Source organism: Trichomycterus rosablanca, chromosome 12 (genome assembly GCF_030014385.1).
Source record: "Trichomycterus rosablanca isolate fTriRos1 chromosome 12, fTriRos1.hap1, whole genome shotgun sequence".
Lineage (NCBI taxonomy): Eukaryota > Metazoa > Chordata > Actinopteri > Siluriformes > Trichomycteridae > Trichomycterus > Trichomycterus rosablanca.
In genome coordinates, this window is record NC_085999.1 from 33757986 (window position 1) to 33830074 (window position 72089).

The following is a 72089-nucleotide window of genomic DNA, read 5'->3' on the forward strand; positions in this document are numbered from 1 at the left end:
ATAAGTTCACCAACTTCAGCATAAAGACTTGAAAGATTTTGATAAGGACCAAATTGTTATGGCCTGATGACTAGAGGTCCGAGGAGGGACGAGCCATGAACCACTGATTGCTTGTTGGAAAGCCAAGACTCAGTGTCAGTATCCACAGCCTAGTTAAAGTGTCCATGCTAATAACTGTCTATCATCCAAAGCACCTACAATGTGCACACTGGGCTCGGAACTGGACATCAGAACGATGGAAGAAGGTCGACTGGTCTAAAGGAAAAAAAATCAGAACTTGTTAGGTTTTTCGGAACATAAAAACGTACATTTAATATGGGAAGTTTTACGGCATTTTCCAAGCTTTACGACATCCAGGCCGCATGGTCTTTTGTCCAACATGGCGCCGGCTAGGCTCTCTCCCTGACTCCTACCAAGGGGGGGAGGCAGAGCCCGGGGCTTGTTAGCACACTTCATTGGCTCCACCAGCAGTAAAGGAGGAGGAGCCTAGCTGAGTTTAAAAACCGGCGGGGAGAGAGGCTCGGCCTCTTTCTTACGGGGTTGTGTGTCTAGACTGCAGGAGTAAGGAGCGCCGGTCGGCTTAGCTCTGATATATATTCACAGATCATTTTTACACTTAATAAAGTGTTTTAAAGAGTACTTTCTGGACTTCCCGACTGCTTTCTTCAGGACCTTTTGAACTAAAAGATTTATCCTAACAAACTCTATAGTAGACCAATGTTTTAAAATCAATCCATCAAAGCAAACATTTTAGAGAGGGTTCTTTGGAACACGTATGTGAGTAAACACTGAACAGAACAACATCAACATAGCAAACATAAAAAGTTGATGATGAAGATAAGGAATATAAATATGATAACTACAGTGCTGGAGGTTATCAGTAATAACAGTACATGTTTGTAGGTGGGGATTCTTAAATAAGTTGTGGATTTTGAAGCTTCTTTGAGTTACAAAGCTGAAGCGGAAACAAGGGTAAATTTGTTTTAAAATGTTTAAAACAAGCTGGTGCTCTGAAGGGCTAAACAGCTGGAACATCTGTTCTGGACATTTCCTGCAGTTGTGGGACTTCTGGGAAAACAGGCGGACAAGAAGTTACTCAAACACAGAGCACTTTGTCTTACAGCAGCACAGACGAGCACAAAAATATCATATATATAAAAAGATAAAAAGATTTGTTCATTTTCCAAGACCAATAATAATAATAAATTAACTTTTTGTATGAATTTGTACAAAGTTAAACCGGCAGACTGATTTGATGGAGTGTTTAGTGTGTGCTGCTGGTGAACATGAACCTCCTCATGTATCACAGCTGTTAGTCAATAAAGCTTTGTGCTGTCAGGAGTTTGTACAGGACTGGACGATTCCCCACTAACACAGGATGCTAGCAGCTTCAAATTACACAGTTACACAGAGAAAAAGAATGAACACACTAAAACAGTGTGCACTTTCAGGAATCGACTGAAATGGAGTACTATATGCTACTCATACTGACCCCTGTCCAAAAAATATTCTGTACTATGCAGTATCCACTCAAAGCCAACGTCCCCACTGTGCCAAAGATACTCAGACATTGTAGTATTGAGTGTAGTATGTAGTTTATACTGCTGTGTGAATGTGTTTAATATGACCACAGGGAGGCGCTGTTTCCCTAAACATCACAAAATACTGTGTGTGTGTGTGTGTGTGTGTGTGTGTGTGTGTGTGTGTGTGTGTGTGTGTGCGTGTGCGTGTGTGTGTGTGTGTTTTTATTGTTTTCTCCAGCTTTGTTGTGAAACGAGACCGTGACCCCTCAGCTCAGCATCACTCCCCTGTTATTTAAGTATAAATTTATTAGCACATCATCATTGAAGCTGAACTTACCCTTTAAATAATCCATTTAAAACCACTGCAACTTTCAAGATTAATTTCTGTTAATTCATGTTTTCCTGTTTTTTTTATTATGTTTAGTAATGTGTGGAGGTTCACAAACTTATTTAATTATAAAATATAAATAATGCTGAAGAAAGCTGTAGCGCTGTCACCTCACAGCAAGAATGCCCGCTGCATCAGACCCACTGCAGCCCTGACTAGGATAAAGGAGTGGTAAAACAGACAATGTTTGAATGAATAAAATAAAATAAAATAGCAATTCTCAATTTTCCAAGACTGGTATTATAGGAAAGAATATTTATGTTTTAAAAACAGAACATTTTTTTCAGCTTCTCTCATAATTTAGGAGTTTTTTACAGTAAAAAACAGACTTAAATAGCAGGTACAGTTTTTATGCAAGAGGCCCTTCCTGACGCACCCCTACACTAAATGTTTTTAGGAATTCATATAAAATGTAATCCAAGGAGAACATGGAGAACATAAGAAACTCAATAAAAGATAAAAAATAATTGCAACACCTACATCACATATTTATTACAAAAAAGACAAAAATTTGAAATAATTACAGTTAATGAGCAAATGCTTGTGATAGCCGGAGAACAGATTTGTACAAGAATGTGTAGTACTTTTGCTTCCGCTTTCAGCATTATAGCTTTAATTCAGCCACACAGCTCTTCTTTTTGTATCCTTGTATCATGGCCTGAATGCACTTAAAAGTAAAAGAAATCAGAAAGGGGCAAATACTTTTTCACAGCAATAAGTGTGATATTACTGCTGCTCCTCTCAGCCAGTCAGGAACTTCTATAATGATCTTATATTATTACTGACTGATGGAAGCTGATTAATAAAATAAATATTGTTAGGCACATGTTTTGATTGTTTTATTATCAGACTCTCTGGTCCTGTACTGATGTTAAACTGAATCTTGTTACCATGGAAACAGTGTTTACAGCCCACCGGCCTTAATCAGTAGACCTATATATATATATATGTGTGTATTTAATAGTGTGTGTGTAATTGTTATTGTGTGTGTGTGTGTGATTGTTATTGTGTGTGTGCAGTTGTGTGTATGTTGATAATAAATAATATGTTTTATTTATACAGCACATTTATTTATATAGCACCTGTAGCACAAGTGTGCAAGGACGTATGTAGAGATGCAGGAGCTCACCAATATATGGCGGGGCCAGACCACAAGGGGTTTTAATATTATGAGCAATATTTTGTATTTGATAAGTTACGTCACTTGAAGCCAGTGCAGCTGATTAAGAATACGTATGATGTGGACAGATGTTTTTTGTTGTAAGTGAGCACTCTTGCTGCAGAATTTCGGAGGTACTGTAGTTTATTGATTGTTTTAGTCAGTAGACCAGAGTTAATAGAATTACAATAATCAATAAGGATGGAAGATTACGAAAGCCTGCACCAATATTTTGGCATCAGTGCTAGTGAGTAATGGCCACAACCAGGCAATGTTACGAAGAGGACAAATGGCCCAACTAACATAAGCTCAGTTTTGTCAGTGTTTATTTGAGAAGGTTGTTATTTATTTAGAATTTAGTTTATGGATGCAGGCTACCTGAGACTGGGGTGGAAAGATCTCTATTTAGGTCAGGACAGTTCAGGACTGCAGGCAGGCCAGTTCAGTACCCGTACCCTCTTATTCTGCAGCCATGCATTTGTAATGTGTACAGCTAGTGGTTTTGTACTGTCTTGTTGAAAAATGCATGAACATTTATGGAAAAGATGACGTCTTGAAGGCAGCATATGTTGCTCTTTTCTGCATTCATGCTGCCATCACACAAGGGGCACTGACAAACCCCATACCATGACAGAACATGGCTAATAACAGTCTGGATGGTCTGGCTTTGGAGCACATGGCTTCCGTTTCTTTCAAATGGTCCATCCCAGATGCCTATGAGCCCAGAGAATTTGATGCCGCTTTTGGACATGGTTAACATAAGGCTTCTATTTGCACAGTAAACTTTTAAGTGGCATTTTAAGTGATGTAATGTAATTCCTTGTTATATCAGCTACTGACGAGTGACCTGGTTCTTGATGCAGTGTTGTCCAAGGGATCAAAGATAACGGGTGTTCACCTTAGGCTTTTTTTTTATTTGCATTTTCCATACTGTCCCAGCTTTTTCTGATTTACGGTTATATATTTAGTACTGACATACAGTGTATCACAAAAGTGAGTACACCCCTCTCATTTCTGCAGATATTTAAGTATATCTTTTCATGGGACAACACTGACAAAATGACACTTTGACACAATGAAAAGTAGTCTGTGTGCAGCTTATATAACAGTGTAAATTTATTCTTCCCTCAAAATAACTCAATATACAGCCATTAATGTCTAAACCACCGGCAACAAAAGTGAGTACACCCCTAAGAGACTACACCCCTAAATGTCCAAATTGAGCACTGCTTGTCATTTTCCCTCCAAAATGTCATGTGATTTGTTAGTGTTACTAGGTCTCAGGTGTGCATAGGGAGCAGGTGTGTTCAATTTAGTAGTACAGCTCTCACACTCTCTCATACTGGTCACTGAAAGTTCCAACATGGCACCTCATGGCAAAGAACTCTCTGAGGATCTTAAAAGACGAATTGTTGCGCTACATGAAGATGGCCAAGGCTACAAGAAGATTGCCAACACCCTGAAACTGAGCTGCAGCACAGTGACCAAGATCATCCAGCGTTTTAAAAGAGCAGGGTCCACTCAGAACAGACCTCGCGTTGGTCGTCCAAAGAAGCTGAGTGCACGTGCTCAGCGTCACATCCAACTGCTGTCTTTGAAAGATAGGCGCAGGAGTGCTGTCAGCATTGCTGCAGAGATTGAAAAGGTGGGGGGTCAGCCTGTCAGTGCTCAGACCATACGCCGCACACTACATCAAATTGGTCTGCATGGCTGTCACCCCAGAAGGAAGCCTCTTCTGAAGTCTCTACACAAGAAAGCCCGCAAACAGTTTGCTGAAGACATGTCAACAAAGGACATGGATTACTGGAACCATGTCCTATGGTCTGATGAGACCAAGATTAATTTGTTTGGTTCAGATGGTCTCAAGCATGTGTGGCGGCAATCAGGTGAGGAGTACAAAGATAAGTGTGTCATGCCTACAGTCAAGCATGGTGGTGGGAATGCCATGGTCTGGGGCTGCATGAGTGCAGCAGGTGTTGGGGAGTTACATTTCATTGAGGGACACATGAACTCCAATATGTACTGTGAAATACTGAAGCAGAGCATGATCCCCTCCCTCCGGAAACTGGGTCGCAGGGCAGTGTTCCAGCATGATAATGACCCCAAACACACCTCTAAGACGACCACTGCTTTATTGAAGAGGCTGAGGGTAAAGGTGATGGACTGGCCAAGCATGTCTCCAGACCTAAACCCAATAGAACATCTTTGGGGCATCCTCAAGCGGAAGGTGGAGGAGCGCAAAGTCTCGAATATCCGCCAGCTCCGTGATGTCGTCATGGAGGAGTGGAAAAGCATTCCAGTGGCAACCTGTGAAGCTCTGGTAAACTCCATGCCCAGGAGTGTTAAGGCAGTTCTGGGAAATAATTGTGGCCACACAAAATATTGACACTTCAGGAACTTTCACTAAGGGGTGTACTCACTTTTGTTGCCGGTGGTTTAGACATTAATGGCTGTATATTGAGTTATTTTGAGGGAAGAACAAATTTACACTGTTATATAAGCTGCACACAGACTACTTTTCATTGTGTCAAAGTGTCATTTTGTCAGTGTTGTCCCATGAAAAGATATACTTAAATATCTGCAGAAATGTGAGGGGTGTACTCACTTTTGTGATACACTGTATATCTGAATACCATCAGCCTAGCAGTAAAACTAAAGTTATGGCTCTTATGGATAATTTGGTCTAGGGGTAGTAAGTAAATAAAAAGAAGAGACCCAAAATGAATCCTTGAGGAACACTTTGGATTACAGATGCAGTGGATGATTTATGTTTACCAGGTGTAATGGCAATGCTGAGAACGTAAACCTGACTGAAAAAGCTCATAGATATTATTTTTGAGGAAAAAGCTTGAAGTTGTGCCGCTACTACATTTTCTATTACTTTGGCTAAGAATTGGCCTGGAATTTTAATGTTGTTAGATGAAGGCCGGGTTTCACAAAAATAAAACGTGACTGGGGCTGTTTTGAGGTCAGTCACGACAGAGCCGGATGACAGACAAGCTTTTATTAAACGAGATATCGATGAGTAATGAGAGATGCACAAGCTTTCGAGCATGCTAGTCGGGGCAGGGTCAAACTGGCAGTAGGAAAAAGGAGACTTACTAATTATTTCAGAAACAGATGAGAGATCAGTCATCTCAAAACTGTCAGGACAAACAAAGAGGAGGAGAGTTGGGGACTTCAAGGAAATGTTCATATATTTTATATACTTTGTTTGAAGACAGTAAGGCTCGGAGTGGCTGATGAGGGGGTTGATGGAGTTTATTGTTGTGTTGTTTTTAAAAGTTTTGGGCTTAAACTGATATTATTTATAATGGTAGAATAACACATGAAGCGAGCTACATTAAGGGCATCTCTGTAATTGTGGATGTGCTGTTTGTAGTGTTGTGTGTGTGTATGTAGAGGTGTATGGTTGTCTGCGTGTAGGTGTGTGTATGATGTTCATTGTGTGTGGTTGTGTGTAGGTGTGTGTATGATTGTTATTGTGTGTGTGTGGTTGTGTGTTTGTGTAGGTGTGTATGATTGTTACTGTGTGTGTGTGGTTGTATGTTTGTGTAGGTGTGTGTATGATTGTTATTGTGTGTGTGTGATTGTGTAGTTGTGTATGATTGTGTTGTGTCTGATTGTGTTGTGTCTGTGTGGTTGTGTGTGTAGGTGTGTATAATTGTTATTGTGTGTGATTGTGTGTGTATGATTGTTATTGTGTGTGTGGTTGTGTGTAGGTGTGTGTATGATTGTTATTGTGTGTGTGGTTGTGTGTAGGTGTGTGTATGATTGTTATTGTGTGTGTGTGGTTGTGTGTTTGTGTAGGTGTGTGTATGATTGTTACTGTGTGTGTGGTTGTATGTTTGTGTAGGTGTGTGTATGATTGTTATTGTGTGTGTGTGTGTGTGATTGTGTGTGTAGTTGTGTATGACTGTATTGTGTCTGTATGGTTGTGTGTGTAGGTGTGTATGATTGTTATTGTGTGTGTGTGTGTGGTTGTGTGTGTAGGTGTGTATGATTGTATTGTGTCTGTGTGGTTGTGTATGTGTGGTTGTGTGTTTGTGTAGGTGTGTATAATTGTTATTGTGTGTGTGTGGTTGTGTGTTTGTGTAGGTGTGTATAATTGTTATTGTATGTGGTTGTGTGTGTAGGTGTGTATGATTGTTATTGTGTGTGTGTGGTTGTGTGTTTGTGTAGGTGTGTATAATTGTATTGTGTGTGTGTGTGGTTGTGTGTTTGTGTAGGTTTGTATAATTGTTATTGTGTGTGATTGTGTGTGTAGGTGTGTATAATTGTTATTGTGTGTGTGTGGTTGTGTGTTTGTGTAGGTGTGTATAATTGTCTTGTGTGTGTGGTTGTGTGTTTGTGTAGGTGTGTATAATTGTATTGTGTGTGTGGAACTGAGTTTCTAATTTAGATCCGGCTGGTTTGTATACATGGTTTATTACATTGAAAGCTTGAGAGTTGATTTGTTTAGCTTGTCCAAGTTACTGTTACCTAAAGCTAACACAGAAAGCTAAGCTAACTCCTAACAATAAAAAAATACAGCTATGAAAGATTTAAAGCTTGATTATAAAGCTAATGTAATATACACAGAGACTTGTGGAGATCATTACTTGCTCTGTATCAAATACAAAATGCTAAGCAGCACAGTTCGTCCCCATTTTTACTCAAAATGACAAGAGGAAAAGATCTACATGCAGGGTTGAATGCTAGACCCCCTATAGTGAGAGGATCTGGAAGCATGGTTTGGGTCCAACAAGTGATTCTGACTTTTAACAGTTGCAGACTATTTCAGGTGGAAGTGGTTTCTTTCAGCATGATGATGCCTTAATCACAGGACACAAGGGGTTACAAGATAGTTTGATGAAATTAAAAATAATGTAAATCAGTTGCTGTACAAGATTTTTAAAGCTTTTTAAAGTTAGACTGTGTCTCTAATGCAATCACCTAAGGAGGAAGATCTTGTGGAAGAATTTCTCCAGTACAGTTCCAGAGCTTCATCCCCTTAAAGCTACAAGGAGCTGGTCATTGTTTCCACAGCAACCAGGATGAAGAGGAAATGAAACCATTAAGAATGAGTCCCTCAAGGAAAACACACTTAAACACACACACCAGCACACTCATTATTTATCATGGCATTCTGGTCAGGGTCACAGTGTCTCAAGAGCCCAACCCCAGTGGCAATGCGTGCAATGACATGACAGAAATGACTTGGTGCCATACGCAGGGACTTTTCTCCCTATATAACTAAACTATAGACTTACAAGCCAAGTTTATGTAAAAGAGAAATCCATCCTTCGTACCAAATCTGATAACCAAACACATGGTTCCACAACACATTTGATACAGTCTGATAACAACTAATATCTGATATTGAATGGTCTGTTAATAATCCATTTCAATTTGGAAGACAAATTTGGTAGTAAATCTTTAATTATTTTTTTATTGTACTTCATTTCTCTGTTATAACTGCTCTTTGTGATCAGGGTTGCAGTGGGTTGGTACTTTACTGAGTGAGTTAAAACTAATTGAACTCATTTACACTTCTCTATGCAACTCAACCAATCCCTACATATTTCAGTGTTAGTTTGAATAAATAGACACCAGGTGGTGATGATGTGCCCAGGATGATGTGCTGAAAATATTGTATTTGAGTGCTGTGTTTACAATCTAGGACTGTTCCTATGGGATTGTTTACTAATATATCCACAAATATGAGCCACTATTTATTTTTACAATCAGAGACCAAAAGTTCGTCTGTGAGCTACATTAAAATCTGACTTCACCCAATCTTACAATATGATTATATTTACAGCATTATTAAATCATTCAGATAAGGACAGTCTGTCCCTGAGCTCCGTCCCCATTATCCTGGAACCAGTCAGGTTCAAAAGGTTTTTATTTAGGGTGTTTTCATAGGTTTAATTTCTCTTTCTTTTCTTCTATCTTTCACTGATAAGTAATGGTATCTTCTACCAGTAAGCTAAACCACAGTGAAAATCAAATCCCACTGGTGTTAATCCCCACTTGGATCAATGAGTAATCAGATACACCCTTCCAAAATGAGCAGTCGTTACAGAAACCACAATTAAGCATAATTACACTGCTGGTATTACAGCTGACAGTAAATATTTGACTCAATCAGAACATTGTCTTGTCTTTCGGTCCCTCGGCAATCAGCCATTCACCACATGTTCATTATTAATACATGAAACAATAAAAATAAAACAAAATCATTTAGCTGACATTTTCTTTACTGCACTAACCAGGACTGCAACTGCATTCAGAAAACATCACATGATAGCACTTTTTGAGTTTCTAATTTTTATACATTAGACGTTTAATGTTAGTCTACTTGAGTTGCCGTTAGGAAAGTAAGCTAACTAAAGATCTTATTTAGGAATAAAATCCTGTAGCGAAGCCAAACTGCTATAGTTAGTATATCAACATGACACTCTGTTCCTATTGGCAAAGCAAAGCCATTGTAGTATTGGTTGGCGCCATGAATTCATAAGTTAAAAGTCAGGAGATTTGAACTAGCTTTTCAGTTGATTTTTTCCTGTGCAAGTTTGTGAACAGTAAGTCTCCAGTAGCTCCTGAATTCAATCTTAGCTTAATTTGGAATCATGAAACTTTTTTCAGTAGTCTATGTTTTCTTTCTTTGCAGCAATAGCATCTAGAAGTCACCATGTTTGCATTTGTGAGCTGCACAGACAAGGGGTGGGATTATATCATAAACAGTAGGAAGAATAGATCAAGACAGTTTGGACCTGTTTTTTTATTGTTTTTTTTTTGTCTGACATTTAATTTAGTTGTTTTGATCACATTGTTTGTAAATGTGTAACACAATATTATGGAACTTCTGTAAATTATTATAATTAATCTTTTTTTAAGTTGTAATTTTCATTTCAAACATAAAACATAAGATGATGCATGAAAATGGAGGTGACATGGTGGTGCAGTGGGTATCGCCTCACAGTAAGAAGGGCCTGAATATGATTCCCTGGCCACCCAGGGTCCTGTCTGTGTGAACTTTGCATGTTCTTCCTGTGGCTGTGTGGGTTTCCTCCTGGTGCTCCAGATCCAAAGACATGCAGTCAGACCAGTTGGAGATACTAAAATTGCCCTAAGTGTGAGAATGTGTGTGTGTTTGCCCTGTGATCGACTGTTGACCTGCTCAGGATGTTTCCTGCCTTTCACAGAAATACAATAATTCTATTTTAACTTTGAACATCTACAAAAGCAAGGGTTCTTGCTTTTGGGGTTGGCATAAATGACACACTGTTATGCCAATAAATGCGTTCAATCCATCAATAATAGGTTACTTAGTTACACTATCATCACTACACTGTTACACACAGAACAAATAAAACAATATCAATATCAATATCAATCAGTTACTCGATCTATCGTGTAAGAAGTAGAATTCAGATGTATATTTGGTGATGACGTGATGAATGATGAGTGATGGATGTTGGTGATGTGGATGTGGGGGGGGGGGTGATGAAGAATTGTGTGTTGTTTTTGTAAATGTTACGCTGGGGATTGTGTGGTGCAGGAGTCTGTTTCCATGGAAACACCTCCATCCTTTTCCTCCCCCAAAGATGCTTCACACCCGCTGCTGCTGTGCCTTGCTAATCTGTACCCACTTTAACATGCCAGTAATACAGATATACTGCTATAGTCTCTCTCTCTCTCTCTCTCTCTCTCTCTCTCTCTCTCTCTCTCTCTCACACACACACACACACACACACACTTTTATATTAAACAGTGAGAGAAAACAAGTGCATGGTATTATACTGAAGCTGTATAATTGAATATAAATTTGCACGTCATGTGTTTTAACTTTGCACATATGAATATAACCAAATATAAATACTAATATTTATTTATATTTATTATTAAACATAAACTATAACTACATACTTGTTTAAATTTACATTTATCAAACTGCCAACTAAAAAAAGTATTCACTCTCTATATTTAAGTGTAGAAAAAAAATAAATTCAGTTCTTCAAATTAATACTGAAAAACTAAAGATTTTATTTTAAAAGCTGTTATTTGGTTTTATTTACCTTCACTCTTAATTAGATACTTATTATAATCATCAATGAGCTTCTTTTAGAACTTTGGCTGGATCTTCGGCCCATTCGACAGAATTTAACCAAATTTGTTGGTTTCCTGGTACAGTTCGCATATTTTTGATAGGGTTGAGGTCAGGACAGTGAGCCGGTCAGATCATAAGCTTAATTTTAGCCTGATTTATTCATTCCGACACTAGTTCTGATGTGTGTTTTGCGGTTTTTGTGTTAGGAAAACATTAAATAATATGACACTTAAGCTTTAAGCTATACAACATATATGATTATAATACTGCCACCACCATAGTTTACAGGGGATACCTGGGTATTGGGTTTTGCCAAATAAGTCTGACCACAAAAACCTTCTCAAAGTTTTTTTTTTCTTTTTTTGTATGATCAACAAACTTCAGTCTGGTTTTAAGTTGTAGGATTTGGAGCAGGAGCATCTTGATAGCCGCTTCATAGCCTATAGTCATGTAAAGCTCACTTGACTGTGGACAGTCATGTCTGTATTTAAGCATATCTGCTTATGGTTCATCTGCACCAATTACTTCCAGCGTAAGCAGCAACGCTGTAATTTTTGAGCGTCTACATGTGTGTGGCCTCATCAGTCGAAGTTTCAGTTCAGCAATCAGCTCACGTTGGTTCATGTTTGGTTTTTTTGTGCGACAGTGCGCATGCGCCAAATCCCAACCTCTCTGTGGAGCTGAAGTGACGGAGCGCGCGTTTCTTTCTGGTTGGTGGTTCTCTCATCTCGCACCCGTTCCTCGGATTTATTCATTCTGTTCTTATTCAGCTCATTCCGGTTGTTTTCTTGATCTTTTATTCGGTTTTTGTCGGATGTTGCTTGAAGCAGGTGGCGCAGAGCTCCGCGCGCGGGTCTGACAGGAATGAGTCGCGCGCCTCTCCAAGTGCTGCCGGTTCTGCTCGCGTGCACGCTGTACCTGCACCCTCATCAGCTCAGGTGTGTGGACGCATGTTCATAACTGCTACATAACCTGAACTTCATATAGTGAGTTCACTCTGACATAGACTAAAATAGACCAGCTTCAGTCTGATAGAACTGTTCTGTGGGTCAGCGCGACCCAAAACTGCTTCAGAACCAGTAAGGAAAGAAATTGGGTGTGAGCTGAGTACCTGAAATAAGAGGATGGATCCATCAGGGCAGATGAGTCTATTAGATTCATTATAATGAACAGCATGGATCAGAAATAAAAAATCTTTCTAGTCTAATCATTCAGACTTTCTGGAATTATTATAGCACGAGGCAACTAACAGAGTTTGGTCACGGTGGACTTTCAGATTTAAAATTCAATTTTCAAAATTTGGGGTTGATTCTGGGTCACTGAAATTAAAAACCTCATTTAGCCTTTCTAATACTCCTTTTCAATAATGTTAGCAGTGTGTTTTAGGAGGGTGGGTCTTTCTAAAATATGAACATTCATAAAAGAGGGTTTGCTCCATAAGGTGTACCTGGTCCTGAAAAAACGAGGCATGTGTTGTAATGGTTATGTTGTTTGTAGCGTTATGGAGTCTTTACTATACTGATATTTTGTGGCAGTCTCCAAACATAAATCAATCTGAAAATCTTTATTACTTTTTCATCTCATTTCTCAGGGGTCCAAGGTTTTGTGCTTTTTACACAAAATAATGCACAAAAATCCTGATTGCCAGTGCAACTGCATTCAAGCACCTACTATTTGGCCTCTGTGTAACTCTTGTTGCCTCTTGTTATTTAAATTATATAATAATCAAATATTTTTTATGTTTGCTATATGATGTTAATTGCAATAAATCTAATTACCTCACCTGCACAGCTGGTTCTTAAAACTCCAAAAGATTTTTTTCTTCTTTCTTGCACTGTAGCGTCTAAGCTAAAGCTTGCTTCACTGTGGTGGTACCACTTCTCTTTCAGACTTGTTTCAGGAGGTTTGGGTTTTTAAGCCAACCTTGGCAAACAAACCACTGTTCCGTGTACATTGTACTTATACACAGTTGTCTGTACAGATGATTTTAGGAACTGGAGTGTATTTAAAAATGCTAAATATCTCTGATCTACTTTCTACTTTCTCTGTCCAGAGCTTTCTAAACTTTCCTGTTGTAATAATAGTGCTTAGTTTAATAGGTACATTTCATTTTTAAGTCATCAAATGCAGATATCATGTCATACAGGTGTATGTAAGATTTTTGAACTGTAGTAAATTATGATTGAATAAAAGGATTAAGAAAAACAGGTTCAGGTTGTGTTGCAGCTACAGACAGAAATAAGACATTGAGATTGAATATAATAAGATTTATTTCTGAGATTATTAAACAATGCTGCTTTGATTGGGGAAATAATTATAATTGCAGAGAGAGCTAATCAGATACATCAGACCTGCTTAATTAGTTTAATTACTCACCATGAAAGGGGAATATCATGTGTAATAATAATTTAGCTCTTATATTCAAGTCTGTGGTTTTTTTACTGCAGGGTAATGGCTGCAAAGGAGAACGACAGGTCATCATCACGAGGTTCTTCATTAACCATGTCACCTTCTGATTTTCTGGATAAACTGATGGGGAAAACGTCAGGATACGATGCACGCATCAGACCAAACTTTAAAGGTACTGAGAATCTGGTTTAATATTTAATGTGCTCTGATAGGAAGGTTTTAATGAATCTAATAATACATTGACTGTTAAATCATGCCATGATGAAGCTGTTCCTTCTCATGTCTTCATCCATGTGAGCAGAACTAGTAAAAACACTTTTAAAGCCTCAGAGATTCCTGCAGCTATTTACATCCATAAAAAATAACATTACACAGTGTACTTGCTGTGATCTTTACAGGATGCCCACTTTTAGGGAGAGAACTCTGTTAAAAGGCTTATAGTTTTTGAATGTGATGTTCAACAAGCTTATGGTCAGGTGGCTTCATAATTTTAGTCACTGCCCTGCATGTTGTTTGTTACAGTTTTTACTCATGTCCCCACGTTTTGGTCCATGCCCTAGTGGTTTTGACACATGGCCTTTTGATTTTGACCAATGTTCAGTGGTTTTGACCCATAGCCACTGATTGGTTCGACCCTATGTCCATTATGATTGTACAGTATGTTTTTTATAAGTAAATTGACATTTAAAATCAGCTTATATCTAAATAATTTTAAAACTATCTGGTCTGGTCATAGTCTTGTGTGATTAAATGTGAAGCCATTTAAAATAACAGGAACCATTCAGGTACTATAAACCCACTACACACTGACTCTGTACAATGGAAACGTGAATTTGGAATTTGGTTCCCTAATTCCTAATTCCTATTACAAGCTCTTCATTCATTTATCTCGTTAACCTCTTCCATCCTGGGTCACGTGAATGAATTAAATCTGACTAATCAATGAAGGAGGAAGTGATGCTCTAGTCTCTTTCCATCATTTCAGAACATCCAGTTAATTCAGACTCTGATCATATCAGCTGAACCAATATTGGACTTATTGTTTCAGAACTGAGTCCATCTGGACCCTGACTGTGGTACCACTGGGTAAGTGTATGAGACCAGGTAGATCTAGTCCTCAAACAACTTATGGGGTCTACTTCAAATGAAGTCTGGTGCGGAACCTAACCCAAACCCTGCCTAATGGTTCTAAATCTCTGTCTAATGCTTCTAACCAACAGCTTATTGGTTCTAAATGTTAGTCTACTGGTTCTTACACATTTTTACAGGTTCTAACCCCCTGCCTATTGGTTTTAATCCATGTTTATGGGGTTCTAAACCCCAGTCTACTAGTTCTAACCACCTGCCTACTGGTTCTAACCACCTGCCTACTGGTTCTAAATCTCAGTCTACTAGTTTTAACCCATGGTTATTGGTTCTAACTAACTGCCTAATGGTTCTAAACCATGTTCTTCATTTTTTACCCCCTGTCTACTGTTTTTAACCCATGCTTACTGGTTTTCCACATTTTTATACAACACAATGCTGTGTCATTGTTAGCTTATCATACACTACTAATTATGATAATGTTCACTACAAACACGTGTAACTTTTTTTTGCAGGGCCTCCAGTAAACGTCACCTGCAACATTTTCATCAACAGCTTTGGCTCCATCACTGAGACCACCATGGTAAGCTCAACAGCTTCTGAGATCTGATTTGATAGCAGTGTCATGCGTATCGCTCCCTACCTGCATCAGTTAGAACAGTGTAGTACCTGAGACCAGAATGCCACCACTAATAAACCACCACCATCTTCAACTTTACTAATTACTTCATCCTATTCAGGGTCGCTGTGGTTCCTGTGTTCCAAATTATACACTTTCCAAGTCCACTTTATACTACCATATGGCCAAAAACATGTGGACACCCCTTGTCATTACTGCATTTAGGTGTTTGACACATACATTAGTTACAGTATAATAAATTATGTGCTTCCAAATTGTGGCCCTTTTTTGTTCTAGCATGACCGTGCTCCTGTGCGACCAGTGAAGGCCATAAAGACATGTTTAATAAGTTTGGTATGGCCTGCACAATCCCTGACCTCAGCTCCTGTGACTGAGTGGGTTGGGTGAGTGAGTGAGTGAGTAAGTGATGAAGTAGTTAATGAAAAGAAATGAATGGTGGATAAACATTCTGCAACAGATACTGTACTGATCATCGTGGTTACAGAACAGATTTGGGACATGTCAAATGTAATACAGCTTGAGATGTATTAACGGGACCCACATGGGATGTTAGCTCTCTTTATTGACTACCAGTCTCATATTGCTAGCGCTTGAAGCCATATTGGATTCCTGCACCTGCACATTTCTGCAGATATTTCAGTCTGAATAATTCACACATCCATTGCCGGCTAATTATTCTCTTTGGTTTGCATTGGGCCCTTGGGAATTGTCCATGCTAAAGCTGAGGATTTAAACAGATTGATTGTAGCCTAGCATCTTCAGATGGACACATGCGGTGAGGGGAAACAGTTAGGCAGCATCGTTCTGCTCTTCGTCATGAAAATCCTTATTAATCCAAATCAAATTTATCTCTTGTCACTAGTGAGTCCTAACATTCCTCTGTAATGAGGATCATATCAGATGCTAATCATGTTTACGGCTGAGAGAGGAAACATTGCTAATAAAGCTTCAGTACATCAGCAGTGTTATAATACATTATTATCCACAGCTAATAACCACATGCTAACTGTATATCCATTTCAGAGTTCTAATCTTTTACTATTTCATTTGAATGCATTCATGCGTTCATGCGAACAGTACGCTACACTGTACAGTGTTGAATAGAAATGAAGTGTAATACAAACCTTATTTCCAGAAATGTTGGGACATTTAGTAAAATGCAACACTAAAAACGATGAAAGAGGGGCTAAATAAGAGAACAGTGCAAGTTCTCTGGACCTGAGCTTATCTCATTAGTCCAAGCTAACAGTATGCTACACTGTACAGTTCATGTTGCTGACGAAGTGATGAAAGACATTAGAAATTAGGGACAGTGGTAGCTCAGTGGTTAAGGTGCTGGACTAGTAATTAAAAGGTTTCTGTCAGATTGCCACTGTTGGGCCCTTGAGCAAGGCCCTTAATGCTAAATTGCTTAGATTGTTTACAGTGACAATTGTAAGTCGCTTTGGATAAAAGTGTCTGTTAAATGCCGCAAATGTAAATGATGTTACAAGCTTTTTTAGGACAGTTGTAGCCTAGTGGTTAAGGTTCTGGACTAGTAATAGAAAGGTCGCTGGTTCAAGCCCCACCACTGTCAGATTGCCACTGGTGGGCCCTTGAGCAAGGCCCTTAACCCTCAATTGCTTAGATAATATACTGTCACATTAGAAAAAGTGTCTGCTTGAGTCCATGTTTCAGATTGGTTTTGGAACTAATGAACGGTTAATTCTCTGTGCCAAAATAAAAAGGACCATCCAGACTGTATCAGTAAAAGGTGCAAAAGCCAACATCTGTCACAGTACGGGGATGCATCAGTGCCTGTGGCATGAGTGGCTTGGGTATCTTTGAAGGTACCTTTGTATATTGGGATTTTAAAGAGACAGATGCTGCCATCAAGTGCATAATAATTTCAGCAAAACGATACCAGGCCTCATTCTGCAAACTTTACAGCAGTGTGACTTTGTACACACAGAGTCTGTCTGAAAACCTAGTTAGCTCTCTACATAGACACATTTTATGTCATTTACACGCGCTTCAAAGAAGAAGACGTCTAAATTCTTAGCGGCCTTAAAATGCTGCTTACCGAGGTGCCTTAATTAAGTGATAATCTGACTGAATAACGTTGAAGCGTGATGAAGGGAATCCCAGCATTCAGTGCGGCACAGCTTTTCTCACAAAAAATTACAAATATCCTTAGACTGTGTAAATAATTTTCTGTAATTATTATTAAAAACACATTTAATGAAATAGTTGAATAGTTGAAACTTAATTGTTTAGTGTAATACATCAACAGGATAAACAATTATTGTATTTAAAATACCGCAAGTTAAAAACATTTTAAACCTAACAGGTAATAAAACCTGAACTCAATAATTAGATGTGGTGTCCACATATTTTGTCCATTTAGTACATGTTGGATGCTGGATAGATTCTGGTTCTGGATCCTCAGCTCCTTAAGAGTAGGTGAGCAGGCTAGTTTAACTGTTATAAATGTGTTCAATGAGAGAAGCTGTGGCCTGTTCACGGGCAACACTTGGACCCTGGCTTGAACTGTGGACATGGCTGCATTCAAGAGTTTCATGGTTTCATTCCTGAATGTTGTTGTTTTTGGGTTGTACAGGATTACAGAGTGAATATCTTCCTGCGTCAGAAGTGGAATGATCCTCGGCTGGCCTACAGCGAGTACCCAGACTCTTCTCTGGATTTAGATCCCTCCATGTTGGATTCCATCTGGAAACCTGATCTGTTCTTTGCTAACGAGAAAGGAGCTAATTTCCATGATGTCACCACTGAGAACAAACTGCTGAGGATTTTTAAGGATGGAACCGTTCTCTACAGCATTAGGTACATTCAGAGCTGAATAAACTGAGTAATTTTTTTGTAAAAAAAAAAAAAGAATGCTACTGAAAAGTAGCAAAAATTATATGGACACCGACACAGGATAAGAAACGGACAGTAATTTAAAAGTGAAATTTTGGTTGTTTTGTAGGTTGACGCTGATCTTGTCGTGTCCGATGGATTTGAAGAATTTTCCCATGGATGTTCAGACGTGCATCATGCAGTTGGAGAGCTGTAAGTTTTCTTTACTGTGTTTAATCACTGATAACATTCCGATAATAACATCATTTCATGAGCATTATATTTATAATTTTCAGTCGGCTACACCATGAACGATCTGGTGTTTGAGTGGTTGGAGACGGCACCAGTGCAGGTAGCTGATGGGCTCACGCTACCCCAGTTCATCATCAGAGAAGAGAAAGAGCTTGGATACTGCACTAAACACTACAACACGGGTAACATCCTCATGTACAAACCCCATTTCTAAAAAAGTTGGAACATTTTAAAAAATGTAATATACGAGGGATCTTTAAAAAGTTTCTGTAATCTACTCTTCATAGATTACAGTATATTTAACACAAACTGGCAGTTCAGTTGAGAATTAGACTAGAAACCATTCTTAGTTTTTGGATCAGCTAATGTCTTGAATTATACAGTGGTTGTTCCTCAAGTTCCTCATGTTCTTCTACCTGCAGGTAAGTTTACATGTATCGAGGTGAAGTTCCAGCTGGAGAGACAAATGGGTTACTATCTGATCCAGATGTACATCCCCAGTTTACTCATCGTCATCCTGTCCTGGGTTTCATTCTGGATCAACATGGATGCTGCACCAGCTCGCGTGGCCCTCGGTATCACCACTGTTCTTACCATGACCACCCAGAGCTCCGGATCCAGAGCTTCACTGCCAAAGGTACTGAACATAAGTGTATGTTGTCTTATATCACATAAGTGTCTTATAAGAGTCTCACTGTTAGGCAATCCTATGTAGAGCAAAAATAAAGAAGAAGAGGAAAGATGACACGCTAGTTACTTCTAGATCATTAGCAGTGTAGCAGTCTTATGGGTGGATCAAAGCACATCTGGAATTCACGTCCAATTTTCCAATCTGATTCAGTTTTTATATTGATAGAGAACAGATCTGGGTTCAGCTTGTTATCTTCTAGCTCCTAGTTAATTTCCCAAGCTGAAGTTGAACAGATGAGAAAGAGCACAGCTTGAATCTGTAGCTGCTTTTTTAGTGATGGAGGAGAAGATCCTGTTAGTGTCCACCAGAACACTAACAGGATCATTTTCTCAGGAAGCTCTTTGAGTAATTTCGCTGTGTTCAGAATCCAAAACACCAAATCACAACTAAAAATGAAAAAAGGCAATTGAGTTGTAGAGTGTTTCTTCTATCACCTTCATTTCCACTTTTCAACAGACTCATTTATTTATAAGTGTTTTGGAGTGTAATCAAATCCCTTCCCAGTCTTTGAGGTTCACGATCTGCTGATATGAATGGATTCAGCTCATTTTCTTGTTGTTTGGTCTCACTGAGGGGGTAGAATTTGGGGCGTTTGTTCTCATTTTGAGAACTGATTAACTTTTTAAGTCTTGCATCAATAAAGCCAAATTTTAACTTGTATAATAAATATTAAATATAAATATTAAATGTCAGTCAGGAGTTTAATTTTGACCTAATTCAGTCCTCCAAGTTAATTACAGGACAATAAATTGCATTTATGTAGCTGCAAAACAAATAAATTCTCAAATTACAAGTGAATCATAGTTCAAATACTAAATCTCAAAGTAATAATTTCAATAATTTCCCTTGGGATGCATAAAGTATCTATCTGTCTGTCCGTCCATCCATTCATCCATCCATCTATCTAAATTACTGACTTAACCATAATGATGGACCATTTCCACCTAACATTCCACCAAGTTTCTAGTCCTTCTCAAAAGGGAACCTGTTGGTTTGAAAGAACATAAAAAATTGAATCAAATTAATCAATCAATCCAATGATGATACGTTAAATCTTTCAAAGTATTTCCTTTTTTATTTTGGACCAATGTCTTGTTATGCTAGCAGCCAGTTAGCAGAGTACAGATGGGAAGTGGTACAAACAAACAGAAGTACAGGTTCTCCAGCTCTAGAACCCTTACTTCATAACTTATGATCCATCCTATAATTCTTAACTAGTGAATGGGGGCAGTAACTTGTCCAAAACTGTGATTTTGGGGTTGGAAAACTTTGTGATTCAGCGTGATAAATTAGCAGTAATGGGGCAAATCAGAAAAGTGGATGAAGAACAAAGGCAGCTTATAGACTGTATTGATCATGAGGAAGAACATGAGGTGGTGATGATGAGTGTTATGTAAAAGTCATTATGTCAAAGTGTTTTACTGGATTTTCAGATTTACAGGTTCTGATTTAGAGAATCTAATCAATATCAATATCATCAATAACCAGTTCTAATGACAGTGTCTGAACATCCCACTGCCAAAATCTGCCAAATCGTCAGGAGTGTCCAAATATCCCACTGCCAAAATCTGTCCAAATATATATGAATGTATATATATATTAATAGTGCTGAATCTTATGAGGAAAACTCCAGATGTTGAAAAAGGTTTAGTTGAACTGAGATTGGTTCTTGGTAAAGCTGCTGTATGTAGCTTCTGCTGTTATAAGTTTTACATAATAACAGAGAGTCTGCATTGTGGGTTGAGTTTAGTATTTGTTTTTCAGACTTATATCGCTTTTCATTGTGGATTAACAACATTAATTTAAATACACATTTCTGCTGAACAACGTTCTTTTGCCTTATTATATTTTAACAAAGGGGAGCAGCTTTAAGTGGAAAAAAGTTTCAGGCAAGCACATGAACATATGTAGCATCATCCAGTTCAATTCCAGAGCCGCCGTATAGAGCATCATTGAGTAGCACCCTTGAGTGGCACCAATAACAGATTTGCTCGTAAATTCTAAGCCCGCCATGTGTCAGCATTTCTGTTTTTTCCTAATAGAAGCTTCAGAGATTTCAGACTTTAGCATTTGAGTAATTACTCGATTAAATGTGACTTATTAGGTGTATTTTTTGTTGTGTCTGTACAGGTCTCGTATGTAAAGGCTATAGATATCTGGATGGCTGTGTGCTTGCTCTTCGTATTTGCTGCATTATTGGAATACGCTGGTGTCAATTTTGTCTCCAGGCAGCAGAAAGAGTTTCTCCGACTCAAACGAAGACAGCGACGAAATCTCAAGGTACAAAATATCTTAGTTTTTTTTTGTCGGAGGAATTCTAATTCACAAAGTCACATTATCCTGGTCAGGGTTGCAGCGGTTTTGGTTTTCCCAGAATCACAGAGTGCAATGCAGTAATGATGTTTCACGTGTATGTACAGATTTGTATTGATGAACTGGATCAGATGTTTGACATGATTAATCTTTGTTCTATGTTAACTCTGGTCTCCACATGAAATCTGAGAGGAATTAACACATTCATGATTATTAGACACCTGCTACTCATTTACATAAATCTCACATTTATAATTAAAACGTCTTTATTAACTACTGATTTTATTCATCCAGCTAATTCACATGATTCCCATAGTGGCTACTTTCATGATCAGCCAGGGGTCCCACAGAGGTCCCACAAAATCTCCTATATTTTTAGAACTTAGCATTACATCTGATTAATATTCATGATCAAATAAAATATCTAAGTTTATGTTAGTTTGTAAAGCAAAGAAAAAACTAAATATAAATCTACACTTTTTTATTTGCATTACAGACTGTACTTTTTGTGCAAATACAGCACTTTAAGTGCACAGCAGGTATCTCATGTATATATTTAGGAGCCAGTATACCTCCCACTCTGTCCTTTAATGTGGTGAAAATTTGCTGGTTTTCAGGAAGAGGAGCTCAGAGATGGACGTTTTCATTTGACCGGCTATGACATAGCTACCTGCGTGAAGGACGGCATCATGACTAAAGTCGACAGTGCCATCCAGCAGACGTCAGTGGAGAACAACAGGAAAAAGTTTGTGGACAGAGCGAAAAGGATCGACACCATATCAAGAGCAGCTTTTCCTTTAGCGTTCCTGATCTTCAACATCTTCTACTGGATCACCTACAAGATAATCCGTCATGAAAGCTCTGCTCGAGTGTAGCGGCTTCAGTGAGGTTTAATCAGGAGGAATAAACATGTTGTGATCCTTCACCAAGGAAAGCAGCAATGAGGAAGAGTTGGGAGGAGTGTGTTAATGGTGTATTGTGCAGGTGTCTGGTTTTGTCAGGGATTTAAACATAGACTGAACTGGTGGATGGTTAGTACGGATGTACAGATGTGTTCCAGCAGCCGGAAACGTGGTAATACTGGTGGAGAAAAGTGAACCATGTTGGAGGATCTACAGGACATCAGCCTGAGCAGTATTGAATGGTGCAGAATGCCAGTCTGTTAATGGTATTTATTTTTATATTGGGTGACGTTTTGAGGAATCAGAGACATTAATACTTTTACCTTTACATCATCGACGGATCAGATGTTTCAGAATTCTTTATTTATTTATTAGGATTTTAATGTCGTGTTTTACACGTTGGTTAAATTCATGACAGGAACAGTAGTTACTGGTTACACTGGTATTCATCAGTTCAAGTTTATTGTCAAACAGTCATGGATAATTTTGTATCTCCAAAATTCGTCTTGGACTGTGGCAGGGAACCGGAGCTCCCGGAGAAAACCTACGCAGACACCGAGAGAACATGCAAACTCCACACAGAAAGGACCCGGACCGCCCCACGTTGGGAGCGAACTCAGGACTGTGAGGTGACAGTGCTACCCATTGTGCCGCCCTTGTTTCAGAATTGCTTTTTTTCCTCATCATGATCAGTGTTGCCAGAATTTTCTGTTAAAAAACCTGAAAGTGAAGCCTCATTATAGCACTTTGGGTTAAAAGGTAACTGAAGCCCTCCAGTTATGCAGGGATTTGGCATGGCTGAAATTTGACAACCCCAACTGTAATCTACCATCTCAAGTTCTTCTGCCTGTCTATTTTATACCACACATGCTTTCTCTTTATTACCTGTTCTGACCAGAACTACACTTTAGATAGAGCATCACATACACAACAGAATTCAGATTAGCTAATAAATGCTGAAGCAGCTCTGTGTTGTTTTAGATGTATATATGTTAGCGAATGACATGTTTAGCTCATTAAAACCCGAGAATCAGATATACAGCAGTGTTAACTTAAAGCTAAAGCTTTTAGCATAAAGCTAGCTAGCTACCTCAACACATCTACAACTCTATTCATAATTTACCACCATGCAAGTTAGCAAGCTTGCTACTAAATTACCATGAATCAACTCTACTTACTGTAGTTTCTGGGAGTAAAGAAATTACTAAAATCTAGGGATGTAACGATACACTCTACCCACAATGCGATATGATTCACGATACTGGGTTCATGATACGATTTGCTCCCGATTTTTTTAAACAAAACGAAATTGAAGACAAATGATGACAAAGTTTCCTTTTATTATTTTTCTTTTAAAAAATAAAATACTGTATTTGTGCTTATCTTTTATTTATCTAAATAATAAATGCCCTTTTATTTCTGAGGGAGGTACAAACTATGCCAAATAATGCTTATTGTGTAAAAAACTGAAAATAAATTTTGAAACAAATCCAACATTATATAAATAAATAAATAATAAAAATAAAGAAAGTATCCTCACATAAATACATTTGACTTGAAAATCCCCTAACTTTGTGAAGTGCCGTCAACCAGGCGAGGTGAATAGCGCCAGTGCCCGCTGCTGTTTAAAATGAATATTGATTCATCTTAAATGAAGAACCGATTCGAATCATGGCACATGTGCACCGATTTTTAACTGTCTTGTGGTGCATCGTTACATCCCTACTAAAATCTGAGTTCTACCAAGTACAGCTTTAAGTAAATAAAGTAAGCAACACTCCCACAGCCTGAAGCTCTTATTTTATATTCTCACTGGTGAGTTGCTAACATACCAAACTCTGACTAGTTACACACAGCAACAATGTTGTTGTTTTTTTATTCACCCAATATAGATGTAAATAACATAAGAGCTAAAAGACAAATCAATCGTCCAAATACTTATGGACAGCACAATTACAGGCCAAATGTGAAGCAAGTAAACTGCCAAAAGTTTGTATAAGCTCCTAAATCATGCAGCATTCCAACAATTTCTAAGAGATTTAATATAAACAGCAGTTTTTTCTAACACTGGACACGTTTGTACAGAATTCCGCTGCAGAAACGTAGGCACATTTTTTGATCTATATGATGTTTGCTAATTTAGCTGAGTGTGCGACGGTGAAACCTTTAGGCCTTAGACAAGACGTTCGGTCTGTATTTCCTCGCGTTACGCGTTCTTCTTCTGCTTACGTTAATCCTTCTGGCTCATGTTTGTACTTTGAACAATGTTTGAAATAAAGTCATAAAAAAATAATAAACATGGCTTTGATGTTTGGCCGGGGGAGCAGTGGGTGGTGCACCATGTTTTTGTCAAACCACAGATGTTGGATGAGTTTAAGATCAGGATCCTGACTGGATTACTTAAGGACTTCAATGTTCACATCAGTACTTTGTTTTAAACACTACAATGCCTACCACATGCTGTTGGTTTTTTTTGTTTTCCTATATATAGGAAATATAAATTTTTCTTCTGATGTATGTATTTATTAGGATTTTAACGTCATGTTTTACACTTTGGTTACATTCATGACAGAAACGGTAATTATTCATTACACAAGATTCATCAGTTCACAAGTTTTAATGTCAAACACAGTCATGGACAATTTAGTATCTCCAATTGACCTCACTTGCACGTCTTCGGACCGTGGGAGGAAACTGGAGCTCCCAGAGGAAACCCACGCAGACACGGGGAGAACATACAAACTCCACACAGAAAGGACCGGGACCGCCCCACTTGGGGATCGAACTCAGGACCTTCTTGCTGTGAGGCGACAGTGCTACCCACTTAGCCATTGTGCCGCCTTTTCTCCCAATTTAGCGTAGCCAATTAGTCTTCCACTGCTGGGGATCCTGGTTGTGTTTGAGGAGGGTATATTTGCTTCTCCACTCCCCCTCTGATGCGTGCTTCTGCCCAGGTGCATCGGTCTGCTAACCAGGGTCCTTGCACAGCGTTTGAAGACCCAACCCATTTAGTCTGACCTTTTCCCACCCAGCAGACTCAGTGGCCAATTTTGTCTGCTGCAGGCACTGCCAATTGTGCCCGCTAGATGAAGCCCAGCCGACTGGTAGCAGAGCGAAGATTCAAACCGGGGAGTTCAGAATCTCAGCACTGGTGTGCTAGTGGAATATCCCGCTACACCACCACCCTCTTAATTATTTAATTCTATTAATTAAGATGCACAGCTGCTGAAAATGATTCAGACACCTTAAACATTTTGAGCTTTTACTCCACTCTTTTTGTAGTAAATGCACAATGTGAGACTGAACATGCTCCAACAACACTGGCACTAATGACCATGTCCAGGTTCTACCCTTAGTGTTCGGGACTAGCTCAGCTCTGCCTCCACCAGCACGGAAACGTCACTGTCAATCTGTACATCGATGATCTTTTCCACTAATCGGCGATAAAGCTCCGCCTCCACGACTGGGCGGAGTCGAACAGCATTCCTCTCTCTGTGCCATTGTTCAGGACTGATCTGTAATGCAGCGCCCCTCACCGCTCCGCTCACTGATTCCTGCACTTCGCCACGGATCAGGTCAGCCATGCCTTCTTTTACCATCTGAATTTCTCTCTCCATACACAGGGCGGGGTTTTTCTGGTTGCCCCGCCCACTTTTAAGAAGCTGGATGTGATGAGATGCAGGAAGGAAGCTGCACAGAGAGTCGACCAAGCGAAGCAAGTCCAGATGATCGCTGAAAAATAGAGTACACTTATTTACATGATTTTGTGTTATTTAATAAAGTATTGGAGCAGTACAATGGCTGAACTATTACATTCATAACAATATTACTGCTCACAGGTCAGGACCTGCAGCTGATTGGATGCTGAGATGTGAGTTCATGCTGGATGGATTATGAACACATTCTGTAGGTGATTAATATTTTGGATTTGGTTCAGTGCAGTGATATTCAGAACGTTTTTGATGACTCAGAACAGCTCATGTCATGTCTTATTATTTCATTCATATTTACAGTTTGGGTCTGTATTAGAAAATGCACTTCTGGTATTAAACTGACCTGCAGTAAATGGTGAGTAATCCACTGAAGTTGCTCCAGAGCTTCCAGTAAAAGAGCATGCTAGTGGAAGACAGTGTGGAACGGCTCAGCAAATACTGAGGATTAATCTTCACCTGATCAGCACCACATTTCTCCTTGATAAACCTCACTACATCCACCATGGTACGATCAGTACTGCTGATGTGGAAAGACCAGGACTGAAACGCTGCCATCAGACTGAGCAGATCTTCTCGAGATTCATCTAAACAGAAACCATGTGTTGTTATCCTGATAAATGTACTTTTGTCTATTCTGCTCATTTATTTACACCCTACACACCTGAGTCAACACTGCAGTCCTCCAGCAGACGTGGGTGAAGTTTACCATCTAGCGCCCCCTTCAGTTCAAAGGTCAGCACTTCACATTGTTGTGATGCGCCGTTCGTTCCGTCTGAGGGGAAATTAAGCAGAATGGAGCAGCTGGTGGAGTTAAACATCAACAACGTGGCCAGATCAGTGATGACCAGTACAGCAGGTCCTGAAGATAATCTGCTTCGTTTAGCACTCGGAGCTCCACAGGTGTCAGGTTCAGGGTAACTCAGTATTTTAGTGCGACTCTGCACCATAGGGTGCGCTGACAGTACTGCTGTCATTACGTTCTCACCTTTCATTCTGCAGGAAACAAGAGCCAAAAATTTAATGAATAAATAAAAGCCGCTGAAACAAAGGCATCACTGCTCACAGTCAAGCAAGATTTGGTCACAGAGAAATTTTGAGACACTACCACTACTATCATTTTATAGCTGCAACAAAACAGACTAGGGTATTTTATATTATGTAGATGGAATAAAGCTAATAAATTGTGAATAATGTTCAGGCTGAGAAAAATTGTGGTGATTTAATAATCACAGCCTGTTCCCATAGAAACTAGAAGGTTTGTATTTAAGGTGGTATTTTTGATCTGTACAGCTGTAAGTGAATCTGATTATAATCAGCATTGTTTCATATCATTCAACTTAATCACAGCTTTACTGATTAGATAGCAGTGTGATGAACAGTTTTTACTGGAACCTTGATCAGCGCTCAGTGCATATCTAGTGCATTCATTCATTAAAAATAAATAAGAATGATAAAAGCAGATGTGATGTAAACATTTTAGCAGATAATAATCTGTATAAAACCAGATCTGCAATAATGACGCTTTAGCTCAAACCATCTTACAATCAGCAGCAGGTATGGACTCCAACATGCTGACCAGCTGAGAAAACAATCCATTAGTTTCCATAACGACATGACCAGAAAGTTTAATTAATACACATATCTACTTCACAGCTATACACAGCTCTATACACAGCTCTACACACAGCTCTATACACAGCTCTACACACAGCTCTATACACAGCTCTACACACAGCTCTATACACAGCTCTACACACAGCTCTATACACAGCTCTACACACAGCTCTATACACAGCTCTACACACAGCTCTATACACAGCTCTATACACAGCTCTACTTCCAGAAGCTTGGTGCTGAATTGTGTGTTGATCTCAGTTAGGACTTTAAAGTTCCAGTTATTCAGGATATTATTTCAGGACTGTATTATTTGAATTCTGTTCTCATTATTAGTCTCACAATTGAAGAGTTTCACTTTTCTCTCTCATTACTGAATGTCCTCGACACGGTGGGTTGTGGGAAGGAATATGAATTGTGAGTCGTCATGGTAACAAAACCTGACTCCTGGAACCAGGTTATTACCTGGCTGGCGCCAAGTACTTTTCATCTTCATGGAAATGGTGACGTACAAAAAGATGTTAAATAGTCTGTGTACAGACCGGTCTTATTTACATCCACCAGCAGGTGGCGCTAATGAACTAGATCTAGTGAAGGGGGTTTAGTACAGTAATCCCTCGCTATATCGCGCTTCGACTTTTGCGGCTTCACTCTATCGCGGATTTTATTTGCAAGCATGTCTAAATATAAATCTTTATTTATTTCTGCAGACAAGGGGTGTGTTTGAAAAGCTAGCTCTCTCTCTCTACATAGACGCATTTAACGTCATCCTGTGCGCGCTCCCGATTAGGAGGCTGTTCCAAATCCTAGATGCCTTAATATCCTCACTTTTTAACGTTTCAACGTTATTTTTACTCAAAAACGAGTGAGCATCCGACGCTTCCTTAGTGATCAAGACAATCCCAGAATTCTTTGCGGGTCAGGTGCTCCTCTCTCGCAGAAAAATAAACATGGCTGAAAGTACAGACAAACGAATGGAGTTCTTTTCAAACGTAAATAAAATATTACTGATTTTTAACTTGTACCGAATGTTTTTATTTGCAAGTTCGGGCTTGTCAGGAAATGTAACCGTTATCGGTACATGAAGAGAGATGTTATATTGATGTTAGCATGCTGTGCTACCTCAATCCATTGGTTTTAATGACAAGATGCTAAATGCTAAAGCCGACGGAATCGGGTTATAAAAATAACCATATAAACACATGTTTTTACTTCTCGGATTTTCACCTTTCGCGGAGGGTTCTGGAACGCAACCCCCGCGATCGAGGAGGGATTACTGTACACCCATTCAGCTCCACATCACGTTTTCATTCATTTATTTCATTATGTTTTTTGACGTCATGTTTTACACACTTTGGTTACATTTAAGATCAGTTCAAGTTTCAATGTAAAACACAGTCATGGACAATTTAGTATCTCAAAACAAGTGGCAGAAAAATACGAAGAGAGCGGTGTAGTCCACCACTGGCTGGTGGAAAGATCTGGCTGGTGTAAGGATTTTTAAGAATGTATTTATAATCGTTCTGTTTGAATGTTGTATTATAATGCTTACATGTGATTGGCTGATGTTAGCAGCACCCCAAAAATGAGATTTTTGCCAACGACTCTGTGCCAGACCCTCTCTACTTTAGAAATTCTGTCATCGGAATCTGTTTTCATTCTTTCATCCAGAAAACACTGATCCTCCTCACTCTCTTCATCTAGCAGAGACACCAGTCCTTCCTGTAGGAGAGTTTATACACACACACACAACACAACACAATCGACCAAAATGAAAACGTTTTGAAGCTCCCACTTTTGCAGTTCAGTGTTACACAACATTCTATATTGTTCTAATATTCTGACCTGTTGAGCAGGAGATGGAAAGTGTTTCCTGTCTGATAACAGATGTTGGAGAGCTGATGCACACTGCTGGATAACTCGATCTTTAACATGGACATCTCTCTGTAGGTTCTGAAGGAAAGTTAAGCCACTCTAACACAGACACACACACACACACACACAAACACACACACACACACACACACACACACACACACACACACACACACACACACACACACACACACACACACAAACACAAACACACACACACACAAACACACACAAACACACAAACACGTACCCACAGTGATTAGTGTTGTTGAAGGTTTTGCTGCTGCTAAACTGATGTGTTTTCAGAATAAGTTCGCCACTGCTCTTTACAGCCTCATTTACTCTGGTTCATTTACAAAACTCAACCAGCTAAAATCATGCTAGCAGTCTGCAGACCTTTTGGATTTCCACCTTGTGTTGATAAATGTGTTTTGTTTCCATGATAGTCTAGATCACAGGGTTAATCTTAAATCCTGGAGGTTTGTAGCTCTGAAGGATTTGTGCTTTCCCTCAGAACATTATGAGCCTGTGAAGGCCTTGCTAATTAGCCGATTAGCAGAGTCAGCTGTGTTAAACAGCATGAAATGCTTAGCTCTGTGGTGCCGAGGTCCTCCAGGACTGAAGTCTGACATCTCTTTCATTACATTTATTTATTCATTTTATTATTAGGATTTTAACGTCATGTTTTACACACTTTGGTTACATTTACGACAGGACAGGTCATTACTAGTTACACAAGATTCATCAGTTCAGGTCTTTAATGTCAAACACAGTCATGGACAATTTTGTATCTCCAATTCACCTCACTTGCATGTCTTTGGACTGTGGGAAGAAACCGGAGCTCTGAGTGTTCAATCCGGTTCCATCAGGAATGTTCAGTCCTGCATCATCTGACCCAGGACGATCTGAAGTGACACCCTAAACTTGTGAATGGTTTCTGCATCAAACAGGCGAGAATCTGTGATGTTTTCTAAATAAATTAAAACGTGTCCTTGCACAGATTAATGGTACGATGAGGGGAAAGGGAAATGTCATCAGATCGTTCCTTTTTTTTCCTCCGTAAATTAGAGGATTACCTTGATTTAAGTAGGAAAACAACCCAAATGGTTAAATCATGACCATGTTTCTTGTCATTATGCAACTGTGTGCAGCTATGAATTAAAATGACCAATGAAGTGGACCAATGAAGTGGACTCTGTGATAATCTGACATTTGCATTCTGGGGATTCCTGAAAGCTGAAATGCTTGCTGCAGAAATCCCAGATTTTTAGCATCTAAGGAAGAGATTTACTGATGTGTGTGTTGCTGAAGACTCCATAATGAGAAGAATCCAATAATGGTCCATGTGTGGAGCATAAGTATACACAGTGCACATGTCACTGCTTTCTGAAACTATCAAGTTTTCATACACATAATGAATGTAGGCATGATTACAATTGCTTTTAAATCATTGTATAACGTAATTAAGTTTTCAATAGAGCAGTGATAGTGACATGGTGCTGGGACCAGTAGTGAACAGTAAGATTTGGTACCTGCAGTTGGGCGTCTAAAGCTTGAATAGTAAAAACAACGTTTTCTTCAGTCATTTCACACTGATTTGTATCTTCTCCTTCAGTTCTTCCAGCCTATAAAGCACACAAACACACATCAATCAAACAAAAATATCATTCAACACTGTACTGCACAAGAGATTTTCTTTCTGTTTGTATGACACTCTGAAATCACTTCAGACTTCACCATTAAAGCAAAAAACTTGTGACAGATTGATTCCACAACTTGGTTATGGCTGTAGCTTGAATATTAATGAGTGACTAAGAAATGTGATGAGATGCTGATGAAACTGACTGAGTAATGGACACCACACAGGTCTGTCAAGAGAAACTTTCCAAAGATGTCTTCATCCTCAAAAAGCAGCAACATCTGCTCGAACCCACCACCTATAAAATCATCCACTAGGAGACGCTGAACGCCCCTCCAACATGCCGCCACCTGGAAAAACAGGTATTATTTTATTTGATCATATATTTAAGAGTAAACATAATATTCCCCACACATTATTCCCCCTTCCACCAAATCAGTCCTTTCCAGTTCCACATTTGTAATTCCTCTGTCAGTTCCATTTGCATCACTGCCCTGACTGAAAAGAGCCAGACTTTCACATGCCCCTTCCTTTCACCTGCTAGGAGTGGAGTCTCACAGAAAGACATATTGCATACAGACACATGCTATGCCACTAAGCGAGTTCCCGGCCTTTAGTGCAGGTACCTCATCCAGCCAGCAGTCACATTTGCAGCAGTAATGAAGAACCCAGTCAAACTCTCTGCCTCAAACACAGCCAACTGTGTCTGTTAAACAACCGGCCAGGCCAGTTGCACAAGATCTAAGCAATGGACTGCTACACTACAGACACGATTTTAACTGATTTTCTATAGACCAAGTGTGAAAACAGGCTAATCTTGTTTTGTTATTGTCATAAAAGGCTGTGATAGCATAATGACTTGAAATGAGCTGCTGAATAATTTTAATTATGTGAGTTTGAGTAAAGCCGTGCACAGATTTTAGTGGTTTATACAAATTTTGTGAAAACTTTCCCCAGATGGTCTCATTTGAAATCGCAATCCTTGATGCCAACATCACATATACGTATGCTGTTTATTGTTTTTTGTGAAGCCTTTTATTCTAAGCGTTTTTTTATCTATCTTAGTTTTTTATGTAAAATAGCTTTGCACCATATTCACAAGAAACATACAGTGGTACCTGGTAACTCAACGTCCCCTAAACTTTAAATCTTAGCATCCCCATATATCTGTGTTTAGCTGGATTTTCCTCGGGGTTCTGAGAAATTATAAGAATCAGCTTTTTATTTCAGTTTTTTTTTTTTATATTATATTTGTGTTATTTTCAGTGTCAAAAACAACCCCATTGTTTTACATTAACCTAAAATATATGCAAGTACTGTACACGGGACCATGGAACGCATTAACAGGTTTCCCAAACATCCTTATGGGAAAAAATACCTTTAAACTCAACGGCTTTTAAATGTAACGCCAGTCCCAGAACCAACTGATGTTGAGTTTCAAGGCACCACAGTATTGGCTTTTATCCACCAATCACAACATCCTTTTTTGACAGCCAGATTTTAACTTAAAAAGGAAAGTAAGGTAACACATCTTAGTGGAGTTCTCTTTCTGTAATATCATGCTGGGTTTAATCATTTTAAATCATTTAGTGTGACAAACATATAACAACAAAACCAATAAAAGAGGCCCATTACTTTTCACACCACTGTATTGTTGCACCTTGGAGTGAGTGATTTTACAGAAACACAGTATGATCAGGGACATGGTGCTTTATCTGTCATCTGATTTACAAGCTGATACAGGAAGGAAAAGTCCTTATAGGGGCAAGAGAGATCCTAACATCAGGAAACAGACATGTCATGTTGAGACCATTATTGGACAGGGACATGCCATTAGCACTCTACAGCTCAGGGGAGAACAAGGTCAAAGCACACTTAGCGTTTAGTTTCCCAGTGAACCAGTGGAATAAAGATCCGCAATTTCAACCCACTCGGCAGCTCTCAGAGGAGATGCTCCTACCCAGAATCTCCTTCTTGGTAGTTCTAAAGGGCATTCTGAGTTTCTATGGCTTTACAAGAACAGTATGACGCAATATGTGGGTGGAAGACGCAACATTCTCTGTTCAGAGTCTTTTCTAATAGGAAGAGTGTTCTGGGGAACTGAAAAGGGCCTAGAAATCAATCTACATTTATAGCATTTAGCAGATGCTTTTGTACAAAATGACTTTCAATAGTGACTGAATACAATCCAAGCAGATGGTTAAAAAACACCACAATATAATTTAGGAATTTAAAGCCTAAAGTGTTTATCACTTATTTCTTTAAAAAATTTTTAAAGTGAAGACTTTTCCTTGTATCTATATGTCTCAAAACGGCAAAGGTATTACAGTTGGGGAACTGGAAATAAATTTGATTAAACCAATTCCACTCAGTGGTCAAAGTTTCAATCAGAGTTGTGCCAATGTTAATGGCTTGTTAATGGACATCAAGGCAAAAAGAGCAAGGGGACATAAATCCAAGTATTAAGTGTCTATATATTATCTTTATTTTCAACCAAACAGGTGTTTGAACAGGCTAAGTGGGTAGCACTGTCGCCTCACAGCAAGAAGGTCCTGGGTTCGATCCCCAGGTGGGGCGGTCCGGGTCCTTTCTGTGTGGAGTTTGCATGTTCTCCCCGTGTCTGCGTGGGTTTCCTCCAGGAGCTCCGGTTTCCTCCCACAGTGCAAGTGAGGTGAATTGGAGACACTACATTGTCCATGACTGTGTTCGATATAACCATGTGAACTGATAAATCTTGTGTAATGAGTAACTACCGTTTCTGTCATTAATGTAACCAAAAGTGTAAAACGTGACATTAAAATCCTAATAAAACAAAACAAATGTAACTGTATACAGTACCAAAGTGTTACCTTAAATGTTTCTCTCCACACAGCACAGACGTTTCCATGTTCAAAGCCGACAACAATAAGGCAGCCGGTCCCTGTGTGAACTATCCGAATGCTTTGAGGCTCTTCGAACGGGAGAACACACACTTCCTCTGGAAGTCCATTTTCAAAATACACCAATTGTTTCTTACTTGTTGCAGCTACCAAAGAAGATCTTAAAGATCCATCAATTTCCTTGATATTAAGCACCACCAGGCAACAGACAACTGAACTGTAGATATCAGGTATGAGACAGTCACCTCTAAATGTTCTACCATCCTCTATAAAGTAAAGAATAGGTTTATCCTTCCCATCACTTTTCATTTGCTGCTTTTGTACCATTCGAGAACCAAGAATTCCTAACTTTTTGTGACGGAGAGGCAACTCGAAAACAAAGCTGACTTTCATACAAAAGGGAACTTCCTTTACACCATCAGCTTGGGAGGACGTGTAGAATATAGTGTCCTGGTAACTCCATAACAACGTAGGTCCGTGCAAAATAGAGACGCCACTCATCTCGTAAGGTAATGAAAACTCCACATGTACCTCTGCGTTGTTATTACTGCTTAAAGATAAAAGCATGTATTTGAAACCTCCCTTCTTGCAAATCTTTAGCAACACCTGTGGAACTTTCTGCCTTGTTTTGATGTTCACAGCAGTGCTGCACTGGACTATGCTGACTCCCCTGGAAGTGCCTTTAAACAGAGTTACTGTTTTGTCATCTTTATTTGAGAAGATGCCCGAGTCTTCTTGAAATGATGTCCGCCAGAATGTGACCTCAGAACTTCTGGAGGTTAAATACTTGCAACGAAAGACCATAACTTCACCCTGTAGGGTCACCATTTGGATGTCCTCAACAAATGCCATCTTTGTTATCTTGTGGCTGAAGAAAGCAAGAGGCTGCAATTGTTCAACAAGATGCCCACAGCAGGAATTAAGGAAGATGAAACAGGATCTGTAAAAAAATATTTTCACAATTCAAGTTCTTGATTGTATGTTTGCACAATACAAATCATTCATTATGAGAACTGGGTGTTTCTAGTCATTTAATTGTTACGAATGTGTAACATAAAGCAAGCAGGTAAGTATGTGTATACTCTATAAGGAAGCCAAACACACCGATCAGCCATAACATTAAAATCACCTCCTTGTTTCTACACTCACTGTCCATTTTATCAGTTCCACTTACCATATAGAAGCACTTTGTAGTTCTACAATTACTGACTGTAGTCCATCTGTTTCTCTACACTTTTTTTTTTACCCTGCTTTCACCCTGTTCTTCAATGGTCAGGACCCCCACAGAGTAGGTATTATTTAGGTGGTGGATCATTCTCAGCACTGCAGTGACACTGACATGGTGGTGGTGTGTTAGTGTGTGTTGTCCTGGTATGAGTGGATCAGACACAGCAGCAGTGCTGGAGTTTTTAAATACCATGTCCACTCTATTAGACACTCCTACCTAGTTGGTCCACCTTGTAGATGTAAGGTCAGAGACGATTGCTCATTTATTGCTGCCGTTTGAGTTGGTCATCTTCTAGACCTTCATCAGTGGTCACAGGACGCTGCCCACGGGGCGCTGTTGGCTGGATATATTTTTGGTTGGTGGACTATTCTCAGTCCAGCAGTGACCGTGAGGTGTTTTTAAAACTGCATCAGCACTGTTGTCTTATCCACTCATACCAGCACAACACACACTAACACACCACCACCATGTCAGTGTCACTGCAGTGCTGAGAATGATCCACCACCCAAATAATACCTGCTCTGTAGTGGTCCTGAGAGAGTCCTGACCATTGAAGAACAGCATGAAAGGGGGCTAACAAAGCATGCGGAGAAACAGATGGACTACAGTTAGTAATTGTAGAACTACAAAGTGCTTCTATATGGTAAGTGGAGCTGATAACATGGACAGTGAGTGTAGAAAAAAGGAGGTGGTTTTAATGTTATGGCTGATCGGTGTATATATATAAAATGTACAATATATAATATGCATATAGCTTTTAATAAATGGCATTACTACAAATAAAATCTTTCAAATAATGGTAATAATTATTTTACAGATTTAGAACATGCACTTCAAATATTAATCTAACTACTAATTATAAATATTACTACTGAATACTAACTACTAACTAATGAAGCCTATTAAAACTACAATAACAATGAGCTACATAATACAAAGAGTGAGTAATTATAATGCATAATCACTTTGTATTATTTTATTTAGACACAAACCATTTGTACTTCAGTCAGCTTCATTCCTCTCAGCTAATCACTCCAAACAAACACTTCCCGCCATTCTGTGTTTCTTCTTCTTCTTGTTGGTTTATTGGCGGGTGACATCTCTTTGGTGCATACCGCCACCTACTGTACAGGAGTGTGTAAAGGGACTTAACAGGCTATGTTTTCTAGGTCTTAGATTCTTTTAATTAAACCTGTATCATTAAGGAATATAATTAATGATTTAATTCGGTCACACTGCATCCCTTCTTCTTTAAGAATATTTCCTATTTCATTCCCTTCCTCCCTTTCTTGCCATTGGTGTCTATATTTTGTGTATTTATTGCATTTAAATAATACATGATTTACATCTTCTTGGACGTGACATACATTACATAACCCATTGCCTTTCCCTATTAACCGTAGTGTGTTATTAAGACCTGTGTGACCCAACCTTAGTCTACTATATACAATCTCTTCCCTTCTGTTGATACCTATTGATGTTGTCCTTTTCCCCCACACCTTTCCTTGAATTGAATAATATTGCCTGGCATTATATTCTGTTTCCCATTCATTTTGCCATTTCAGTATAACTTCAGATTTAATTTTGGTTTTAGCTTCTCCCTTCCCTATTGGAATTTTAATTTCTATATTTCCTTTTCCTAGCGCTTTTTTAGCTAATTTATCAGCCATTTCATTTCCTTTAATACCAACATGTGATGGAACCCAACAAAACTGAACTATTATTCCAAGGTTCTTTAAATTCAGTAAAATATGCCTAACCTCCATAATTAAATCCTCTCTTATTGATTTACCTGTTTCAAAGCTCATTAAAACTGCTAGTGAGTCAGTACATATAACTGATCTAATTGGTTTGATTTCTTCGATCCACCTCAGAGCAGTTATTATTCCAATCATTTCTATTGAGTAAATTGATAAAAAATTGCTTACTCTGTATCCATACTTTTTCTTAAAATTTGGAATATAGATCCCTATTCCACAATGATCATTTTCTGGATCTTTTGACCCATCTGTAAAAATTTTAAGAAAGCCATAATATTTAGATATAAGGTACCGTTGACTGCATTCTGCAAGACTTTGTTCATTTGGTTCCATTCTGTGTTTTCCACCCGTATTTCACTGTGAGCGTTCATTGGTGAAACTATCCACCAATCCCAAGAACAGAGTGTGCAGTTAAAAGCCAATCGCAGAGAGGAAGGGCGGGGCTTAAATAATAGGATGAAAAAACGTCACGATGGTGAGCGTCGCCATCATGGCAGTCCTTAAAGCTGTAGTGTTTTTAAAGTGTTTCCAGTACATGGTTTACTCAATATAAATGAAGTCCACGTTTTTGTAATTGTATATCGTATTTCATTCCTACTTGTTGCCCCAATAAGAATGTAAGCTTTGTTAAGATTTTTTATCTTCGCTTCCTCGTAGATCCAAGATGGAGCCCTGCAGGCGGCGGTTTCAGGACGTACACAGCTACTTTTGGGAAATCGAACTAATTTGAGATTTGTGTTGCCAGATTATGACAATAATCTGCCTTTGTTTACATTTGCGGCGTTTAGCAGATGCCTTTATCCAAAGCGACTTACTAGTTTGAAAGTATACGTACAATTCAAGCTATTGAAGGTTAAGGGCCTTGCTCAGGGGCCCAACAGTTTGAACCAGCAAGCTTCTGTTCTCTAGTACAGTACCTTAACCACTGAGCTATCACTGCCCTGTTTATAAAACCACATCAGGTTATAAAAATAAAATCTTATTTTTAAGAATCTTAATAAATAAAGATGATACATGACTTATAATTATACATATCATATGTATCATATTTACAGCAGTACAGAGAGATCTCTGATGCAAATGATAGACTTTATAATGTTGGCGAACCCTTAAAAAAAATTAAAAAATTAAATTACTAAAAATATTTTAGTCATATCATGGTAAGTATGCTAGTTATTCCAGTGAAGTAGTGTTCCCATGATAAATACAGTATAAGTGTAGTATAAAACTGTAAAGATTAGTGTGACGTGTAAAGTTTGTGGTTGTAACATTACATAATGTATCTGTGTGATATGGTCTAAAGCCCAGTACACTTTGTGTTGTTATTAAGTTTTCTTGTAATGTGTTGCCTTTGGTGGACTTATCCTGTGTTCAGTGTAAGACAAGTTAGTCTATTGATGCATGCTCAGTAATCCAGGTACACAAATCCACAAAGTTGAATCAGTTAATCTGGACACAAGTTTGTTGTAGAGATATGTTTCGTCACTCATCCAAGTGAGCTGAGCTGGTGGTAAATATAAGGTTGGGGTTATTCACTCATCAGCTCAGACTGAAGAAGTCACTTGGATGAGTGACGAAACTAATCTTTACAACAAACGTGTGTGGTGGCTAAATGGGTAGCACTGTCACCTCACAGCAAGAAGGTCCTGGGTTCGGGTCCTCTCTGTGTGGAGTTTGCATGTTCTCCCCGTGTCAGCGTGGGTTTACTCCGGGTGCTCCGGTTTCCTCCCACAGTCCAAAGACGTGCAAGTGAGGTGAATTGGAGATACTAAATTGTTCAGGACTGTGTTCGATATGACCATGTGAACTGATGAATCTTGTGCAATGAGTAACTACTGTTCCTGTCATGATTGTAACCAAAAGTGTAAAACATGACGTTAAAATCCTAATAAACAAACAAACAAACAAACAACAAACTTGTGTCCAGATTCAACTTTGTAGAAGACAAGTTAGTCTTTTGGGAAAGGACTCCTGTTCCCCATGTTCAGTAAAATAAATGATTCTTACTGTCTCATCATCATTGATGTTGGCGGTGCCACAATATTCTTTGTCTGAAAATAAGGAGGAATCTTACAGTGTGTTTATAAGGGGCCAGCTAATTAACATGTAACATACGGAAGGTGGATTGACATGTCATGCTGTAACAATCAGGTATGTCCCTGAAAAAGACAGCATCTTAATGGAAAGATTAATGGAGCCTTTACAGATGTAAAAGTTACCCATGCTTTAGGCACAAACACAGCCATATAGACGCCTTCCACTTGAAGTAAAGTTAATTTGGTATGCATACTTTAGTGTATAAGGCAGTGGCGGTTCTAGGGCCCCCCTAGGAATACAGTATATGTAACTCAAATTGAATATGTAAAAGAAAAGTACTAAATAAATGACATTTAGGCAGAGCAAATGCCTTAAATGGTGATTCTTTGTTGATCTGTTTACATCAAACTCAAGAAAATGTTAACTGAAAACATTTGGGCAGAAAGTAATTGGCCCCTCTAACATATCCTCTGGCCCCTGCCTGGCCCCCCAACTCACATGGTCTAGAACCACCACTGGTATAAGGTACTGAATTTGATAGAGTACAGTAGTGTATTGAAGTTGACGGACCCTGAAGGTCATAATAGTGTGTAAGGTAGTGAAGATAAATGTTAATGCACCCCGAGTTTTATAAATGAACGTGTAAGTGAGTATAATCAAGTTAAATTTGGGTGGCACCCTGAGGGCTATAGTGTAGTGTGTTAGGGAGTGTAGTGTATTTGATTTGCGACGCACACTTTTGTTTGTTTGGCTTGGATTTGGCAACCATCATGTGACTTGACTCAGTGGACAGAAAGATGGCGGATCCTGCACAGGCTGAAACAGAGCAGGTATGAAAGCATAGTCAACAAATTCTACACGTCAGTCTTTAATGTAAACAATAATTATATTGTTATTTATTATTAATGTTTATATTATTAACAGGATATTGAGATTAAGATTCAGGAAACGAGGGAAAGGTTTAAGAACGAGTATTTGCAAGGTGAGTGAGATCATTATCATGAATCACTTTATATAAAGACATTTATCTTATTAAATCTGTACTAATATAATAACATGTTTATTATAGCTATTTACAATACTTATTCTTTATTGATATGATCATAATATACTGTTCTGTACTGTGATACAGTTTTGTGCCAAAGTTTGTGCTCCCCTGATTAAACTTCATATTCTGTTTAGGAGTTTAGTCTTTTCACTTATTACATTTAGAAAATCATCAAAACATGGAACTGAACCAGGGATGCTGTGTCATGTCTATAAAACTGTAATAAGCAGAGTATTATCAAATCTGTAGTACAGGTTTATAACAAGGTTCAGGGTTACAACAGGCTGATGTGAACGTGTTTATGTGGTTCAGTCCTAAATCACACCTGAAGAGTAGTGCACTACTGCATGAGCTGTGATTCACTAATCTACACAAGACAGTCAGAGGTACAGAGAAAGAGAGAGAGAGAGAGAGAGAGAGAGAGAGAGAGAGATGGACCTTTAGAACATACAGTGTTTGTAGATAAAGCTCAGTAGTGATTGAAGCTCATTTTTCTTGATTAACAGTTGTACGTGTGTACATGAGAGACACACTTGTCAGATTGCTCTCGATGCAGGTCCCAAGCCTGGGTGGAAATATGGGGGTTGTATCACAGTAAAAACTGTGCCAAGTCTGGTAGGCAGACCAGATCCATTGTGGGACCCCTACATACTGAGAGCAGCTGAGGGGAAAAAAGTCTAATTCTGATTGGTCAGAAATCCTAAACTGTCCTGAGACCCTGTGCCACCAGTTGCTGTTTACTGTTAAACTTTACCCCAGGACATTTAAAAATAGTTCTTAGTCACAGAAGAAATAAAACAAAAACATTCATTATCAAGCTTCTGCTACGACTCTGGTTGGATCTTGACTTTCTCTTATTGGCAGAATTTAAACCAAATTTGTTGCTGTTCTGGTACAGACATGTTATTTTTAGTGCAGTCCACATATTTTTGATAAGGACTTTAGAAGGGCCAGTCCACCGAACTGTGTCCAGGATTTAAGAATTCTTTAGTCATCTTCCTTCATTATTCAGACCACTTTCTGTAATGCACCAGTTCCAGTAGCAGCACCAGGGTATAATACTACCACTACCATGCTTTACAGTAGGTACAGTGTTGTTGGGTTGCGTTCATACTGGCCAAATAATTTGGCAAGAGCACAAGAAGGTCTTTTTTTTTACTGTTTATCTCTGCTGATTTAGGAGCAGGAGATGCTGTTTTGCACAGCAGCCTCTGAACACACAGTGTTTTAAAGCTTGCTTGTCTATGTACAGTAACAGCTTTTTATTGATGAAAGATTTCTCTTTTGGTGGTTCTTGGAATAAAATGTGATAGTATAGGCTTTCTTTCTGACATTGGCAATAAGACTGTTTAGTATACTTTGTATTTACAAACAGATGTTTGTTGAGATGTTTATGATATTTTAATTTGTGCAATAATTAATCATTTTGTTTTATTAAATATCACTCTGATATATCGGTTCATCACTCAGTCAATGTGTAGGAGACCTTTTTAATCACCTTATTCAGGAAGTGAGAGCTGTGGACCTTATCAATGCTAATAGTGCTGTACTGTGCAGCAGCTCAGATTTAGCAATGTGTTAAAGTTTGATTAGTTTGTCTGTAATTTTGATTTTAGTTTTGTAGGTGGATGCTATTTAGCTAACTATTAGCTAAGCTGTACAGATAAATAATAAGTTTATTATGTCACAGTAATAATAATATATCTTTTTTAGATTCTGGTGATAAATACGACAGTCGGGATGTGGACAGATTATTAAAGGAGGATGCACTGGTGGACAGCTACCTGTTATGGAGGCACTGGGTGGTGGAGGATACGCTTAAAATGATCGATGATAGCTTCCAGTGGAGGAAAGAGTACACTGTGAACGGTACAAAAAAACCTTTTTATTACTGTTAACATCATTAATTGTGTGAGTATTCCTGATTTACATGTAATGTTTACATTCCTAATGATAATCATGTTGGACACACGCCCCCAGGAGCCCTTCATCACATGACAAAAACCAAACTGTGAATAATATTATAATAATTATTATTGTTATTGTTACAGATCTGACTGAGAGCAGTATTCCACGCTGGATGTTTGAAACCGGAGCAGTTTTTCTTCATGGCTATGATAAAGAAGGAAACAAACTCTGTATGTTTAGAATGCCTTTATTTGTCATATATACATATACAGGGGTACAGTACAATTAATTTTTTTTCTTTCTGCATAGCCCAGCTTGTCTGGAAGTTGGATCTGAGGGGGTTAAGGGCCTTGCTCAAGGGCCTAACAGTGGCTGCATGGCAGAGCTGGGATTCGAACTCTCAGCCTTTTAGTCGATAGCCCAAAGCTCTACCCACTAGGCTACCACTGTCCTAAACGATTCTTTAACACTTCATTCAAGCTTGTAGAGCTATTACAGCTTATAATCACTTTCTGTAGCACCAATGTGTTTTTTCATACTTCTTTGAGGAATTTGTACCCACACTTTTATGCAGAACATTCTTGTTCTGAGATCTTTTGAGTCATCTGATATGAACAGCATGTTTAAGAGCTAGTTACAGATTTCTGTCAAGTGCATAACGTTCCAAAAGCTTCAAGCTGGGAATTCTGAGATGATAATGAGTGGATGAATGAGTGGTGTTATGGGTTATTCTACTGTTGTAGAGGCAGTAGCCTCTTGTCAGCTTCAGTTTCCTTTAGAATTTGCTAAAACCGAGTGATAGAGACCATTACAAGCTGGTAGCATTTTGTTCAAATATTAAACATGCTACAGAGTTTAGTATCTTCACGGCTTTATTAAATAATGAAGAGCGTATCATGGTTGTAGGGTAGAACAGAAACATGAACAGAAATATTAACAATAAATACTAATCCTTATATTGGATCATGGATTATGTTTAATACATAATGTTTTACACACAGATCCACATGTACAGAACGCTGCTCTACAGAAAGGGGATGCAACTGATTTTCCAGTCTGCAGCTTTATGAATAATAATGAGCAATATTAATGATGCTGGTGTTTGAAACATGGCACAGAGACATTACTGTGGATATAAAGATGAGTGTTTGTAATAATCCATCATTGTGTTTGATCTTTTCCACTCCTCAGTGTGGTTCAAAGTCAAGCTTCATGTGAAAGATGCTAAGACCATTGTGGATAAGAAGCGCTATGTAGCGTTATGGTTGGAGCGCTATGCCAAAAGGGAACCTGGGATGCCCCTGACGGTCGTATTCGACATGACTGAATCTGGCCTCTCCAACATTGTAAGTAACAATCAGTCGGTTTTATTTCTTTATTCCATGATGGTGGTGATTTTTCAGGGAAGGAATTAGCTCTGTTAGGATTCAGGCTAATCTGCTCAGATTAATCTGATTCGCTCTGATAATCCTCACACAGCGCTCAGAGATGAGCTAAAACAGACACATACACAATTCCTCCTGTTTTTAAGATTGTTTTTCATCACTGCCATAAATGAATCAGACATGGTTAGCTCCAGAATTGTTGTTTTTATAAATCTCCTGGTACTTGATGGAGTCCTTGATGCCACACTTGTGGTACCTTCTTCCCTTAGTTGTTCGGTTTTGTTCCTCCTTCACGGGATCTGATCATTTAACTTCCTCCACCGCTGCAGATCCCACAAGCAATCATGTGTCCCCACCGACACACATGTTGTCGCTCACTGCTGCTTCTCACCCCATATCTAGCAGGTGAAGGAAGTTACAGCTGGGGATTGAGAGGAAATATGAATAATACACAGTAATCGAACGTTCTGTTCTCTGATTTAATTTTTGTTTTGTCTCTTTTTTACCTGGATGATTTTATTGAGGGAATTGTATGATATTTATTACAATTACAATATGTAGATAATTACAATAATGAGATAGATCTCATGTCCGTTGCTAATGGTTGTTAATGACTTTATTTTCTATTGATTTTGCATTAAGGATGATGTTTACAGGTAAAACAACTTACAAATCAGAGTGAAGTTTTGATGTGAGTTTGTGTGAAGTGCTTTATTACAACCTGTTTTATTTATTGATCAGTTTTTCTTATTTGATATGTGAAGCTGCTGTGTGTTCTACAGAGGACAGTTGAGATTAGAGCTAACATCATTCTGGTTCAGCATCTGTAAAAATGTGTGCAGAAAGCGTCTAAGTGTAGTTTGGGAGAACTTTTAGAGCATGTTGGTAATAAATGATTTATATTCATGTTGTAAATACTGTTTTAATTATCAGTTAATAACATGTGGCTGGTTGTTATAAACTCAGTGATGTGTTTAAAATTGCATCCCTAATTAAATCCATGTTCTTGAGTGTAAACTGTAATATTGGGCTTTAACTCACTGTCATTATTATTATTATTATTATTGTTTAGGAAATGAAAATTGTAGTTCTGACTTCCAAACTGGTCTCAATGTAATTGTTAAAGTCAGAAGTTTTTCCATGTTCTGTTCCCCAGTACCAACTTTCATTTTTTATTTTGAGCTGAATGGTTCTCTTTTAAAACATGTGTGTGTGTGAATGTGTGAATAGAAATCAGGACAGAGGTTACTGTTTCATAATAGAATAGTAATCAGGCCATTTAAAAAGTGACTAAACGATGATGAAAGGTAAAGGATAAGGGTGGGTGGGTACATATCAGTGTTACTGTAATATATCTGTAGTTTTAAACCTTTGAACTTGATTGGATTTTCAAGGATCTGATAAAGAGAAGTTTTATAATTATTCGTAACTCAACTGAAAATCATTCACACTTAGTTTAGTTAAAGTTTATTAATGACTCTTCCAATTAAAGTTTATCTAGTTGCAGCACAACTAATTTAAATTATCATCAATTAAAGTGAATCAATTAAAATCCCAACCTGGGGGTTGAGGGGGGGGGGGGGGGGGGGGGTGTTGTCAGGGGGGTTAAAGGCTGGACTTTGGAGACAGGAAACATTGAAATATTATGTAGAATAGAGTTTGCATGTTTTGCTGCATGGTGTGAAATCTGTTTTTCTGTCACTATACAGTGTATCAGAAAATTATTACAAATCCACATGAAACCATAGAAATCAACATAAATAATCAACAAATAATCAATAAAAATCTTTAACTTTTCCAAATAATGTGTGAATTTTAGGATATGGACTTTGTGAGGTACATCATCACCTGCTTCAAAGTGTACTATCCTAAATTCCTTTGTGAGTACAGACTTTTATATTTTAAAATACTGTATTTTATATTTCATATCATATTTTTAATGACGTCAAATAATTGTAGAAAAAATGAATTCAGAATGATGTGACTGTATATGTACAGAACAGTTATTGGAATATTGTACTCAGCTTTTGTTTGCATTTCTACACCAACTCGAATGTGTTTTTTCCCTGTTCAGCTAAAATGATTTTGTACGAGATGCCGTGGATCATGAACGGTAAGATTTATTAACATTTTATTTTAACTCCACAAAAAACAACCAAACTACCCTAAATAAATAAACGATCTATCTAAACTAAAATGAGAGTGAAAAGTTTATAGAATATTTAAGTTACAGCATTCCACAATAAGCGGGGAAACTGGTAACAGGTGAGGGAATCATGATTGGGTATAAAAAGTGGATCCACCAAAAGCTCAGTCTGTCTACCGTACATAATAGTGTGAAAAGATGCAGGGAATCAGAAGAAATTTGTCTGTGAAACAAAATACAATAAAGTTGATCAGTGAAAACACTGGAAATCTTTTCTTTCTACATTCATCACCTAAATAAATATTCAAAAGAAAAAACAAATCATCTGTAAATTGTAAGTTTGTAGTTGATGAACTATAATAAGCTACAGTAGGTTCTAGTTTAGTCCATAAAAAATAGTGCTGAAGTTATTTTGGGATTTTATTGGGTTATATGTTCTTTAATAATTGAATTCATTTTGTTTTGCAGCTGCATGGAAAATTATAAAGTCATGGCTGGGACCAGAGGCGATCAGCAAATTGAAATTCTCCTCTAAAAGTGAAATTCAGACCTACATCAACCCTGAACATCTTCCTCCACACATGGGAGGAACGGTAAACACCTCTTAAATCAAATAAATCAATGCTTCATGTCTTCACACATTCATCAGATGTTACACACGTTGTTATTTTGTTAAAAGCTGCATTTAGCAGACTCTCTTATCCAGAGCGACGTACAGAAGTGCAATTTTGTGTAGATGCAATACTTGACAATTGTTTCAATACTTGACAATTTGATGCGAATCTCAGTTGTGGTGAATAAAATCATCCTGAACCTTGTGCGGTAATTGTGGTTCTGACGTTTCTTCAGGGTAATGAACAGTTGATGAAACCAGTAAAGCTTTAGTTGCAGTAATGTGTTTTCATTTCAGGACCAGTTTAAGTACAGCTACCCTCCACTTCCTGATGATGACTTCCAGTCCCCCATTAGCGAGAACGGACCCATCGTTAGTGAGGACGAGAGCGAAACCAAGGACACAGAGTCGGAGTGTAAGGACAGTCTGGAGCTCAGTTTCAACTCGGAATTATCCTTAAAGAACAAAAAGGTACCATTAACATGTTCTATTGATCTTGCTTTACTAGCAATAACATTTGGCGAGAGAACATTAGCTTTGTGCTAACGTTTCACTTTTCTCTTTTCTCCATGAGGACACAAAAAGTTAGAAATCAATTGTATTTAAGCTTTTGAAAATGGTCAGTATTTCCTGACAAAGCCATGTCTATATACACAGGGTCTGTCCGAAAACCTAGTGATCTCTCTACACAGATGCATGTTGTGTCATCCTCCGCTACCATGAAGAAGGCTGTCCGAATTCTTAGATGCCTTAAAATGCTGCCTACTAAGGTGCCTTAACTCTAAGTGATAATCTGACTGAATTATGAGGGAGCGTCCAATGTTTCCTTAGCGCTGAAGGCAATCCCAGCATTCAGTGTGACACAACTTTTCTCACAAATAAAAACAAAACTAAACTAATATGGCTGACAAATACAGAGTTATGTTTAAATGTAAATAAATTCTCATTGATTCTTAATTTGTATAAACATGTACAAGAGTCATTTATTTGCAAATTCCGGCTTGTTTGCTGTACACGGAGGGAGATGTTAACTGGCATGCTGGTAGCACCTCAGCTCATTGCTTTGAATGGTCTGAGGCTAACTGTGTTAGCTTAGTAAGCTACAGCTGTGGTAATGTAATCACTGTCTAAGTAGTGTGTCTGAATAATCTGCCTTAAAGGTTCAATGTCTAAAATCATCTCTGCTTAGGCAGCTGCACAGGTAGGCAGTAGACAGCAAGGCAGCTCATAAGGTTTTCGAACAGACCCATTGCCTCTGTTTTACCAGCACTCTGGACTTATCTCTTAAGAATCAATGTGCATGTCAGTGTAACCAAACAGCCAGCATGTCTAGTTTGTGAAAGGCTAACAGCATGGATCTCTGTCTGTCTGTGAGACTCTGACCACTGGCAGGTGAAAGGAAGCTGTTGGCACGTGCATGTGATAGTCTCAGCTCTCTTTGGTTCAAGCGACATGAGAATTATAATAAAAGAACTAGCAACGACCCCACAGATAAAAAAAAAAAAAAGCTTCCACAAAGCTCTTCATCACGTTTACCTCATGATTAGCAAACTTCATCTCATACACACACTGTTATCTTTAAAACCTTCCCTAAAGGAACAGGAAGTGAGCGGCTTCTGCATTCTACACCAGAACGCTCTAACTGGTTCTGCTGGTTTAGCGCTTCTCTATGCCAGTAAATAACTGGAATTGTCTGCATTTTACATTTTTATCAGCATCTTGACTTAATCTGAATCTGAAACTGTTAGCTTATAAGAAAATCCTGCAGAACCAGAACCTTCACAAACTGGGATCAGCTTTAATAAATGTTATCAAATAATCTGCTTTTCCATTTGAACTGGTCTTTATACAAACCATTAGGACACAGTCATTAGTGTAGTGGTTTCTCATATTTAGGAAGCAGATGTAGATACATACACACACTCTACACATACACACTCACTCTACACACACACTATGTAGTACAGATGTAGTAAGCAGCTTGGGATGCAGCTTTATATCACTAACTCTGCAAGCAACTCACACATTGTTCACCAGTGAGATTTTAGGATTGGTACTGGAGGGTAGAGTAGGGTAAGGGATGAGGGTAGATATAGAGACTGAATTTACATGCACATAACTGGCTTATTTGCTTTTTATAAATAGTATATAGTAATAGTAAGAATAATAAATAATTGTGTGGAAAACTCAAACGTTTATCCTCATTGAAAATATTACAGCTTTCTCTCAGCGTTTCACGAATAAATAAATGAATTTAATGTAAACATGGATGCAGTTGTAACTTCATCCAAAGCCAGTTGCACTTGAGACATGATGCAGTCAAACTTCTCACTCAAGGAGCCAAACCGTGGCAGAGTATCAGTAGAACTCTGAACTTTCTGATCAATAGTCCAGGACTGTAACCACTGTTTCAAATAAAACATGAGTGCTCGTGCACTGATGCATGTTGTGCTTAGTTAGCACTTTCATTTCCATTGTAATATTTAGTGGTTTATTCTGATCATAATAGGAAGCAGAAAATAATCTGCTTATTAATTCAGACCAGATTTCAGACTTCATCATCATGTAGGAGAGCAAGTTCCATAATACTAATAATAATAATAATAATAATAATAATAATAATGTAGCCTGGTAAAACTGGTTCAAATTCTACACTCACACATCATCTGACAAGCTTATAGCTTATACTGTATAACCCATCAAAATCCAATCACATCATTGAGCACAATATCAATAAATCGCACATGCTTTATTTATTAAAATATCAGTAAAACATGGTGAAGGTAGCAGTGATATAGAACAGACAGACGGTGAGCAGAAACAGTTCAACATTCACAATGTAGATTTTATACAGAGCTGATATTAAGCATTTCCTGAGAACATTAGCATTCTTCTTCTTATTATTATTGAGACTTAACTCTCAATTGCTTGGATTCTGTTGATGCATGCTCAATAATCCAGGTACACAAATCCACAAAGTTGAATCAGTTAATCTGGACACAAGTTTGTTGTAGATGAACTGATTCAACTTTGTGGAATTGCTTGGATTGTATTTGGTCACCAGCAGCATTAATATTGGTTAACTGGTTCATCATTACCATCAGTAGTAACGATTATTCAGCTGATGTTAAACCCATTTAAACTCATTCCCTCACTATATCTCATGACACTATATCTACTGTCTGTAATTATTCCAGTGAGATTTTAATGTTTATCTGCAGATACTCTAAAGCTGTAAGATCCTGCACCAGTATTTGCTGATGTTCCAAAATGTTTTGACCTACTGCTTGCGGTTACATATTCCTGCTAGAGGCCTTCAAAAATGTCCAAAAACATTCCATAGCTTTAATCATTTCAGTTTTCTAGGAATGACTGCTTTCTAATTCTGTGTGACTGGCAACCCTGAAGCAAACACAGCCCATAAATAGTAGTGACTAAAATCCCAGTTTTCTGGGACCATTCGTTCACTCACTATAACAATATCACAGGTTACTGTCTGTAACTAGATTTTATCTGTGAGTTTATCTGATCTAACCTGAATCTGATTACTGAATTTAGTCATGCAGTTCTTTTAAGAAACCAGTTTAATTGTAGTCACGTGCTGTTTGATTTAGTTCATTTATTACATGGTGTAATTATATTCATTAAGCACATCCAGCATTTCACAATTATTACAGCAACACTGAGACCCGCTGGTGGTGGTTTGGAAATGCTTTCCTCAGTCAGATGTAAGGTCATCTGTTTATGAGCTGAAACTGAGGTAAAACTTTCTGAAGCGCTTCACAGCTGCGATTGCATTTCTTTGTTTGTATTTGGTTGTAGAGGGTGGTTGGATGATGGTGAGAGTAGAATCATGTTGCCATAAAGGAATCTGCTGGTTTTGAAGATGTTTTCAGGTGTTCAGGGAGGCAGGAGACCCCATGTTTATATTGATCAGGTCTTCTGTAAAAATGGTTGCTACATGGCTAACACTAGGTGCTAATTAGCTTGTAGAGGTCATGTGTAGAAATACTAATGTGAATAATGTGATTGCTTTAGAAAGTGTAGTAAATTAAAAAGTGCCCCCTCATAATCATTTGATTTATTAACTGATTCTTAAGTTGCTAGCTAGCATTATAGCATTAGACTGCATTATTGTTTATTTTATTAAGCTAATTTTTTGTGTCTTTGTTTTTTAAGTAAGGACTTGAATCCTTTGGCATCTTCCTCTCACCACCGGCGTCCATCACATTTCACCTGGAGTCCCCCAATCACCACCGTTTCACTTTTTAATTCCACTTTAGTCTGGAGCTGAGTGGAGAAATTTGTGTTCAGATCATTTCATCAATATTTTTAAATCATTTGTACTAATGGATCTGCAGTATTTTTGTGAATCAAACTATTGAAAGGTTCTGATTTGAGTGTAGTTATGTTATTAGCTTTACTTGGATGTGCTAGTATAAAGAACTGTAATGTTTTTGTAAAGCTAACGGTTTGTGGTTTTATAACAATACTAATCTGACAGTGTTCCTTAACATGATTTTATTATCAGTATTGATTTTAGATTCCTGCACTATTGATTAGTCCTGGTTTTTGGCTTATTATCTTGATCATGTTCTCAGTGTTTATATGGGTATCATTCCATTTCAATCTGGTGTTTACGGTGTCATGACAAACCTGAACAATCATTTCCTGTTAGAGATGAGCTCACTGCTTCAGTAAAATCATAGGTTTAGAGGATCGGTGCTCTTTACTAAAGTAAATGAACCATTCCCACTTTCCCTGGGTGGAGTCTTTTTAGGCATCTTTAGAACCTGTTCAGATCCTGGAGCTGCTTGAGGAAGTTCTTTGGATACTGAAGAACTAAAGATTTATCAGAATGACGTGTTAAAAGAATCCGTTTATTTTTACTTTTATGTTTTATAGATGTTTAATTTCTGGGTCCTTTCATTTCATGTAATTTTATTTCTTCTCCAGCTTTGTGTAATGAAACATGAGCGAGAGGGTTTGATTATTAACACTGTAGATATCTAGTCATAAATTATTTCATAACAGCACTAATTTATAATAATTATAATAATAATAATCTGATATGTTTTTGTAATTCAGTGATTTAACTGGAATCATAAATGATTCAATAATAATAAAGTCATGACGATTCAGACTTAAGTGACTTCTGTTTTTTTAATGTAATATTTAATGTTATTAATTCTTATCAGACTAAAATGTCATGCACAAAGAATCAGAATAAAGAGAAACGTCCTCCTGCACTAAAACGTTTTATTCTTTGTTGAGTTTTATTTTTGCTGGCTGCAGTTTTTCTGATTGAATAAAAGTTGTGCATGAAACAAATCTTTAACTTTAATTATCAATAAATAATTTCTTTAATTACATGTAAACGATCCCCACTAACTATTTTTCACTAATAACCTTTGACCTTTCTCTTATGACCTACTTCCTCTTCACGTGACACCCAGGAGTCCCACAAGTGTGGCTTCTGTTCCACTTCTGTAATGGTGGAATTACCTCAGCATTTTAGCTGTGGATCTTATGATCAGTCTGTGAGCCACAAGTTCTTTTTTTATGAGTCACATGACAAAAAACTTTCATACGTTTTGGGACAGAGAAATCTGGGATTTTAGTCACTAACATTTATGGGTTGTGTTTGCTTCAGGGTTGCCAGATATCCAGTCACACAGAATTAGAAAGCAGTCATTCCTAGAGAACTGAAAAGATTAAAGCTATGGAATGTTTATGGACATTTATGAATGTGTCTAGCAGGAATATGTAACTGCAGGCAGTAGGTAAAAAAAACATTTTGGAACATCAGCAAATACTGGTGCAGGATCTTACACCATTGACACTTAAAGCTGCAGTGTGTCACTTCCTTTTATTGTCAAAAGAAAAGCTGCTGTGATTCATCAGACAGTCTAAGATACTGTTTAGTCTGAACTGGTTTATTATTGAAGCCCCAGATGAAGCACTACTACAGAATTATCAGATTTGTCACACCACATTAATAATAATGTTCAAACCCATATCTGGCAGAAACATATTTCTTCCAGAGAGGTCTTCAAACCTCCAAAAGTTTCATACTTTAACCATGACAATTCGGATTGTAGATTGTAGCATCTGGTAATCACCTCTTAGCATGTTTTTAAATGTGATGTATTTAATATTTAATATTTATTTATAAAATTAATAATATTATTCTGTTAAATGTTGATAAAGCTATAAGTCCTACATGGTTCTGATCCATCAGCTAGAGTTAAACGAGTTCTCAGATTCTTCATGATGTTCTGTTTAACGTTTTTGCTCTGGTTTGTGTGTTTAGGTGAACTTTACAGAGGAATCAGACAGAATCGATGGTTCAAGTCGGCTTCGAAGAGTCAAAAAACCTTTGGCCACGTTTAAAGGAACATTGCTGCACATCAGGTATTCATGTCTTCATCTCCTAACAAGAATATGATGAGCTAACAGTGGTTGGATTTACAGTTTTTAAACATATCCAACTTTTTATTGGTGCTCACCAAACTGCAGCCCATAGCATTTCAACCTTAATACCTTAAAACCCAGTCCTGTTAGCTTAAGATCTACCAGGTCCTTCCGATACTTTTTGTAGATTTCTATCCATTCTTCCATCATTCTGTTTAAATTACATCCAGGTCTGAATGGGATAAAGGTCTGATTATTTTATCCAGACTGGTAAAAATTTAGATGATATCACTCAGCTCTATTTTTTTTTCAAACTATACAAACGCCAACCTAAAAAAATGAAAACCTTTTAACCTTTAGGCTTTGAGGAACCAGAAGCTCATACAGAAGCTTACATTTCATATTTATGTTTTAGTCGTACCTGTCACTTTTGCTCTGCTTGTTTCTGTGTTTTTCAGTCCAGCTGAAGAACTGAGTTTTGGTTCCAGAGAAACAGAGAATAAATGTCTGATCATCCTGAACAACGTCACCAAGAATCAGGTGGCATTTAAGGTAAGGTTAGTGGGTGGGATTCTGGGTGCAGACACACCATCACATTAACACTGGGATTAATTAGTGATGTTTGAATGATAGGAATGAAAGAAATGTTGGTCCAGCAGAATCAAACCTACCAGAACCTGTAACAGGTGATGAAACCTTCACCAAACTCCCCTCCCCCCTTTACCACTGGCATTCTGCATCTTCTATGGATCCACAACATTTTGGAATGTGCCCATTTTGTGCACATTCAGTCAAAAGAGCATTTGTGGGGTTAGGCACTGATGCTAAACATGAAGCCCTGGCTTGCAGTTGATGTTTCAATTCATCTCAAAGGTGTTTAATAGGGTTAGAATTCAGAACTCTGTGCAGGTCATGCAACAGGTGTGGCTGAAACCCCTAAACTTAATAATTATGAGGAGTGTTCACAGATTTTTGGCCATACCATTTGTTTAAATATGAATATACAGATGTTGTGTGCAGGTACGAACTACAGCACCAGAAAAATATAGAGTGAAACCGAGCAGCAGCAGCTGTGAACCTGGAGCCAATGTGGATATTATAGTTACACTACATGGTGGTATGAAACACACACACACACACACACACACTCACACACACACACTGATCCTTATCTAAGCCCTAATGTTAATGAACACATTCTGCCAAAACTATTCACACCCTTACACTGTATTGTTCATCTCTTTATTCAACACAGTGATCAATCGTCGTGTTTGCGTGCTTTCAAGTGTGTGTGTATGCACTTGTAGGTTACCAGGCATCTCCTCAGGACAGGTTCCTGATCATGGCTGCAGAAATGGAGTCCGTTGTTGGGTCTTCTGATCTGGCTCAGTTCTGGAAGGAAGTACCAAAAGCAAAAGTCATGGAACATAGGTGATTCATCTATACCAGGGGTGGGCAACACAATTTTTAAGAAGGACTAATTCATCCTATTTCAATCAAATTAAAACCACCTTGGGACATATTATGTGTAATTGTCCATGTTTAATGATGTCTTGAGCTGTCAGATGATTTAATCCAGCGTGAAAAAGCAGACTTACTTTGCTCTGCTTTAATCTTACAGATACGGTTCATAAAGTGAGGACCTGAATGACATGGTTTGGTTTGATGAGTTTGATGTGTAGGGCTCCAGTGGCCTGCACCGAGCTCTGACCTGAGCCCTATTAAACATCTTTGAGATGAACTGGCCAGGCCTTTTTGTTCAATGCCTGATCTCACAAATGCTCTTTTGACTGAATGGGCACAAAACAGTCCACACACTGTCCTGTGGAAAGCCTTTCCAGAGGCATGGAGGCTGTTATAGGCAACTCTATATTAATGCCCATGATTTTGGAATGAAAATCCAACAAACTCATTGTCAGGTGTTCACATACTTATTTGCCATGTAGTGTATAACTCTAATCAATATTTTTTTTCCAGTGTATAGAGTTTAACAGTGCTGCTATAGAGCTGGTTGCTGAGGATCCATGTCCTTTACGTAGAAGCAATATTTACTGATCATGTTGATGCCTGGTCACCATTAGCTGCTTGTGAACGTGAATTTATGAAAACGTATCTTCTGCAGGTTGAGGTGTCACATTCTGGAGGCTCCTAAATCTATTCTGAGAAATTCTACTGAAAATGTGAGCATCACACCAACCAACAACCCTCAGGATCTACAAACGGTGGTGAGTAATGTCCAGAACAAACATCAAATCAGCAACCTGTTCACCAAAACCTTCAAACTTATTTAGTAAAATCTACACCAGCACCAGAGCCTCAACTGTTCAGTTTACACTAAGACAATATAGATGATTTCCAGGTTTTCTATGCTGCATAAAAATAGCACAGCTAGCTAGTAAAATTCCACAATGTTCATAATAAACATACAGTACACTTAAACTCAGCGAGTGTTCCTTTGTGTTTCTTGTAGCTAACACGGTTGACCATGACTAATTATGAGCTGGAGAAGAAGTTGGACATGTGCTTGTGGATGCAGAAGGTTCTTCTCTTCATGCTTTCAGTTCTCACTGCCTTCACCTTCTCAATGTTCTACCTCCTGTGGACCTAATTGACCGGTACACTGTAATCCTGCCAATCCGCTCTCACCATGTCTGTGACATCATCCCAGCACTATGCATGCTGGGTGGGTAACAGCAGGTTTTTTTGCCTAAAGAGAGTAGATAACTTACTGTATGAACAAAAGACTTTCGGGATGAATAAATAATACTGATGTATTTTTTATAATTAATATACAGTGTAATTTATAAACTAGCAGCTTGTACAGAAATTTACATGCAATTTTTACTGAAAACAATTTATATCAAATATTCATAATAATTATTAATAAATTTTTCTTACTGATATTATATAACCTTCTGATGTGTGATTATTATGATCTGATTAATACCTGTAACATCAGTAGAAATCTGTGAGGTTGAATGTGTTTTGTGTATTACAGGTCTAATCTAGGGGTGCCAATACTTTAGGATTGATGGCTTTGAGCTGCAGTGTTAGAGGTGATACCTAATCTGCTGAGCAGGTTCTCAGATGAACATTCTGTGTAGCATTAATTTATTTGAAGTAGATTCACAGTAATTACTGATTTCAGATGTAATTTTTTGAACTTTGACCTGTAAATTAATCAGACCAACAGCACAATTGCTCCACTGTGTTGACCTCTGATAGGGTGGATCTTCACATCAATACACGGTTGATCCCAAGTGGTGGAAGCACTACTTATGGTGTGATGGAGTAGAGGTGCTTCGCTGCATTAGGACCTGGACCACTTGTTATTGAAGAAATTGTCGTTTCTTTATCAAAATATTCCTGAGGAGAAGGTAAGATCATCTGTCTGTAAGCTAAAGCTGCAGTGTAACTGGGTGATACAGCAGGACAGACAGAGATCCAGAGATGCATCTGGAGTTTTTTCAGCATCCAGTCAAAGCTCTGACCTGAACCCAGCAGATCACGTGTTATAAGCAGTGGATCACAGGATAAATGAACAAAAAAAGACTACAAACATAAACTAATGTCAAGCAATGCTTAGCGGTAGGTATGTTACTGTTACTAATGACGTATGAAAATACAATACACTAATTTACTCATGTAGCTGGCAATAAATTAATAATCGTCAGAAACACTGTACTCAAGAAATATGAACATAAACATGTTAATATCTCTGTAAACTAACAATTGTAAGTCCATGAGAAAATGAGTTCCTGCACTATTAGCTCACATTTAGTGCAGTTATTCAGAAATCACCACTAGGTGGAACTAGGAGCACACAAAAGCAACCACTACACTGAGCCCAGTACACTCCTCGCCTGACATATTAAGTAATATTCTACATTACATATCGACCCCCGTTCCTCAGAGTCTGTACAGAAGAATAGCTGAGGTTATCATGTCCTCGATTCAGCTCTTCCACTATGGACCCCCATGCTGAAGAGGTTTTGGAGTTAAAGGAGAGCCTGTTGGGGTTTCTTGTCCTCCTGTGAGAGAAGCTAGACTCCCTCAGAAATAAGTCTGGACAATATCTTGACCGTCTGATTTTTTTGTCACTTTGATTTCCATTTTTATTACCAGTCCAAATTTGCTGGGAATGACCTTTACAATTGTTCCTTTGGCCACTGATTTCTTTTCCCTGACTGTCCTTTAGAACTATGTCTCCTTCTTTGAGATTGGGTTTCTGTTATTGCTACTTCTGCCCAGGTCTTTGGGCAGACTAAAAAAGCTTGGACTCTTTTCCACTGTTTCTTGAGCAAATCTCCTTTTGGAAAACTCAATGGCTGGAGAAAGAGATGCGACCGTTTCTGTGTCAGCAGTATGGAAATGGTTAGAATGAGGGGAATCTCTGGGTCAGGGATCTCTGGTGAACGTGCATTCACCCATTGATCAAAACACAGGTTAGTATTCTAACTATAAAGTAAGATATTAGAACCACTAGGGGGAGTAAGAGGATTAAAACTGGTCATATACTGGAGTCAAATGCAAGACAACGTAATGCAAACCTAAGTTGTAAAGGTTCCAAGTGATATTATCTCCATCCGCAGATAATGGGTGTGGTTCATATGCAGATCGCACATAAGGCTGATCCGCATATGAACTCGGCTCGTGCATGTGGAAAGATGCAGTCTGCTACTGCACACGTCCCCTCCGACACATGTGCAGTAGCAGACTGCATCTTTCTACATGCACGAGCCTTATGTGCGGAGAGCCACACCCTGATCAGCATTATTCCTCTACTTTGTGCAGACGCCATCAATCAGCCAGCAGAGGTCGTAATTGCATCAGTTATAAGGAGTCTCTCTCCAGCTCCCTCCATGGATGAACAGCAGCTAAACGTTGTTCATATAGCCGCCCAGTCCAGCCGGATGGCAGAGTGATTCTTACATTCTAATTGATTTGGTAAGGCCAAATCTTGTACTCGGCCAGCTTGTGCCTTATCTAGATGTCTGTTTAATTTTTACTAAAGCAGATGCATTACAGTTTTTTATAACACACATGGAGTAAGAAAATACTCCCATCAGTTTGTGTACTTATAGGAGGTGATTTAGTTCCTCCTAATATAATTTAGAAAGTTCAATTTAATTTACAAAGTTAGCAAAAGCAAAAATAATTCTTAATTTGCAGCTTCGCTATAGTTTTATGCTAAATAACATCAACAGTGCTAGCATTTTATTTTATTTTTGCATTTGCATTTGGTTGTTCCTGGACTTCCTGGTGTAGCTCATTATGTTTGCTCTGTCTTTACCTGATTGAAGTGGGTTCTCTTCTGGTTGGTTCTCTGATGTCTGGGCTGAAAGCGACTCAGTGATCTCAGTTTCAGCAGACAGAGCCGCTACCATTTCGTCTCACTCGAGTGACTGATCTATAACGAGTAAATCTAAGTTACCTTGCTGCTTGTGGTTCTTTGAAAGCCATGTTTGATAAATTGTGATGCTGAGATGGTGAAAGCATGCGACGGCGTGTGCATTCAAACACTTTGTGATAAGCTAATTTAGTGCCGGAAGTTGGAGTGGGTGGAACCATGGACAGAATCAGCTTCATTAGGAGAAAATTCGAAGATTTGCTGGTGAGGGTTAAAGCACTTCAAAGACCACCGCTGAGCTGAACTCTGTAGTGCTGCTTTGTTTCTTCTCTGGAGAAGACATGTTTCTGTGTGATAAACAGTGCTGTTTGTTTTTAAAACACTGTAAAACTGTAAAAAAAAATATGAATGTTTACATTTTTGAATTTTTGATAATAATGGCTGATATCTGCATACCTCAGTATTCAGATACTTACTAAACACATGGCATACACTGAAAATGTATGAAATATGGCTGAAAACGAGTAAACGTTTATCCTAATTGTTGAGTTCTGGCAGTCTGACTGAGAAGTCTATATTTGGTGAATGCCAGGAGAACGTTACCTGCCTGATTGCATTGTGATGACTGTTTGGTGAAGCAGGGATAATGATGTGGTGTTGTTTTTCACAAGTTGGGAAAGCTAATGTGACATGACACAAGTGCGTAGACTAAATGATCATTCTACTTTTCAGTTATTCATATACAAACACTAGAAAGAAAAATGAAACAACCTGAACTTTAGAATGATTAAGAAAACTTGGAAACATAGAGGCAATGAACTGAACATATGCTACAGTCACAAATAGACAACAAACGAGGTAATGAAACAGAAGTACTTTTACAATCACTAATCAAAGGAACATGAGTAACAGGTATGAACAACAGACAGAAAATCACAAGCACAGTGGCAGTGATAAAGACATGCAAACAAAACCAAAATGCATGATGAGAACGTTGCTATGAGAACTGCAACTCCAAGGGGACAGACTGAATCAGTCACAACCACCATCTAATGGTGCCCTGTGGTATCTTGTACCAAAATGCTCCTGCAGGTCCTTCAAATACTGTATCTTGTGCGGTGGCTTGTCCTACAGTCCATCCTGGTTCCATCTCTTCACCAGGGTGACACAAAACCAAGTGACACAAACATGTCCAGCTTTCCATGATATGGGGGAAAAGATTCATCTGACCGTGACCTTTTACTGCTTTAATGTCCAGTCCTGATGCCTACTGTTTGGGGAAAATTATACCAACATAATGATATTAAATAAAATGACAGAACGTCCAAGGCATGAATATATATACTGTATATTTATACAGTGGTACCTTAAAACTCAATGTCAGTTTGTTCTGGGAGTGGCGTTGAGTTTAAAAGGCGTTGAGTTTCAAGGTATTTTTTCGCATAAGGATGTTTGGGAAACTTGTTAATGCGTTCCATGGTCCCATGGAACTGCATATATTTTAGGCTACTGTAAAACAATGGGGTTGTTTTTGACACTTATACACTGAAAATAACAAATATAATATAAAAAACACTGAAATACAATAAAAAGTTAAAAATCAATAAAAAATACAATAAAACCTGCACTTTACTTTTACTTCTTATTGTTTCCTTATGCTTCTTAATTAGTGAACAGAACTTATGAGCAGTAATAATTAAGAGAGGTTTAGTGTTTGTGTCGTTCTTTTAATACATAAGCTTAATGTGAAGCTTCTTATTGTTTCCTTATGCTTCTTAATTAGTGAACAGAACTTATGAGCAGTAATAATTAAGAAAGGTTTAGTGTTTGTGTCGTTCTTTTAATACATTAAGTATTAAGTATCTTACTTCACATTAAGCTTTTTTTTTTAACAATAAGCGTTTTAGACTCTCTTGTTAAAGCTGATTCTCACAATTTCTCAGCCCTCTGAGCTGTAACACAAGTTTAAAAGTGAAACAGTGAGGAATATCCAGATGAACACAAATACATGTGGAGCTTTCCGAGTAAATTTGACTGTTATTTCACACAAATGCAGATTCGTCTCATATTCGCACTTTGATGATGTTTTACCGCATTGCTCAAGCCGAGTGCTGAACAAAGCAGCAGTCGCACACATGTTTAAGGGAAATGTTGAGTTTAATTGTACAAATTTCTTGACGAAGGGTGTTGAGTTTCAAAGATTTTGAGTTTAGGGGATGTTAAGTTACAAGGTACCAGTGTGTATATAAAACACTCACAACCAGCTAATTACTGTATGATCTACAAGTATTAGATCTTGTCTGCATAATCAGAACCAGACACCCAAGATCCCGCCTTTGATTTCAGGAGTATACTGTGTACACAATTGTAGAAGACTTTGATTTACTGTTGGATCGAGGAAGTATTTTTTTTTTACATAAGAGCCCTTGTATCCAGCATGAGGGTCCTTGTATCCCCCATCTTCATCATGTTTCTACTGGGCTTGTGTAATCAACCACGAAGTATAAATTGCAATTTTCAAAAGAGCTTAAAAGAGCTTCACTTATCTCTATCAGAATAACAGACTGTGCCAGAGCTCAGTGTGTCATTAGATTATGAGAAACGACATTAGCTAGCTCATCAAGGACATGCCTCTGGGTGATTTTTTGCATGAGCCGGGTCTCTGGAGAGGTTTTTTGAACTCTTTACCCTTTGTCTGCAGTAAAGTAAAGTCATTACCAAAAACACATCGTCCAGTGGGACTTACAGTGGGGGTTTTCTATTCACAACAGTGCTGTAACCCCATGTTCAGCTTATAAAGGACTCAATTAGCAAGGCCCTTATATTTCAGTTGCTTGCACTGTACTCACTATCAGTTGTAAGTCACTTTGGAAAAGCCATAAATGTAACTACACAAGTGAGCAAAAAGCATTAAAAGATGAGAACCTGTACTGGTAAGAGTGTATCAGGTGCAACAGTGCTGTTAGAATTTTTAAATTCCTTCGTCCTTACTATACTGAACACATTTGGAATGAATAGGACATTGATTGTGAGTCTAGCCTTCTCGTCCAGTGTCCAAATTCCCACAGACACACTCCAAAATGTGGAAAGCATTTGAAGAAATAGTGTCTTAGTGAAAACGGTAAAATAAAAAAATGGTGGCATTTAAAACCTCAAATGTTTTTTTGCCTGCATTTTTAACCTTACCCATTATCAGATGTCCACATATTTCTGACCAAATACTGCAGGTTCTTGCTTTTTCTTGTGAAAGCTAGTTTGAAATGTTCTCTCATCTCCCGCTGACCCGCTCCCTAGGGCAGGACTGGCACCGGTCCAGGCTCGTTCAGCAGTTAGCGGAGGGTTATGTAATTCAGTGTTGAGCTCTCTGCCTCATGATGTCGGTGTTTCTTGTGGTAGCGAAGTAAAAAGCAAACCTCTATTTGCATTTGACACTGCTTTCCGCTCCATTTGCTCATGGATTTGGGCTTTTAGTTGTACACTACCTACACAGCAGTGCTAGGAGTACACACTGCGCCTCAGGCTAGCATAAAGTCAAGCTTTCCTTCAGTTTTCATGCTTCAAAGTAGAGAGCTTACAGAGAATATTTTCCCAGACAAATCACTTAACCCTTAGCTGGCTTTTGTCTTGTGGGAATCAGACATCAGACTTTCCAGACTGTTCGTGGAACGGCATGGAGAGTAAAACAAGCTTAGGTGTTAATGGCCAGGACATCTCTGTAACTGAAAACAACATTTAAAATTCCTTCTTTTTTAGAATGAATTGAAAAAAAAATGCAGGCTGAAAGGTTTTATGAATGTGTCTATGTCATACACTTGGCTGTTGTTGGACTTGAATGCTTTTTGCAACTGTTTGTTTTCTGGAATTGACTGACTGGAACATATTTCGTTGCTCCAAAAAACACCATTCACTAATTAAAGTTATTTTATGAATTTAATGAGGGTTTTCTAAGAAAAATTGGCAACATCTATTAGGTCAAAAATATACATACAGAGGCCGTTCAGGTGGCCCAGCAGTAAAAGCACACGCTGGAACCAGAGCTGGGATCTCCAATACATTGTATCGAATCTCAACTCTGCCTGCCGGCTAAGGCTGGCCGGCCACATGAACAACGATCGGCCTGCTGTTCAGATATGGGTGGGATAAGCTGGATAGGGACTTTCTCATAACTAATGCAATTACAACCTCTGCTGGCTGATTGATGGAGCCTGCACAGAGATAAGAAAAGAGTGCTCTCAGGACTGAGCTGCACTGCACTCCTCAAAGTGTAGGTGATAAGATGCATATGGCATGCTGTCCACGTGTCGGAGGGGGCGTGGGTTAGCTTTGTTCTCCTCAATAAGAGCAGGGATCGGCATTGGTGGAGAGGAAACATGACGCAATCGGGCAATTGGACATGCTAAAAAGGGAGAAAAAAAATGCATAAATAAAATATACATATACATACAGCAGTTTTATGTATCTTAGCTGTTTTCACCTCAACAAACAATTTTTTACAATAATCAACAGGCTTTGGGCATATTTCTGATTAAATCTTCTGATTGAATCTGTCCATAGGTTCCAAATCATTAAAAATGTCATTAATATAAAAGGTGATGCAACAATTTTCTGACCTGAATCCCACTTCTGTCGTATGTCGCTGTCCCAATTTTTTTTCTATTTATTTATTTTCTCCCATTTTCTCCCGAGTTTAGCATAGTCAATCTGTCTTCTGCTGCTGTGGATCCCCGATTGCATTCGAGGAGGGTTTGTTGCTGCTCACTCCTCCTCCGACACGTGCGCAGTCCTAGCGGACCCCTTCTTTTCACCCATGCATTCTGCACAGGCACCTCTATCTGCTAATCAGGGTCCTTGGACAGCGTTTGAAGACCCCACCCACATAGTCCGGTCATCCCCCCTAGCAGACACGGTAGTCAATTAGAGTCTGCTGCAGTCACTGCCAATTATGCCAGCTAGATGGCGCCCAGCCGACCGGTGGCAATACCGAGTTTCAAATATACTGCTGCGCCACCTGGGTGCATCCTGGGTTTTTTGTGTTTTCATATTCACAAAATACAGTAAAGTTGGTCAGTAAAACCTCACTGCAGGCTTACTTTGTTCTGTTGTCTGATTAATAATGTCTTTTATTGCATTTACCTGCAAAAAGTTGCAATTTAAAAAAAATTTCCCAACTTTTCTGGAAATAGTGTTTGTACCTAAACCATATAGTCTACATAATTGGATCTTAAAGACCATATTAATGCTACATTTTTAACAATTGTACATTGATAAACAAAATTTACTTGTACAGTATCTTTTGTCCTTCTATTATATTGCATATAATATGCATTTACATAATATTCTGCCTTACAAATTCCACCACTACACATTTCAAATCCCGATGATGTTTACAAAGATTACCTACGTGCACACATGCTCATATCTAATCATACCAGCTGTTTGTTTCAGCAGGGCAAAATAGAAACCCTTAGAATAAAAGCCTGACCTGTGCCTCCTCTCGAATCAGTGTAACAATAGCTGCAGCACAGCGGCAGCAGCAGCCATATTAAACGTCCAGGATGCTTTTTATAATTCTGATTATGAGAACAAACACATGGTGCATTAATAAGCATCACTGCTGCTGAAAAGCACATATATTAAATCCTTCTCAGTATTTCATATCCTCACTGTGATATTTCATGTCTTTTAGACTGTGTTCCCTCGAGCAAGGGCTGAGCAGGAAGTCATAAAGACACTATCATTGTATCTTAGTTCACTCCAGAATGCCATGACACTGTTTAACATTTATTACTTCTCCATTGCACTGATAGGTTATAGCTGAGGTCAAATGTTTGCATACACTCTTAGACCAAAACAAAAGTTTTACCATGACTGTGCCCCTGTGCACATAGCAAGACATAAAAAAAACTTGGTTTAAAGAAACTCCAGTGTCCTGCACAGTTGTTTGTTTATTAGGATTTTAACGTCATGTTTTACACTTTTGGTTACATGACAGGAACGGTAGTTACTCATTACACAAGGTTAATCAGTTCACAAGGTCATGGACAATTTAGTGTCTCCAATTCACCTCACATGCAAGCTCCACACAGAAAGGACCCGGACCTCCCCACCTGGGGATGGAACCCAGGACCTTCTTGCTGTGAGGCGACAGTGCTACCCACTTAGCCACCGTGCCGCCCCTGTCCTGCACAGAGCCCTGACCTTAGCCCCACTAAACAGCTTTGGAATTAACTGGGCCAATCAGTGCCCAGCCACACAAATGCTCTTTTGAATGAGTGGGCACAGTATCTTACAGACATAATTAAAAGTCTTGTGAGTCTTGTGTTGCTGTTTTTATAGCTGCATAAACTATTTTAATGCCATTTGTTTTTATGTGATGTCCAACAAGCTCATGGTCAGGTGTCCAAATACTTTTGGCCATATAGAGTTGTTTGGTACATGAAGTAGAATAAACAGATCTTATAACTTTTAATACAGTGTAGCTAAAGACACACCTGATAAATGATCTACCAAATACTGAATTTATAAAACGTCCATTTGCCTCAAGAAAAATGAATATAAGGTTCCAGAATTATAATAAAGAAAGAGGTGTGTGTTTGGACCTGCATTGTTTCTGCTATAACGGGTGAGACAATCAGACTCGCTGGTGTTTAGAAAATTATTCTAGAGCAAGTAGCGGGTCTCTGAAGGCAGCATTAGCCGTATAAACAAACCTGCCCTCAATTTCAGTGTAAGCAGCATAAGCAAACACAGCCACCATTTCCTGATAAATGATAGCAGCCTAAAGCCACTGCCCCACCAGTTCAGGATCAAATCAACTGGCTAAGGAGGTTGTTCATTTTACGCTGCCCCCATTCTGAAGCTATAACAGCCTTCGCTCTACTGGGAAGGCTTTTTTTTTCAACAAGATTTTACAGTGTCTGTGGAAATTTGGGCCTATTTAGTCTAAAAAGCATGTGTGAGGTCAGGGACTGAGGTCCTCTAAGGAGGCTTGGCTCAAATTTTAAGGTTCAGGGCTTTCTGCAGGCCACTGGAATTTCTCCTGTCATACTTGTCAAATTACTGTATGTCTTTACTGACCTCAGTCTGTCCACATGGGTCGTGGTGAAAATCATGGACAAAATGTGGGCTGCTTGACAAAAAGTTTGCAAAGCCCTGATATTCTGTAGCGTTGCTGCATTTAGCTGGTGCTACTTCTCACAGCTGTGCTAATATAAGTTTGTTTGTTTGTTTATTAGGATTTTAACGTCATGTTTTACACATTGGTTACATTCATGACAGAAACGGTAGTTACTCGTCACACAAGGTTCATCAGTTCACAAGTTTTACCGTCAAACATAGTCATGGACAATTTAGTATCTCCAATTAACCTCACTTGTACGTCTTTGGACTGTGGAAGGAAACTCATGCAGACATGGAGAGAACATGCAAACTTCACACAGAAAGGACCTGGACCGCCCGACCTGGGGATCGAACCCAGGACCTTCTTGCTGTGAGGCAACAGTGCTACCCACCGAGCCACCGTGCCGGCCCGCTAATATAAGTAAATCAGTTTAAAGTTTGAACAGGAACCTTAATGGTAATAAGCCATTTATCTACTTTGTACTTTAAATGAAGGAAATTAAGATTCACAAGATGATTTATACAATGTGCTCATTGTCACTCACATTTTCATCCTTTTTTTAGTCTAACAAACATGCAATAACAAAGGTAATCGGACATGAGGTGTGGTAGTGCAAGCACCCTTTAAAATCATAATAAAAGCTTTGCATCCTTTTCCTTTTCTTTCTGTTGAGTTAATCTTGGCATTTCAGCTGGAGCGTTTATTTTGATTGTGTTATGTGGTATCAGTGGGAGGCCATAAGAGAGCACTTAGCTTGGGTGAAAAAAGCCTCAGTACTCCCCACAGGGCACAAATTTATTAGTATGAATCATCTCACTGTGAGGAAAAAATGATCGCTGATGAAAAGACCTCTGATGAGATGATCTGACATAAACAAGAAAAATATTTACAGTACTGGAAAACAAGTATTTAACCACTTTAGGGTTTATTATACAGTGCTGTGAAAATCTATTTGGCCTTTACCAGATTTGTTCTATTTATTCTGTTCTTTGCTTATGTATCACATTTAAATGTTTTAAACAAAGATTTAAAGCAAAAGTAATTTCCTCCCTAAACATAGAAACTGGTTGTTCCACCCTTGGCAGTAACAGCTGTTTGAATACCTTGTGATGAGTCTTTTACATCGCTATGGAGGAATTTTTGCCCACTCAACCAGCAATTACCTGTTGTACTCCCAACCAGCCACTAAGTCCTGTTGATGCTTTCAGCTGGCCTTTATGTCCCGTCATTGCTCCTAACTGGCCTTCTGGTCCTGTTGATTCTCTCAGCTGCCCTCCTATTGTCCTGTTGCCGATACCAGCTCTGTGTTACTGACTGCAGTCTAGGGTTGTAAAGTAAAGTTGCCAGTTTAAGCCACACCACTGCCAGGTTGCCACTGTTGGGCCCTTGAGCATGGCCCTTAGTCCTTATTTGCTTGGATTAATTTTGTTTATAATTGTTAGTCTTTTTGAATAAAAGTGGCTTGGACACAAATCAATAAATCATGGTCATAGTCCATAGCAATGGTCACTTCACATGCAGGTTAAACCATTATTGAAGCAATAATGTAGGAGCAAGTCAGAAACTGGGAGATCCACAGACAAATAAACACAGGAACAGGGTAAGGATCAGGAAATGAGTGCAAGATACAGGACACAGGAACAGTGCTCTGTAATGCAGGATAAGATGCAAGAGTTTCAATGACATCAATGACATAATGTAAGCTTTTCAAAGTGGCTGAATTGAAGCAAATATTCAACAAAGAGTAACAAAATGTGGTTAATAATATTTGAAAATGTACAAAGATATAAGATGCACATTTTGTTTATTTATTATTTTCTTTTTTTATATTTTACAGTTATGGCTTGAGAAAGGGATTAATAATGGCAGAGAAAGGGATTAATAAATAATAAAGTACAACCACAGCTATAACCATATAAACAGAAATCGATGTAGTTACATGAAGCCAAGTGCAAATATTGTGACCAAGGTTTAAAACAGTGGACAGTGGTAGCCTAGTGGGTAGAGCTTTGGGCTATCAACTGAAAGGTTGAGTGTTCGAATCCCAGCTCTGCCATGGAGCCACTGTTGAGCCCTTGAGCAAGGCCCTTAACCCTCTCTGCTCCAGGTTTCCGTACAATGACTGACCCTGTGCTCTGACCCCAGTTTCCAAACAAGCTGGGATACGCAAAGAAAGAATTTCGTTGTACTGTACACTTGTATATATGACAAATAAAAGCATTCTATTCTCTTCTATAGAAAATTTTTGTTTTTATATACGTACATATAAGTACATTTGGGTGGGCAGCAGGCACATCTGCTCTGTTCTGCGTTCCTCTTGACCTAGTCCTCTTTGCTAACCCTCTCTCCTCCTCTTCTCTCGTCCTAAATTCTAATTTCCTCTTTAATGTTTGCTCCTTTTCTCACTCACCTCCATGTCACCTGCCCTCATTGCCCTTTTAGCGTCCTCGTACTCTCTCTCTCTCTCTCTCTCTCTCTCTTTCTCTCTCTCTCATTACTCTGAACACACCAGAGTGAACATTAAAAAGTAATATCAGTAAATAACTGGTATTTCTTACTGTGATTTTTTAAAGATGTATTGACCATTTCTAAACAAACTGGCAATTATTATATCAGTGGTCTCTTTACTGCTGTATATAATTCTATTATCAGACTGTTTCTCATTTTCCTACTACTCTCAAGTTACTGAGGCTGCAAAAAAACAAAAAAGCTGGTGAATGTCACGGCAACCTCTCGCTCATAATGATTCACTGTGAATAAAAGCTGACTGTAGTACAAAATAAATTATGTGCACTTCAATCAAACACTAATACTGTTATTTATTTGTCATAAGCAGGTATACACAGGATACAATACAAATATGCAATAAATGAAAGCAGTTACTGTCTACTACGTTACACATGCATCGCTACAATGATTGACACTTCAATGGAACTAACAAATACACCGATCAGCCATAACATTAAAACCACCTCCTAGTTTCTACACTCACTGTCCATTTTATCAGCTCCACTTACTATATAGAAGCACTTTGTAGTTCTACAATTACTGTGTCACTTAGTGTCACTTTGGGCAGTGACAGTGAGGTGTTTAAAAACTCAATCAGCGCTGCTGTGTCTGATCCACTCATACCAGTACAACACACACTAACACACCACCACCATGTCAGTGTCACTGCAGTGCTGAGAATGATCCACCACCCAAATAATACCTGCTCTGTGGTGGTCCTGTGGGGGTCCTGACCATTGAAGAACAGGGTGAAAGCAGGCTAAAAAGTATGTAGAGAAACATATTGACTTCAGTCAGTAATTGTAGAACTACAAAGTGCTTCTATATGGTAAGTGGAGCTGATAAAATGGACAGTGAGTGTAGAAACCATGAGGTGGTTTTAATGTTATGGCTGATCTGCGTATATGGGGGCATTTTGAGTATATCTGAATATTATGGGTGGGCGTGTCCTTTTATAAATAAGTAGTCATTTATTCTCATGTGTTTCCTCATGTTTTGTAATATATTAGATATAAGCACCTGAAACCACTGATTTTACAATTATGACTGATACAGTTTGAGCTATTGAGGGTTAAGGGCCTTGCTCAGGAGCCCAACAGTGGAGGTGGTGGTGAGGCTTGAACTGGCAGCCTTATGATTACTAGTCCAGTATCTTAACCACTGAGCTGCACTCCCTATATGTTAAAACAGAGGAAAAGGTGGAAAGAAATACCTTTTATGGCACTGTTTATTTTATTAGCATTTGTGATTTATATCTGCACTTTATGGTGCTACATTATCATTTTGTATTTTATTGTGTCTAAAGAAATTCATAGCTCATATGTTCATTACATTGATATGGGAATTTAAGAAAAATTTTAATAGGGTTGAGCTTAGGGCTCTGTGCAGACATCTGAAGTTCCAACCAACCTGATTGATTTCATGGATTGATTTTAAACCATTAATTTAAAAAACACCGTGGCCATCACCTGTCTCGGTGCCTTCCATCAGGCCGACGCTTCAGCCACATGAAGACCCGAACAACCAGGCTACAAAGAGCTTTTTTCCACAATCCATTATGCTCATGAACAATTGAACACTACTGAACTGTTAATGCTCGGGACACTTGTACATCTAAATTTTTTTCGGGACACTTGTACATCTAAACTTGTACATCTAAAATCTACATTCTTATTTATATATTTTTCTATTATTCTATAGTTTTTATATCGCACAAAACACTGCACCTTTTTAATCCCACAATGTAAATTGCACATGCCAATGTTTACAATGTTTTCAACGTTTACAGGTATGAATGTGTGTGTTAAGGAGAGAGTGAGCTGTGTGAATAAGATTGTCTGTATTGTATTTTTCGTGCACTGCAAGCATCTGTGTAACCAAAAACAAATTCCTTGTATGTGTGAGCATACTTGGCCAATAAAGCCTGATTCTGATTCTGATTCTAATATGCCTGAAATCAGTAATTGAGAGTGATGTCCACATACTTTTGGCCAAATAGCAATATAGTTTTCTGATTAAAGTGCTTATAACTATGGATTTCCTTTTCTTGTCCCCTAGTCCCTCATTTAAAAATATGTTTAAGTTATTCTGAGTTAAAGATTTAGAGGTCATGGAACCTCCTTCGCAATTCAGTTCATTTTAATATATTTTTTTTAAGTAGTAGGATTAGAAAAGCCATAACTTCAATCGAGCTGCTTAGAGGAAGTATTGAGAGATGATGGATAATGGCAGCTTTGGTGGTACATGCTGGGTACAGCAAATTCCCAAGGACAGAATTAATCTTCCCTTAGTGGCTCTGATGTATGCAAAGAGCTTCTGCATTATTACTGAACTTAACTATGCCAAAAGCTGCTCAAAGACCCAATCATCATCTTCTGCACAGCGGAGCGCACCAGTGTGAAGTAATTAAGGTCATAGTCAGGGGTTTATTCATTTGCAAACAAGTGAATTTAAACTTCTGTTCACCTCATTAACATGCTTATGCTTTTACAAAGCAGATTCTGTTTGTTCAGGTGATGAGAATTAAAGGTAAGGATTTTTAAAGAAGCATGACAGTAGAAATACTGAGAAATGTAACAAAAAATAACATTTAAAATGCCACTTGGCTGGTGCTGCAGTTTATTACGCTAGCAGATCACCATTCAGATTTAGGTTCAAATCACCACAGACATGATTGGCTTTCTGAGGGGAAGTGGTGTATGTGGAGGAAGCCCTGTGATAGATTGGCACTTGACCAGGTTATTTCTGTCTTGTGCCCAGTGTTTTCAGGTGGAACTCAGCAGCGTAACTAGGAGCTCATGGGCCCCAGTGCAAAAAAAAAATTGGGCCCCCTTAACAAATTGTGTGGTAACGTTAAGCAGGCTACACAGGTTCCCAAAATCCCTTGCTGTCTACTCACTGTATATTTTGATTACATGTATTCTGATATTTTATTGTCTTGTAGTTCTTTTAATATTTTACTTAGCGAAAATATTGACGTGTTTTTACTTTTGTTATCATGCTGCTCGTCCGGCGGGGATGCTACGGGTCTTTTGCTGCATGCGGTGGTGGAGGTGTGGGAATAGAGGCACACGACAAGGTAGAGTTACAACACTTTAGACTGCCTAGCTCCAGCACCCGAACTACCTGTTGGGTTCAATGCTGGGGCCATACGGCGAGTCTTATATACAAAACTAACTGCAGAACGTCCGAACGCACATGGGTGCTGAATTCTGATTGGCTGCGCTGAATGTCACTCACATATTGCCGCTACAGTATTGTAATATAATAATAACGACCTGGCGAGTGCAGCCAATGGGGGGACAGTGCGGTGGGGGGGTCGATGTGAGTTCATGTCGTTGAGGCCATTTTTTTTTATTGTTTTGGCCGACTGTGGTTTCTTCCATTCCTCCACATTGCTGCTTAAGCAGATCAGATCTGAACTAATGGCTTGAGGCACACTTTCTAATTTAGGCCGTGTGAATAACTGTCTGACTGCTGCTGGACATTACGCAATACCACCAACTGTTTATGTAGGTCACTAAACCTCCCATATTTACTGTTTGCTTCTGATTACGGTCAATCCCAGGCTTGTGTGAAGCGTTTAGGTTCTGTGCATTTATCTGATATCTAAAACACATGAAAAGTTCTTGAGTAAGTGGGATGGTAGTGTGTTTTAATTTAACATTCTAGAAATCCACAGCAGAAGGCAGGGGACCAAGTGTCAACACATATCAGCAAGTAATCAAGAATGGTTAACATTTTAAAAAGAGTACAATACATTTATGACAGTGCAAAGGCTTCCAACAGCCAAGAACTTCTTTTAAACAGACAATGACCATTTTACTCTACATCAATGATTTCAAGCTTTTTTTGAAAAGCTTTTTTCAATGATTTCAAGTTGCATTTTCTCCCTTTTTAGCGCGTCCAGTTGCCCGATTGCATCATGCTTCCTCTCCATCAATGCCAAAGGAGAACGAAGCTAACCCACGCCCCCTCCAACACGTGGGCAGCATGCCGTATGCATCTTATCACCTACACTTTGACGAGTGCAGTGCAACTCAGCGTTGTGTACGGAGAGACACACCCTGAGAGCACTCTTTTCTCATCTCTGTGCAGGCGCCATCAATCAGCCAGCAGAGGTCGTAATTGCACCAGTCACGAGAGAGAGAGAGACCCCATCCGGTTTAGTCCCGCCCATATCTGAACAACAGGCCAATCGTTGTTCATGTGGCCACTCAGCCTACCTGGCTGGCAGAGCTGAGTTTCGATATGATGTATTCGAGATCCCAGCTCTGGTTCCAGCGTGTGTTTTTACCGCTGCGCCACCTGAGCGCCCTTTTTATTTGTATTTTTTAAGCTAAAAACAATAACTAAAAAAAATAGCCTCTATATTTACTTTAAAGTGTGGTTATGAAAAGACTGCAATATCTGGCAAACATAGCATGCTTTAAATACATGTAGGTACAAAGGTTACACATGTGAGCTACGTAAACAACTAGTAAGATAAAGTATAGAGATAGAAATCCATCCGTTCAGTTCAGAGTTCAGATGAATTGGGTTGTAAAGAAAAACAA

The 72089-nt window shown here is 38.6% G+C and overlaps 3 protein-coding genes and 1 long non-coding RNA gene across 6 annotated transcripts; 3 read left to right on the top strand and 1 right to left on the bottom strand.

Annotated features, from left to right (window-relative positions):
• The first annotated feature begins 12029 nt into the window (after positions 1 to 12029).
• Positions 12030 to 22359, top strand: glra2 (glycine receptor, alpha 2). Its single transcript, XM_063005755.1, has 9 exons — positions 12030 to 12103; positions 13613 to 13746; positions 15176 to 15243; positions 17900 to 18123; positions 18269 to 18351; positions 18435 to 18572; positions 18813 to 19027; positions 21212 to 21361; positions 22012 to 22359. The coding sequence occupies exons 1-9, from the start codon at positions 12030 to 12032 to the stop codon at positions 22267 to 22269; spliced, it is 1344 nt and encodes a 447-aa protein (XP_062861825.1). The 3' UTR covers positions 22270 to 22359.
• A 2450-nt stretch (positions 22360 to 24809) lies between these two features.
• Positions 24810 to 36307, bottom strand: fancb (FA complementation group B). Its single transcript, XM_063005941.1, has 9 exons — positions 36237 to 36307; positions 33987 to 34956; positions 31344 to 31487; positions 31031 to 31123; positions 29469 to 29597; positions 29176 to 29345; positions 26671 to 27002; positions 26353 to 26593; positions 24810 to 26028 (listed from the first exon to the last, which is right to left on the bottom strand). Exons 2-9 carry the CDS (start codon positions 34866 to 34868, stop codon positions 25662 to 25664), a joined length of 2358 nt encoding a protein of 785 aa, XP_062862011.1. The 5' UTR covers positions 34869 to 34956; positions 36237 to 36307; the 3' UTR covers positions 24810 to 25661.
• A 3273-nt stretch (positions 36308 to 39580) lies between these two features.
• mospd2 (motile sperm domain containing 2) lies at positions 39581 to 55451 on the top strand. 3 transcript variants are annotated; one of them, XM_063006226.1, is made up of 15 exons: positions 39594 to 39871; positions 39966 to 40023; positions 41803 to 41958; positions 42141 to 42227; positions 43189 to 43343; positions 45202 to 45262; positions 45457 to 45495; positions 45997 to 46121; positions 46439 to 46612; positions 52455 to 52555; positions 53014 to 53107; positions 53576 to 53672; positions 53863 to 53986; positions 54678 to 54780; positions 55026 to 55451. In XM_063006226.1, the coding sequence occupies exons 1-15, from the start codon at positions 39839 to 39841 to the stop codon at positions 55161 to 55163; spliced, it is 1545 nt and encodes a 514-aa protein (XP_062862296.1). In that variant the 5' UTR covers positions 39594 to 39838; the 3' UTR covers positions 55164 to 55451. The 3 variants fall into 3 exon arrangements, 2 of the variants coding, with proteins under 2 accessions (XP_062862297.1, XP_062862296.1); XM_063006227.1 differs by lacking the exon at positions 55026 to 55451 and having other exon boundaries at positions 39582 to 39871; positions 53863 to 54006; positions 54678 to 54765; XR_010014173.1 differs by lacking the exons at positions 53576 to 53672; positions 53863 to 53986 and having other exon boundaries at positions 39581 to 39871; positions 55026 to 55116.
• Positions 55452 to 56938: 1487 nt separating this feature from the next.
• Positions 56939 to 58889, top strand: LOC134324633 (uncharacterized). The gene is made up of 3 exons (XR_010014206.1): positions 56939 to 57000; positions 57350 to 57502; positions 57859 to 58889. It is a non-coding gene; the product is annotated as an uncharacterized LOC134324633 (long non-coding RNA).
• The last annotated feature ends 13200 nt before the right edge of the window (positions 58890 to 72089 follow it).

Coding starts and splice junctions, on each gene's coding strand:
- glra2 (XM_063005755.1), top strand. CDS start 12,030: ATGAGTCGCGCGCCTCTCCAAGTGCTGCCGGTTCTGCTCGCGTGCACG. Junction 18,573..18,812: donor CACTAAACACTACAACACGG/GTAACATCCTCA, acceptor TTCTACCTGCAG/GTAAGTTTACATGTATCGAG. Junction 19,028..21,211: donor CCAGAGCTTCACTGCCAAAG/GTACTGAACATA, acceptor GTGTCTGTACAG/GTCTCGTATGTAAAGGCTAT.
- fancb (XM_063005941.1), bottom strand. CDS start 34,868: ATGGCATTTGTTGAGGACATCCAAATGGTGACCCTACAGGGTGAAGTT. Junction 29,346..29,468: donor TTCCATCTCCTGCTCAACAG/GTCAGAATATTA, acceptor ACTCTCCTACAG/GAAGGACTGGTGTCTCTGCT. Junction 26,594..26,670: donor GGACTGCAGTGTTGACTCAG/GTGTGTAGGGTG, acceptor GTTTCTGTTTAG/ATGAATCTCGAGAAGATCTG.
- mospd2 (XM_063006226.1), top strand. CDS start 39,839: ATGGCGGATCCTGCACAGGCTGAAACAGAGCAG. Junction 43,344..45,201: donor AATCTGGCCTCTCCAACATT/GTAAGTAACAAT, acceptor TGTGAATTTTAG/GATATGGACTTTGTGAGGTA. Junction 46,122..46,438: donor CTCCACACATGGGAGGAACG/GTAAACACCTCT, acceptor TTTTCATTTCAG/GACCAGTTTAAGTACAGCTA.